The sequence below is a fragment of the Gopherus flavomarginatus genome, chromosome 4, assembly GCF_025201925.1.
Source record: "Gopherus flavomarginatus isolate rGopFla2 chromosome 4, rGopFla2.mat.asm, whole genome shotgun sequence".
Classification (NCBI taxonomy): domain Eukaryota; kingdom Metazoa; phylum Chordata; order Testudines; family Testudinidae; genus Gopherus; species Gopherus flavomarginatus.
Genome location: NC_066620.1, coordinates 47,148,980 through 47,221,068, shown reverse-complemented (window position 1 = coordinate 47,221,068; position 72,089 = coordinate 47,148,980). Strand labels below are relative to the sequence as shown.

The 72,089-nt window shown below is 41.9% G+C and overlaps 1 protein-coding gene across 1 annotated transcript; it reads right to left on the bottom strand.

The window, feature by feature from the left end:
• Positions 1 to 34,903: 34,903 nt before the first annotated feature.
• Positions 34,904 to 46,720, bottom strand: ATF3 (activating transcription factor 3). Its single transcript, XM_050948675.1, has 4 exons — positions 46,595 to 46,720; positions 41,257 to 41,500; positions 39,673 to 39,780; positions 34,904 to 38,156 (listed from the first exon to the last, which is right to left on the bottom strand). The coding sequence occupies exons 2-4, from the start codon at positions 41,494 to 41,496 to the stop codon at positions 37,959 to 37,961; spliced, it is 546 nt and encodes a 181-aa protein (XP_050804632.1). The 5' UTR covers positions 41,497 to 41,500; positions 46,595 to 46,720; the 3' UTR covers positions 34,904 to 37,958.
• Positions 46,721 to 72,089: the final 25,369 nt, after the last annotated feature.

Sequence of the window (72,089 nt, the reverse complement as noted above, 5' to 3'; positions counted from 1 at the left end):
ACTCACCCAGGATGTGGGAGACCTAGGTTCATATCACTGCTGTACTGCCTCCTGTCTCCACAGGGAAGTTGGTGGTATGGTCGGTAGATAAAAGCTTGGCTACAGGATGAAGGAGACCTGCCTGACTTTTCAGCCGCTGAACAACCAGCTGGCTGCAATGTGAGCCTCCTTCCAGCAGGGGATCTCTTGTACAGTCTGACCAGAATTACAGGTATCTAGAACAGGGCACTGCTTGGGGGGGAGTTGGCAGCTGAGGAGTAAGAGGTGTAGAGCTGAAGCTGCCTGATGCCCAGGTTTTCCTGGACGTGACCTCTTTTTTGGTAGCCCACCCTCTGTCTGGGCAGATTTTTCAAACAAGAGGCAGTGTCCAGGATTTTTCGTTGTGGAGCAGACGTTGCAGCTCAGAGAGAGCCATCTCCACGCCCCGACTGGTCCATCCCCTGCATCACAGACGCCAGATCCTGCCTGCCCTAGCCCAGTCTGCCAGGTAAGTGGAGCCGCCGAGTGCCTCCCAGCTGGGCCACCTACCCCGCCACGGGGCCTCAGAGCCTGTCTGGGAGGGGTGACAGGACCAGGCTTTGTTCCCTGTCATAGAGAGGGGGAGAGGTCCCAGGCCTGGGCCAGCCTCCCCGCCACTGTGATAGGGAGCAGGACACTGCCCCCCACCTCGACAGTGAGGCCTCAGGTACCCTCTCCAAGATCTCCCAGGTACCCTTCCCAGGACACACACACCTCTCCAGCACCCGCCCACGCCCCCTACCTGTACGCATATACCCCTCCAGCACCCTCCCTCCCAGTACACATACATCTCTCCAGCACCCCCAAATCCCCGTCCCAGAACACACACACCCCTCCAGTGCCCTCCCTCTCAGTACACACACACCCCTCCAACACTCCTAAATACCCCCTTCAGCATCCCCAAATCCCCCTCCCAGTAAACACACCCCTCCAGCACCGCCAAATACCCCCTCCCAGTACACACACACTCCATCCAGCATTCCTAAATCTCCCTCCAGCTCCTCCTTTCCCTCCCCACCCCCCAACAGTGTTCTCTAGTTGGGAACTTGAAATATGGTAACCCTATGCCCAAGTAAAGCCCCACCCCCACTCTTGCTCCTCAGCAACACTAGCTTGTGTTCAGCAATCATCCAGTTCAAGCAGGAACTCTGATTTTAAAAGCCAAATTAAAGAGTCAGGCCATGGATCTAGCTCAGCCACACACACCAAAATAGATCAAGGCATCATTTATTGAATTGTTTCTGCTAATTTGAATAACAGTGAAGTAGTAATGGCTGCTTCATTGTTTCTCTTTGATACACTGTCAAAAAGGAGAGATGTTTATAAAAGGGCATTATAACTGAACATTTTAGGCTTCCTTTGGCGTTTATTTTACTATGGAATCCAGAAATAGAATAATAGACTCATACAAATGTAGGGCTGGAAAGGACCTCAACAGGTCATCCACAATATCCCATGTGCTGAGGCATGTCCAGGTATACTTAGACTGTCCCTGACAGGTGTTTGTCCAAACTGTTCTTAAAAGCCTCCAGTGATGGGGATTCCACAATCTCCTTGGAACTATTATGTTCATTATGTAAAGAGCAAAAGGCACAATAAGTGGCAGACCAAATGAACTATTTTTCCAGCTCTGTCACCAAAATGTGTATGATATTGTTGACATTGATGTTGATGCATCATCCTCATATTTAATAATAGAGTGGTAACTTACCAATATATACTCAAAAGCCTTTGGGCATCTTAAAAATAATTAGTGAAAATGATCAACATTCCACAAATAAATTCAACATTGCTGTCTGTTTATAGTTAGTTTGACGTTTGAGTCCACACACGGCAAGAAGGGAGCTGAGCTAATATAGCGGAGTCTCACATGGGATAAATAAAAAGATCAACATTCGGGCTACACCAATTACAAAAACCGAATGAACAGTTCGTGAGGTATAGGGTTGTAATGTATTTAAAAATAGACATTTATTCTAAAGGCTGGGATAATCGGATTGTTACAACAAGAAAGACGAACAGAAAGTAAAAGGTTCCTTTGTAAACTAAGCAACAAAAATATCATTATCAAATCCAAACCTCCCACTTTGGAGCAGACTAACGCACCATTGCAATATATATTCTAAATCTGTGTATGTGCTAAAATGTCTTGTCCTAGCTAGTCATGTCCTAGCTTTCGAAAACTTCCAAAAAACTTCATTTGTTCCCTCTGAATTTGAGCTATTTTTTTTCTGATGTACGGTATATGTGAGGGATGCGTAGTAAGTGGGAGCTGTGTTGTCTTCAGTTGTATGGCATATATGAGTGTTACCATGTAGTCATAGCCTTGTTGTATATGGATGTACAATACATGTGAGTTTGACAGTGGTTTTCAAATACATAGTGAAGTTTGCCATCTGTCCAGATTTTGTTGGTATGGTGGTGAGTCTTATACGTTCTATTTGTCACAATGAAGAAGCAAAATGCATGATGATCAAGTCTGCCAAAGTTAAAAAACACTCAATTAATCGATTGGGCCCAATCTAAGTTGACTTTCTGTTCATTTCGGTGATGTCCAGAATGACTGAAGTCTCTCTAAAAACCAATTTTAGCCTTCAAAGGTGAAAAATCAACAGAAAATAGTAGTCAAGCTTTGTGAAACCTTTAATTTGATTATAATAGACACTGACTTTGTACCTTGAGCTAGATATTTAAGGAGGAAAAAAGGAAACTACTTCTTCCACTGATCTCCCATATGTATATTTATGAATATTTACAACCTTCTAGATGTAATTTCAGTGCAGCTTCTTGTTGACTGCTCCAGAAGGTGATGGAGGCATATAATGGTTCAGTTTTTACTGTGCAGAATTCAGCAAGGAAAAGTGCTGTGATAGTCACACTGTATTCCAGAATGAACTAAATTCTTTGATTTCCGTTTTCCAGTTGTTGATATATTAATTGTTTTAATATTGACAGGCAGGGAATGTGATCACCAAAAGTGACACTGGGTATAAGATGTACTACAAACCCCAGTCGCCTTTTTATCAGATGTAGAGCTTGCAGTTTCCAGCAGCCTCATCAGTGAAGTGCAGAGCCCTTAGACATCAGCAAATCTGGTCAGAGGGAAGTGGTCAATGTAGGGTTGCCAATTTTGGTTGACTGTATTCCTGGAGGTTTCATCATGTGACATAATCTTTAGTTAAAGATTAATCTTTAAGTCCTGGAGACTCCAGGACAATCCTGGAGGGTTGGCAACCCATGGTCAGTGATGTGTGACATTGTCAGTCTTTGGCCACAGCTACATGTGAGATTCTTTTGTGGGCATGAAGCCTGATTGCACATTGACTCTGGCCCATTCAAAATCGGTTCAGAATGGCCCATGAGCTGCATGGCAAATCAAAGCCAGGTACACACATGATCGGGTCAGTTATAAGAGAGTGTTTTCTGACATCAGTTGCAGACCATTCTTCACAACACATCAACAAAGGCCAGTTTTCTAGCCAAACTCCAGCATTGTTGCATCTATCTAAATTTCTGGAGTTTCATTTAGAAATCATGGGCCTAATTCCAATCATAGGGTACGTCCAGACCACCCGCCGTATCAGCGGGTAGCGACTGATTTATTGGGGATCGATATATCGCGTCTTGTCGAGACGCGATATATCGATCCCCGAACGCGCTCCCCGTCGACTCTGGAACTCCACTGGAGCGAGCAGCGGTAGCAGAGTTGATGGGGGAGCCGCGGCCATCGACCCCGCGCCGTGAGGACGGGAGGTAAGTCGGAATAAGATATGTTGGCTTCAGCTGAAGTTGCGTATCTTACATCGACACCCGCCCCAGTGTAGACCAGGCCATAGTTATATCATTATAAACCCATTGACATCAGTGGGGGCATTCCCTCTCTACAGGAAAGCTAAAGGGTCAGGAAAGATGTACCATCAGGGTAGTTTTAAACAGCTATTAAACACCCACAGCTGGCCCATGTCAGCTGACTTGGGCTGGCAGGGCTCAGGCTGCAGGGTGGTAAAGAAGAGCTCTGTGAGCCTTGAAAGCTTGTGTCCCTCACCAACAGAAGTTGGTCCAATAACAAATATTATCTCAGCCACCTTGTCTCTCTCAATTGCAGTGTAGGCATTCGGGCTCGGGCTGGAGCCTGAGCTTTGGTACCCCATGAGTGGGGAGTGTCCCAGAGCCTGGGCTCCAGGCTGAGCCCATAGATCTAACCACAGTTTTACAACCCTGCAGCCTGAGCCCCATGAGCCTGAGTCCGCTCACTTGGTCAGCCGCAAGTGTGCAATTGCTGTGTAGACAGACCCTCAGTAGCCTGTGACCTAATTAGCTGCATTCTTAAATTCACCCATCCCTGTGGTATCTGACCCCTGCCTTCCCCTGCAAAAAGCCCTGTCCTTCAGTCATTTATGTAGCTTTGTAAAATTGCACCTAGACAGCACTTCCCACTGTGCAGAGTTGAAAAGGGGGAGGTTGGGGGTGGGGAAAATGCATCACTGCTTGTAATGTTTGATGTCCTGGTGAGTACATTTTTTGTAAATCAGAAGGCAGCTATAACATATTCCCCTCAGTGACATTTCTCTGACCTGAACTGCTCTGGTGGGTGGAAATAAAGGAAAACCCTTGAGCCTAGTATAGTATAAACTGTCATGAACAGTAAGAAAAAGAAGATGGCCCATCCAGGCTGAGGGGCACATGGCTATATCAGTTTACACCCACTTCATGTTTTCAAAGTCGCTTTCATAATCAGGAGCCCTAAGAATATATTTTTGAACATTAAAAACCCAGATTCTGAAGCACAGTTCTGTTGCTGTGGATGGGAGGAGTGGATTCTGTAGCTGTGGAATCTTGGAATCAGGCAGCCTTGCTGATGATTCTCCGCTGTACATAACAATATCCTAGTGTTGCTCCTTTTAATGACTGCTCCCTATCCATCCCTTTTCTGCCTTGATTGGCTGACCTGGACCTCCATGTTGATTTCTTTCAAAGACAGCAGGACTTCGTATGGGAAGAAGATCATCCTTAAATCCATCTCTAGCTCTTCTGTCTCCCTCCTTCACACAGTCCTTCTGTTTGGGTTCAGAGTTTATAATCTTTGTCAAGTATCAGAGGGGTAGCTGTGTTAGTCTGGATCTGTAAAAGCGGCAAAGAATCCTGTGGCACCTTATAGACTAACAGAGGTTTTGGAGCATGAGCTTTCGTGGGTGAATACCCACTTCGTCAGATGCATGCATGGCACCTTATAGACTAACAGAGGTTTTGGAGCATGAGCTTTCGTGGGTGAATACCCACTTCGTCAGATGCATGCATCTGACGAAGTGGGTATTCACCCACGAAAGCTCATGCTCCAAAACCTCTGTTAGTCTATAAGGTGCCACAGGATTCTTTGCTGCTTTTATAATCTTTGTGTTATCCTTGATTTCAAACTTTGCATCCCTTCTCACCTCTCCTCTTTCAGCAAATCTGCCTCTTCTATCTCTGTAGCTTTGCCTATGCATACTCTCTTGAGTCCTCCTGTGCTGAAATCCTCATGCATGCCGTCATCTTCTCGAGTCTTGACTATTGCAATTCCCTTCTCAATGGCTTCCAAAACCACATCCTCTCCAGGCTCCTACGTGTGCGGAATCCTGTCTCCACCCTGTCACATATACAAAAAGTCATAACCACATCAATCTCGTTCTCCACCGGCTGCATAATCGTTTCAGCATCCAGTTCAGAGCTGCCCTCCATGGACTTGCAGCAGCCTCTCCCACAGACTTTGTCCCTCTCTCTCCTCCCTTCTTTGCTATCTCACATAGACTAGCACTGGTCTATCTCTGCTCCTCCTCTAGCCCCTGCTGGTGTGTGTGTGTTCTCCTCTGCAGCTGCCATCATCTGGAAAGCCTACCTGTATCTCTCCATCGAATTTCAGATATCATCTTTTTGCCTCTGTCTGTACCTCTTAATTACTGTTTGGTCTTTTTTACCTCTGTAACTCTATTACTTTATCAATAATTTTGGAACACAGTTATTCTGAAGGACTTTGTGCAAAGTGGAGTTATATCATCCAGGTTGTACACTGTGAAAGGAGGCAAATGTGTGCAGTTGCTGCTTGTCACTTGGGTGTTGAAGGAAGATGTCTGAGAACTTGCACCTCTACTCAGTGTAGAAATATTTAGAAGTGGCATAACCTTTAGCCTATAAAACCACAGTGCTTCCTGTCCAAAGGCAACAGCTCCAGTGCACCGCGCTTGGGGTTTCCGTTTGTGAATCAGTCTAGAATTTCTTCCTAAGCGTATCAGTGAAAGTGATGAATAAAGCAAACATAAAAAAATCCCTTCTCTCCTCTTCCCATCAGTGTAGTAGTATCATTCCTGTCACAGGAAGGAAGCATGTCTGATAAGCAGGAGAACTGGTGAGTTTGATTTACTGTTACACAGAAGGAAGGTTAGCAGATTACTGTATGTATGTTACTGTCCCACAGCCATAGGAGAAACATTTTACAAAACTCTGGAGAATACACACACATACAAATTAAGCAGTGTGTATGTGTGTGTGAGAGAGAATTTACGGTTTAATCCTGTGCAAAAAAGTGGGTTTTACATTTACTTCAGTGGAAGAGGGATCAGACCCGTGAATGCCTCAGAAGTGTCTCTGGGTTCCTGCTAACAAACTTCAAGCTGGGTAATATTTAACTCAAGTATAGTTACAAACTCGCTTGGAGTGAGTGCTGCTTAATAGAAAAACCATAGTAAAAGCTATCCCTTTGATTACCCAGGAATGAGCCTGATACTCATTTGCTCTTTCCCAGATGGTTCCTTATGGAAAAGACTTATAGAATTTAATAGGAAATTTTTTCTCTATAGTACTTTTAAACTATCCTATAGAATGTAATGGAGAATGGCAGCCCTGCTATAGAGATCTCTACAAGTAGGTTGCTTTCAATGTATAGAGGTGATCTCATTATCTATTACATTATATACATTTATAACATTTCTGTAGAACTTCTTGATCTCACCCCTCTTATATTCTACAGGATATTTCCATCAGGATTAGATCTGCCCTATACTGACCTCTCAGCTGTCTCTCACAGTGAGGGAACTCTCTCATTTACCTGCATGCCACACTGACCTCATGCTGTCTAGATTTTGTCACTGTAAATTTTTATATTCAAAACAGTTGATTCATGAAATGGGCATCAGAGTCCAGAAGTTCTAAAGCTGGAGTCTTAGTAGACTTTCTTGGGATCAGCAAAATGCCTGGATTTTTTAATAATAAAAAAATAACATTTTGCGAGGTTTTCATAAATATATTTGATATAGACCTGCAGTGTTTTTTAAACAGCAAGACCACATAAAAAGACCTGTAGACTGCAGTTCTCCCCTCACGGTCCTCAGGCTCATTTTGATGGGGGAACTAGGCTTGGGGCTGAGGACTGGGGAAAGGTAGTACCTCTTGTTAAATTGAATCAGTTAGTTCAATCTGTCTAAGGAGAAGACAGAAGAGAATGGGGATTATTTTTGTTAAAATGTTTATCATTTGAACCATGGTGGAATAAATTACATTTCTTGGTCAGAAAAGCTTTCACAGGCAAAACAAAAGCAAACAAACCAACCAAAAAAAGTCAAAAGAATTTTGTGAATTTCTCAAACTCTGTTTAGTTGCTTACAGTCAAAATGGAACTGTTGTTCTCATTCCACTTGTGAGACATACAGACTTATAGAGGACTGCAGGTTCTCTTATGTCCAGTTCATCGATTAGATGTATAAACAGCATGCTGTATCTTTAAGAGCAGAAAGCTCTAAAACAGGATTTGATACTAAACAAGAGTCAGTAGTTCCCTTTTAGGTGTTCAAGTTTCATCTTCGCTTATAAGAACTGTTTTAGGGGACAGTAATTTCCAAGTGCAATACTGGGTTTGTGGGGTAAAGAATTTCTAGAGATGAATATTCTTTTTCTTTCTTTTTTACTGTAAATGACCATGCTATGTAGTGCTAAAAAACTCCCCATGTGAATTCTGGTCATCCCATGTATTCATTAGGTTCCAGTATGGACTCGGGACTTGCTCTGTCAATATATAGAGGAGTTATGCTCCATCACTAGGCCCCTACCAAATTCATGGTCATTTTGGTCAATTGCACAGTCATAGGATTTTAAAAATAATAAATTTAATGATTTCAGCTATTTAAATCTAAAATTTCACAGTGTTGTAATTGTAGGGATCCTGACTCAAAAAGGAGTTGTGGGGGGCGATCACAAGATTATTGTAGGGGGTGTTGCAGTACTGCTACCCTTACTTCTGCGCTACTGTTGATGGCGGCTCTGCCTTCAGAGCTGGGCAGCTGGAGAGCGGCAGATGCTGGCTGGGATCCCAACTCTGAAGGCAGAGCCACCGCCAGCAGCAGTGCAGAAGTAAGGATGGCATGGTATGGTATTGCCACCCTTACTTCTGCACTGCTACCTGCAGAGCTGGGTCCTCAGTCAGAGGCTGCCATGCTCCAGACGCCCACCTTTGAAGGCAAGAGCACAGAAGTAAGATGGTATGCTATGGTATTGCCACCCTTACTTCTGCACTGCTGCTGGCGGGGCACTGCCTGCAGAGCTGGGCGCCCAGCCAACAGCTGCCGCTGTGCAACTGCCTAGCTCTGAAGGCAGTGCAGAAGTAAGGGTGGCAATACCATGCCCTTCCTAAAATAACCTTCCAACCTCCTTGCAACTCCTTTTTGGGTCAGGACCCGCAATTTGAGAAATTCTGGTTTCCCTGTGAAATCTGTATAGTATAGGCTAAAAACACACAAAAGACAAGATTTCACAGGAGGAGACCAGATTTCACAGTCTGTGACACATTTTTCATGGCCAAGAATTTGGTAGGGCCCTATCCATCACCCATGCCTATCTAGAGGATAATTGACCACTAACTGTGTTTGAGAACTTGGCTAGTGGCTAAAATGCACAAAGTTTGGGAAAGGCTTCTCATAGTAGTGATAGTAGCGATTTTAGGGTATTAATTATTACTTTTTATTATTTTTACAGTACACAAAATGTGGAAAGGTTCTGCTTTACAGACAAATAAAGTATATACAGCACCTGCCTCAGACAGCGTGTAAACTAAGGTTTTGATATTACATACTGCTCCATGTAGGCAGATCCCTGCTCCTGCCAGGAGCTCTGTTGACAACAGTGGGGCTCAGAACAGGCATGGGGGTCAGCCCATGTAGAGCAGCTTGCAGGATCAGGACCTAACTGTAGATATGATTCAAACAGTAGGTTATAAATAAGGGTAATGGAGGATGAGAATGATAATAAATGAGAATGTTGAGGATGAGAATGGTAATAGTTACATGGTTACTTAAGTTTGTTATGGATACACACGCATCATATACATATTTACTATTATGGTAATAAACTAAATAATCAATACATTTTTCTTTTCTGTAACTCATATTCTTTCCCCAGTTGTTGAATTTCGCCTGATAATTCTTTACAATATTTCACTAAATTTACAGCTAAACTAATTTCCATATTCTTCACTGATTGATTTTATCCCACTATTTGTTTCCATTTTTTTTCCATTTTCCAACTTTAAATGGAAAATAACTAAAAAATTCCAGGGGAATTATGTACAGTTCTAGATGAGTTTCCATGTAACCAATTAGTATTTTTTAAATTTCATGTTTGTAGTTTTTATTATGGTTAATGAAAATGAGATTTTGATAAAGAAATCTTGTTACTTTAAACAGTTTAATTGTTTTTATTTAAGGCTAGCCATAAATGATATATGGTGTGTTTGTAATTTTGTTTTGTTAACAATATATCATACAGGGAAGCACCTCACGTACCCATTCACTAAATTCAAACTTTTAGTGGCCTTGCTGTATTGCACAGTGTGCTACCAGAAACAGGGACACTCTGCTATTATTAAACACTAAACAGTTTCTTGATCTCTTAATAAAAATGTCATTAGACAGCCCACTTACCTGTTCCATTAAATAAAGGGTTTCAAACTGTAGGGCTGTAATTCAACTACTGAATTAATATTTTAAAAAATTATCAATTCTGAATCAATATGCAGCATCTACATTTTCCCTATATCAGTGGTTTTCAAACTTTTTCATTTGTGAACTCTTTAAAATTTTCAGATAGAGGTACAGACCCTTTTGGAAATCATAGACATAGTCTGTGGACCCCCAGCAGTCCACGGACCACAGGTTGAAAACCACTGCGCTATATCTGTACATTTTGGTATCATGACAAATAATAATACTTAGCATTTTTAGTATAGAGGTTTACAAAGTGCTGTTTAATTATGTACTGGGGGGCATGGATCAGCGTTCATGTTGCGTGCCCTGTTAGTACCCAACCCGGGCCCAGCAGGAAAGCTAATGGTCCAACCAACAGACCGAATTCAGTGATGAATCCTGGTCATATGCCATGTGAGGCATGTTGCGCATATGTTAAGAATGATGTACTAACTCATCCTTGCAACACCTTTGTGAGGTACATTATTTTTGTTATTAATTATAAATAAATGCTTACCAAAAGGACAATTAAAATTCTTACCCCCGTTAATTATTTTTAGCGTCTATGCCTGAAGTATAAGCTTTATCTATAACTCTTTCCCTTGCCCTACATCTATCTTGTCTATTTACATGGTGAGTTTTTTAGAGCAGGCACTGTCTACTATTCTGTGTTTAAAAAGTGCCTAACACAACCGGGCCCCAATTTTGGTTGGTCTCTAGGCATTACCGTAATACAAATAATAAATACATACTTTGATTGTACTATTAGTAAGGAAAGCATCCTCAAATAACTACTGTATTGGAGCAATTTCACAGAGATTTCCTAATTTGCAGTGCTTTCCTCATTTATCCATGCATTGATCCAGTCTTGGCAATTTTCCCTTTCATTATTCATGCTTGTTATGCTACTGTAAAGAAAACCACAACACCTGAGCTGTAGTCCCATGTTCTGAAATGGTTAGCCATATGTTTTGTGGTAGTTTCTAATAATTCAGTTATGATTTTGAAATCTATCTATCTATCTATCTAATCATTAACATGCCCATCAAATATGTTCCTGTTAGTTTTCCTACTGTGCCATACAATACACAGTCCCTGTTTTTACAGTGGTTAGGTTACCTGAGGTGCGTTATAACAATTCACTATTTCATTTTTTGTTGTTGTTTAAATATTGTCTTAAATACAATTTAATAATATCAGTGTCATATATTTCTAGAACCAAATTCTGTTCTCACAAACCCTATGCAACATCACTGAAATGAGAGGCACTAGTCATCCACACTGATGTTAAAAGACAGATTTGCACAGAATGTTTTACGCACAAATATTTCCATATGTATCAAAAATAAGGCTTTGATCCTGCAATATGCAGCAGCATTCAAACTGACTGCTGTGCCCATGCAGAGCTCCACTGAAGTCAACGTGGCTCCGTGCAGGCACGGCAATCTGTCTGCAGGCTGCTCAAAGGATAAGGTCCTACACCGATATCCTCTTGATCTGAGAAATGAGGAGTTTCATTTAGGGGATTCCTTTTTGTTTAGATGGGATCCCACATGATATTTGCTCTTTTTCAAACACTTTTATAATATGACATATTTTCCTATGTATTTTTAAATGGTCCCCATATGATATATAATTTGTCTGTCTTATTTTTTATACCATGCATCACTTTCTCATTATTGCTTACTAGTGCCAGTAATTCATTCCCTCCAAGAGACCCGGTTTAAGACCAAGTAATAAAATACAGATAGAAGAGTATTAGAATTGGTGACAGTTCATTTAATGAAACTCTTACCAACACTCTCCAGAGTATAGCAAATTGGCAGAATGCTATTAATGGTAAGTTTGGGGCTGCTTTCTGATGTCATTCAATTAACAACTAATGGGCTGTTCTCTTGGGTTATCATTTCCCAGTTTAGTGCAGTGCAGGCAGATTTCTTTTTAGTCTTCAGTTTTCATGAGGAATAATAACAGTTGATTTAATTTGCATGTATGTGATTTGAAAGTGGATCTTAGATTACAAATCAAGGACCATATTATCCTCTAATCATAAAAATAACATTTTGAGATGTTTAGATAAACATTTGACATGAGACCTGTAATGTATTTTAAATAGCAAAGCGTATGTATGTATGTTTTTTAAACTACAAGATGTATGTATGATCTCTGCATTCATATTTCAATTTGATTGTTACCACAATTAGTAATAGCTAAACTGCTAATGATAAACATTTGGATGTTGGTGTCAAAATAGCAACCACTGATTTCCTGAAAAAAACCACTTTCACAGATTAAGATGATAACATGATTTCTCAGCACTACATTACTAATAATTGTCATTTCTCTGGAACTTTATTGACTTACATGTGGTATCCTAGAATAAACCTTTCTACCTTTCTGGTCAAGGCTTAGGAACAACCAAAGTAGACACAGCCCTGAAAAAAATCCATCTCGTGTTTTACACAAGACCAAGTGTATTTCAGGACAGGATTTTGTGAGTTATCAATCATTCAGTGTAGAGTTTCAACAAAACTGGATTTTTATCCATATGAAATTGCTAATTCTTTATGCTAAAAGTGAGTCTTAATATATAAATTCCAATTTCCCAGTAGATTTGACATGCCAACAATATGAGCAACAAAAAGCAAATTGTAAATTGTCAGGATCATGTGTGATTTTGTAATTCCTATGTTGTGTTTGTGGATTTCTCTTTAAACCTTTAAATATTACTACTATTTTGCATTTCTGCCTTCTAGCCCTAATCTTTAGCCTCAGAGTCTAAAGTCTGAATGGTGATTTCTTGGTGTAATGTGTTATAGGGCAGTATACCTTTAATGAATAAATAAAAACTGCTAGAAACCAGTCAGAACAGCAATCTTTATGTATTTAGGCTTTGCAGGTCTGTGTATATACATTAGCCAAACTGGACAGTCTGTACACAAAAGAATAAATCAGACATCAAGAATTGTAACATTCAAAAACCAGTAGGAGAGCACTTCAATCTCCCTGAACACTCAATAACAGACTTAAAAGTGTAACTTCTTCAACAAAAACACTTCAAAAACAGACTTCAGCGAGAAACTGGAATTAATTTGCAATCTGGACACAATCAAATTAGGCCTGAATAAAGACTGGGAGTGTATGGGTCACTACAAAAAGTAATTTTCCCTCTGCTGATACTCACACCTTCTTGTCAACTGTTGAGAATAAGCCACTTCCACTTTAATTGAATTGGCTTCGTTAGCACTGACCCCCACTCGGTAAGGTAATTTCCATCTTTTCATTTGCTGTGATATATATACTGCTTACTGTATTTTTCACTCCATGCATCTGATGAAGTGGGTTTTAGCCCACGAAAGCTTATGCCCAAATAAATGCGTTAGTCTCTAAGGTGCCGCAAGGACTCCTTGTTGTTTTTGCTGATACAGACTAACATAGCTAGCACTCTGAAATTAGTATACTTTGTTATTTTGGAGCCAAATGTGCCCTTGTGGTTTCTTCAAACTGTTTTTGTAAAAAGGGCAGGATAATGCACAATAGCAGGAAAAGAACCTCTTACACAGCATCAGAGGGCTTCATGTGCTAGAGAAAGGCCACCATAAAGAACCCTTAACACATGGCCCCGAATCTTGCTTACTTTTAATTTCCCCTATATTCTGCATTTCTTTCTTCTGGCACTTAAGAACCCTGCTGTACATCTAAGCAAATGCTAATGTCCTGGGGACCTGTCCTTCGGATTATTGACCGGGATTTTGGAATACCTGAAGGCGAGACCATGCCCAGGAATCATTCCAGAATTTTCACTGAACCCACTGTCTGCTAGGACAGGACTTTGGGAATTTGTTCGGTGAATACTCATGCGGAGCAGACACAATAAATACAACCCACCTTAACTGATTAGTCTTGTTATAGTTGGTATGGCAACACCCATTTTTTCATGTTATCTGTGTATATACATCTTCCTACTGTATTTTCCACTGCATGCATCTGATGAAGTGAGTTTTAGTCCACGAAAGCTTATGCTCAAATAAATTTGTTAGTCTCTAAGGTGCCACAAGTAATCCTGGTTCTTTTTAATAAATACAACTTATACTTTATAGGCCTCACTATGAAGGCCCAGGTCTTCAAAGGTATTTAGATGCCTAAACTCTTATAAGAGTTTAGGCATCTAAATATCTTTGAGGATCTGGGCCTCAGTATCTTGATTTAAGGAGCTCCCCAGTGTTAGCTACAGATGTGACAATACTTGTGCAAGTGAAGTACTCAAAGTTGTCAGATAAAATTGCTTGAACTGAACCACTTTTTTGAAAAAGAGATGGCATCTTGTGTAGTATAACAGCCATTTCCAGTGTTGAGAGGAAGATTTTGAGGTAACATTTTTAAAAGTCCTAAAGTTACTTAGAAGTGTAAGGACCAGATTTTTAAAAGGATCTAGGTGTTGCTCCTCTCAGTGTTGCCAGGCCTACATGACTTAGGGTATGTCTGCACTACGGGATTATTCCGATTTTACATAAACCGATTTTGTAAAACAGATTGTATAAAGTCGAGTGCGCACGACCACACTAAGCACATTAATTCGGCAGTGTGCATCCATGTGCCGAGGCTAGCGTCGATTTCCAGAGTGTTGCACTGTGGGTAGCTATCCTGTAGCTATCCCATAGTTCCTGCAGTCTACCCCGCCCATTGGAATTCTGGGTTGAGATCCCAATGCAAAAACAGTGTCGCGGGTGCTTCTGGGTAACTGTCGTCACTCAATTTTTCCTCCGTGAAAGCAACGGCAGGCAATCATTTCGCGCCCTTTTTCCCTGGATTGCCCTGGCAGATGCCATATCATGGCACCCATGGAGCCCGTTTTGCCTTGTCACTGTCACCGTATGTGTACTGGATGCTGCTGACAGACACGGTACTGCAGTGCTACACAGCAGCATTCATTTGCCTTTTCAAGGTAGCAGAGACAGTTACTAGCCCTATTGCATCGTCTGCCATTGTAAATAGGCGATGAGATGACGGTTATCAGTTGTTTTGTACCATCTGCTGCTGTCATGAGTGCTCCTGGCTGCGCTTCACTGAGGCCAGCCGGGGGCGCATGGACAAAAATGGGAATGACTCCCCGGGTCATTCCCTTCTTTATATTTTGTCTAAAAATAGAGTCAGTCCTGCCTAGATTATGGGGCAAGTGTACTAGAGAACCAGAGAGCACAGCCGCTCTGTGTCAGAGCCCCAGAGATCCCGCAGAAATGATGAGCTGCATGCCATTCTAGGGGGTGCCCCTGCAACAACCCCTCCCATTGCTTCCCTCCTCCCCCAACACTCCTGGGCTACCGTGGCAGTGTCCCCCCATTTGTGTGATGAAGTAATAAAGAATGCAGGAATAAGAAACACTGAATTTTTAGTGAGATAAAATGAGGGGGAGAAAGCCTTCAGCTGCTATGATAGTCCAGGCAGGACATTAAAGGGTGGGGGTGGGGGGGAGAGAGGAACACAGCCTCCCACTGCTATGATAGTCCAGGCAGTACAGAATCTTTTCCTTAGACATAAAAGGGAGGGGGCTGATAGAGCTCAGCCTCCAGTTGCTATGATGAGGATGGTTACCAGCTGTTCTGCACCATCTGCCGGGAATGACCAGGAGTCATTCCCATTTTTACCCGGGCGCCCCCGGCCGACCTCACCGAGGCCAGCCAGGAGCACTCATGGGCTGATGATGACAATGGATAGCAGTCATATTGTACGGTCTGCCACCAGGAAGGGGATGCTGGTGTTCAGCGCTGCAGCACCCCGTCTACCAGCAGCATGCAGTAGACATAGGGTGACATTGAAAAAAAGGCAAGAAACGTTTTTTTTTTCCCTTTTCTTTCGGGGGAGGAAGGGTGTAAATTGACAACATATACCCTGAAACACCCGGGAAAATGTTTTTGACCCTTCAGGCATTGGGAGCTCAGCCAAGAATGCAAATGCTTTTCGGAGACTGCGGGGACTGTGGGATAGCTGGAGTCCTCAGTACCCCCTCCTTCCCTCCATGAGTATCCATTTGATTCTTTGGCTTTCCATTATGCTTGTCACACAGCACTGTGCTGTGGACTCTGTATCATAGCCTGGAGATTTTTTCAAACGCTTTGGCATTTCGTCTTCTGTAACGGAGCTCTGATAGAACAGATTTATCTGCCCATACAGCAATCAGATCCAGTATCTCCCATACGGTCCATGCTGGAGCTCTTTTTGGATTTGGGACTGCATCGCCACCCGTGCTGATCAGAGCTCCACGCTGGACAAACAAGAAATGAAATTCAAAAGTTCGCGAGGCTTTTCCTGTCTACCTGGCCAGTGCATCCAAGTTCAGATTGCTTTCCAGAGTGGTCACAATGGTGCACTGTGGGATACCGCCCAGAGGCCAATACTGTCGATTTGCGGCCACACTAACCCTAGTCCAACATGGCAATACCGATTTCAGCGCTACTCCCATCGTCGAGGAGGAGTATAGAAATCGGTTTAAAGAGTCCTTTATATTGATATAAAGGGCTTCGTTGTGTGGACGAGTGCAGGGTTAAATCGGTTTAACGCTGCTAAATTTGGTTTAAACGCGTAGTGTAGACCAGGCCTTAGGCAGCTAAGTCCCATTTTCAAAAGTGACTTAGGCATGCAGGAGCCTAAGTCTCATTGGAAGTCAGTGGGACTTAGACTCTTAATTGCTTATGTCATTTTTTAAAATGAGACTTAAGCTCCTAAATTGCATATGCACTTTTTGAAAATTGTCTCATTCTTTTTCTTTTTTATTTAAAATACATTTTTTAAATTGACCAACGCTGTAAGAGCTCCCTTGTCTGTATCTTTCTGATATTGTAAAGCTTTTTCACTCACTGTTTAGGTACACCAAGACTGCTCATTTATGGTTCAGGGTACTTGGTATCACTCAAATAGCTCATGGGACTATTTCCTACCCTTTCAGTAGAGCAGACTCAGTGATCATACAGGCCTTGTCCCCCTGCAACCAGTATGATCCTGCGATCTTATTATCATAATTCAGTGACAACATCTTCGGTTATAGCTGAAGTCATGAGAAAATCCCAAGGACCATATTCTATTAGTCATGAAATGTGATCAGTGATGTATCATTAGGGGCTATCCATCTAGTTAACTCTGGCAAGAGCTTTCATTTACAAGCTCTGGCTTTGCTGAAATAAGGGGAAGTCCCTATAAGCACATCTTGGAACTCTGCAAATCATTTACTGTGACTGGAAGTTAATATAAGTGCCAAATTCTGCCCTGATTTACACCCCTTGCATCCACATTGATGTGGACAGGGCTTCAAAGGTTGTGGGTCAGGGCATAAGCTGGCTCTAATTCTGTAGCCTGTTCAGAAGAAAACATGGGACCAAGGTCTGCCCTTAATTACACATGTAAAACGCCACTTAAGTCAATGTGGTTGCATTGGTGTAACTGAGAATTGGACCCTAAGTCTAAATTGCAATGAAGCTGCAGAAAATGAATTATAAATAACATTTAAAACATGACTAGCAAGGGTTTGGTCATATGTACCCAACATTATACCAATGGAAGTGTGGCATGCGTATAAAACTAGATGCATTTCAGTGAGCCTTGCTACCAGTCATGCTATAACAGAGAATTAGGTTTACTCACCCCTGTGCAGTACCGAGTTTACCATGGCGCTGGGCCCAGAGTCAGAAGGTACCCCATCCAGCCCAATCCCCCAAACGGTTGAGCTGGCCAGAAAAGCTGCCCCTGCCCCTGCTCAGCTCCACCCCAACTCTTCCCACCCCTGCTCCACCCCAGCCCTGCCCTCACTCCATCCCTTTCCCTGAGCAACGTCCTGGGGGACTGCAGCAGGGGTCGGGTGCACCCTGCACTCATCGGGTGGTGGGAAGTGGAGCAACTCGGCCCCAGCCTGCTTCGTGCTGCTGGTGAGTGCTGGGGGGTGGTTCCCCGCTACCCCCCGCCCAGTCTCAAGGCTGGGAGCCAGGGGAGCAGAGCGGAAACAGGCTGGGGCCAGGTCTCTCCACTTCCCGCTGCCCCATGAGTGTGGGGTTGGGCCTGCCCTGCAACCACCGGGCGGCAGGAAGTGGAGCGACCCAGACCCAGCCCGCTCTGCTGGCTTGTGCTGGGGGGTTTCTCTTCTACCCCCCAAGCCTGGGGAGGAGATGGAACAGTGGGGAAAGGGCATGGGATGGAGAAGAGAAGGGGATAAGGGAAGCAGAGGACCAGCATGCGGGTCCCCTTGGCAGCAGCTGGGGCTCCTCTGTTAAGCAGGCCCATCAAACCCTCAGCCTGACAAGCCCCCCCCACATCTGTACCACCCCAATGAGCCTCCTCAGACACCCTCCCCACTGAGTCCCAACCACCTACACCTGGACCCCCCCACCCAAATGAACCCCACCACCCCTGCAACCAGACCCAACCCCCGCTGAGCTCCAACCACTTTCACTTGTTCCCCCCTGCAGACTCTGATTGCCTTTGCATCTGGAACCTCCCTGTGCATCCAGATCCCTCATTGAACTGCCTGCCCGCAGACTGCCTCATATGGAACCCTCTTACCCTCATCTGGACCCCCCCACACACTAAGTCCCTCTGCACTTGGATCCTGCTGCCAGGTTGAGCCTCCCTGCCCAAATCTGGTGTGCCTGGCGCAAAAGGGGCAGGGCACCAGGGTGTTTCTGTGGCAGGCATGTCCCTTGTGCTGTGCAGGGTCAAGTTCAGCCTCACTGCCAAGTCCCTGTCCCAGGGGGGCAGGGAAGGCTGCAGGGTATTCTCCCACCTCCATGCAGCCAGTGGCCTGTGCTCCTCACTGCCGTGGTGGAGCTTCCACATTTATTTATTGTAAAAATGAATTGGAGAGTTTTAAAATGTTATGTACAGAATTTGATGCAGAATTCCCTTTGAAATATGGAGAGCTGTACAGCTGTGCTTGTGGGACTGTGAAGGGGTGTTGGACAGTAAAGGATCTGTGGGTGCTAGAGCTGGGCAGGGGGTATGGTGTGCAGGGTGCTTTGCAGTTGTAGTGGGAGGCCAGCAGGAGGGGTCTCTGGGCAGGGGGTGCTGGGCATAGCAGATCTGGGGGCATTGAGCATAAGGATCTGTGGAGGAAGTCTCTGGGTAAGGGGGTTCTGGGCATAAGGGCAGGGTACTGGGCAGGGAGGGGTATGCTGGCAGTGCAGGGCTGGGCGGGCCAGTGTGCATCTAGCAGTTGTGGGTTTGTAAACAGTGCCCTTGTTCTGGGCTGAGTGGGGCCACTCCCGCTGAGCTGCATCTCATTTCCCCAGCTGGCCCCTTGCTCTGTTGACCGCCCTCCTCGCATGTCCTATTTCCCTAACAGGGGACCACAAATATGTTTGGCGCCGGGCCCACAAAAAGTTTATCTGACCCTGCCCCTAGGTAGTCATCCCTGGAGGATGAGAGCTGAGATCAGCCCAGTTTCTTCTGTGAGGATTTCTAACTGGCAAGTGGGTCCCCAGTTGACTGGATGAGGAAAGCAGAACACTGCACGGCTGTCACTTCAACTGCCATGGAACATTCAGGCCCCAGCATTCCACCCAGAAAATTTTCAAATCCCCATGGAACTGCCACAGAACCTTCAGGCCCCAATGTTCCATCTGACATGACACCTCCCCATGTCTTTAGAACCTTCTGAGTGTTTTTTAAGAAGCAGGGCAGAGGGAAAGAATGTTATCCACATTACACTTTTTTTTCTTTTTGGCCTTTTATCTCTTTCCTTTGCTCTCCCTAGCTCCTGCTTTCTCATTATGGCCATGAAGAAGGGAGAAAGGGAATATGACTAATTCCACAGAGGTCTCTTCTATTCTGACAGACCTACATGAGTAATAAAAATATATGTAGTTTATATACATATGTTATAGGACAGGTATACATTTTTCAGATTGGTTTCATGTGAGCTCATATATTGATTCATATATGAACTATTATGAAAGCGTCCCTTTACAGTTATTAGTCTACTGTCATATTTGAAACATATGACATATCTATGTAGATTAAAAACAACTCCTGTGTGCAAACATATGGAGAGAGAAAATTCATTAAGCAAAAATTCACATGACTTTCATTGCAACCTTTAGAACCTTTATACTGTTAGCTCTGTAAAGGTCAATGTTACAGAACTATTACGTAGTTGACGAAAAATGTCTGCTCTGTGTTTTGGAAAATACTTCTGTGTCATTCCATTAGTTCTCATTATATCATGATTAAAAACGTGATTTCAAGGAGCACAGCCCAAAGCAAGGTATCCTGAGTTATAGTGTCATCTAGTGGCAACTGCTTGACAGAAAAGTGAAAGTGTTTCAGTTCAAAGTGTAGGGTTTTGAAATTACAATAAAAGAATCTGATTTTTACCTAAGTACCTGTTCCTGATGAACGAGAGCAAAACACACACACAGAGGCCTCAGTCCCACAATCTGATCAGTCTGGACCTTGTATCAGCACAGAGTCTCATTGAAAGCCCATGGCAATCAAAGTGCAGGACTGGTGACAAAGTTACTAAATTGTTGTCAGACAAAAATAGAAAACTCTTAAATGCTTTTCCAATTTACTTGATTTGGCGTATAACTTTTGGAAACACTTTTGAGTTACAAAAAGTCAAATTTTACAATATTATCAAGCCTGTTAAAAGCAGCCAAGACCAATACTGCCTGAGCAGTTAGTCTGGGTGACTGTTTAGTGTTGTTTTATAGTTAAGGTGCCAAATTCTGCTCTGATTTACCTCCTATGAAACAGTATACCATACTGATAAAAGTGCAAGGATCCCCCATGATTGATGCAAGGCTTGCAAGGATAAATTATTCAAGGTTTAATGCAACAGATATGCAAGGATCGTGAGTGGTTAAAGACATTCTTGCACATTGCATTCATGATCCTTGCCTCTTTGCTTCCTGCACATTACAGTATTTGGACTTTGCTGAATGATGTTGATGTCAGTGGAAATGCACAGGATGTAAAATCAGTGGCGAATTTGTTCCAACAAATTGTGCTATTGTTTGGGAGAGGATAATACTTAGTTATTAAGGGAGAAGGCTGCTTTGAGCAAAGTGCATTAGATAGTTTCTGTTTCAGTTCTGCTCTGTCTGCCTGCCATCCACCAAGCAAGTGTCTGGTTGCAGCCTTTGAACTGTTCACAAGAGCTCATCTAAGGACTGTTTGGTATGAAATGTGTGGTTGAAATATCACATTTCATAGAAGGAGATGATGAACGGAAACTGCACATTTGTGCTGTTGTCTGCTGTGTTTCTTATTCACCACAGCAGAAATGGTAAAATACCTCCACAGCTTTACATGATTCATGAAACGCTACTCTCAGATGAATGCCTACAGCTCTTGTTGAGTCAGTGGGAGACGCATCCACATACATGTATTAAAGACTCTCAGAGTCACAATTATTAGTATCTATTTTCGAGTAATCAAATTATATATAAGAAATAGATTATCCACTAACTATGAGTAAAAGACATGGGTTCATGAACCAAATTCTGCCCTCAATTATATGCCTGTTAAAAATCTACCACTAATTTCACTCCCATCAAAGTCAGTCATTATAAGAGAGGGCGGAATATGGCCCCTTATCATTAATACCAGCTCTGAGAAGAACTAATTCAAGAATGTATTTTTCCCAGCATATTCACCAATACTTCAGGAGGATCCCAAGGATTTCTTGTGTTTCCCTTCTTTATTCCCACTACCCTCATCCATATGCAGGATAGCTATTCTTCTGATAGAAGAAGATGGCATGTTGTTTCTCAGGTCTATCAATGTCACTTCTGAATCAGCCAGAAAGGTCACTAGATGCAAGAAGCTCTTTCTCTCTCCTCCCACAGGATGCATGTGTTGCCCAGTGATTTATTTGAAGTGAGTGTAAACCAGGGAAATCCCCTCTTCTGAATGATTTGCTTCCTGGCTGTAAATGTTCATTTGTTTCCCGGCCCCAAAGGACATATTTTCCCCCATGTCATTTTTATATTTTTCTGTGGTTTGTATTGTCATTTGCTGATTATGACATGCCATTAATTTCTGTCCATTGACTTAAAATGTTGTATGGCATTTCTTCCTTTGCCCCTGAAGAATTTCACATAGGCCACGTCCAGACTAGGAATTAAAATCGATTTTAGATACGCAACTTCAGCTACGAGAATAACGTAGCTGAAGTCGAATTTCTAAAATCGAGGTACTCACCAGTCTGGACGGCGCGGCATCGATGTCCGCGGCTCTCCGCGTCGATTCCGGAACTCCGTTCGGATTGATGGAGTTCCGGAATCGATGTAAGCGCGCTCGGGGATCGATACACCGCGTCCAGACTAGACGCGATATATCGATCCCCGAGCAATCGATTTTAACCCGCCGATGCCGCGGGTTAGTCTGGACGAGGGCATAGGAATAACTGATACTATTGCTACAGTGCTTCCCATATCTGCCAGCCCAGGAGATTAAGACCTAAACCAGGCCCAGTCTCAGATCCTGGTCCCAAATCTTTTAATAAATCTTCGTGGGTCTCTCTGAAAGAGATGCTTGTAACAATCTGTCCTAGTCTTTCCCAGGTACAATAAAGCATCTTCTTTCACTTTATTAATCAAATAGAGTTTCATGACAATGGTGGTGAAAAGAAACTGGTTAGCTCAAGTTTATGAAAAGCTAATTACAGTTTTTTGACTCAGTGTTTAGTTTGAAGCTGCACTTCTAGCTCACTAGTTCTTGTTCACGTACCCATCTAAAATATTACCTATAGGAGATGGTGTCTAGAATGTTTTAATAAGAAGATGTCAGAAGCCCTTGGAAGATCAGTTAAGCCTTGTAATCTCCAGATTAAAAAACCTCACCCAGAACCTGTTTAAGTCTGAGGGGCATTATTTGTCTTGATTTATTTTCTTAGCAGGGAGGTGAAGAAAGACTGGTAGGAAGAGTATTGAATATGTTTCCAAGACCCCAAAATCTTATCCTTTCTCCTACATGCTCCCTCAAGACCCTCGATCATAGTGATTTGTTTGTTTCTGTCAGGTGAGAAAACAATTATGTAGCAATCAGAGTTAGTCAAAAGAATGGAAAACTAGTTTAATAAAAATATTTAAAGTTCTTTTCGGTTCAGAGGATATGGAAAAGACCCATTTTCATGACTTTTTCTTAATTGTTTTTCAAAACAGTTGTGAAAACCAAAAAATGTTATCAAACTTATTTTCAAAATGAAACCCATTGAATACTTTAATTGTCCTCCAAGCAGATTTCATCCATCTAAAATAAGACCACTATTTCTTGTACAATAAGCCCACTCAGTGGGTCACTAGAGAGTAATACAAGGCCCTCTCTGGTCCCCATCTGTAAAATGGAGATAGTAACACTCCTTTCTTCCACTGTTTGTCTCTCTATTCTACTTAAGTTATTAGCTCTTCAGAGTAGTGGCCTCTCACTATGTGTTTGTATAATGCCTAGTACAATAGGGCCTTGATTTCATTTGGGGTTTCTAGATGCTATTGCAGGGTTGGGCAGACTTTTTGGCCTGAGGGCCACCTCGGGGTTCCGAAACTGTATGGTGGACCAGGTAGGGAAGGCGGTGCCTCCCAAAACAGCCTGGTCCCCACTCCCTATCTGCCCCCTCCCACTTCTTGTCCCCTGACTGCCCCCCTCAGAATCCCTGACCCATCCAACCCCCACTGCTCCTTGTCCCTAACTGCCCCCTCCTGGGAACCCCTGCCCCTAACCACCCCCCGTGACTCCACCCCCTATCCAACCCTCCCTGCTCCCTGTCCTCTGACTGCTCTGACCTCTATTCACACCCCCACCCTCTCACAGGCCCCCCGGGACTCCCATGCCTATCCAATCACCCCCTGTTCCCTGTTCCCTGACTGCCCCCCAGGACCCTTATCCAACCCTCCCGCTCCCCGCCCCCTTACCATGTTGATCAGAGCACCAAGACTGGCAGCCATGCCACTCAGCTGGAGCCAGCCACACCACCACACTGCCCGGCAGGAGCTCGCAGCCACACTGCCCAGAGCACTAGTGGCATGGCGAGCTGAGCCTGCAGGGGAGGGAGGACAACAGGGGTGGGGCCAGGGGCTATCGTCCCCGGCCGGGAGCTCAAGCGCTAGGCAGGATGGTCCCATGAGCCATATGTGGCCTGCGGGCCATGTAGTTTGCCCACCTCTGTGCTATTGTGATAATAAATAAAAGTTATAATAATACTTATTACTATATTATGTTATTAAGAATGTCGGGCCACATTTAACGGTGACTAAAATAGTGCATGAGTTACTCATGGAGGGAAATTGGTCCTAAAATGAGTGTATGTGATAAAATGCAGTAACTTGAGATGATTTGGTATGCAGTGGGTATGCAAAACAAGCCTAACAGATACTAAAGTGTAGGAAAGTTGCTAAATGGGGGACATCAGCTAACGGGGGAGTGTAAGATACAGAGTGTGTGTTTAGGGAGGACTCTTCTACTGCTAGTCTCCTTTTAAGTACTTATCCTGCGGAGGTGGCTGGTTACTAAACACTAATGGGGCTAATCTGCAACAATAATACTGCTAGCCACACTATAGGCACCATGTAGCGAGGCAGCATGCAGTAGCACCTGCTGCCACAGCGGGACTCCTGTTGTGGCGCTAGCAGCCTGGCTACCACTTGGGGGCAGCAGGCCCTCCTCATAGTGCCTGGCTGCAGGTCACTGAGAGGAAGGGACAGAAGAGGGAATGCAGGCCTCTCTGCAGGGGCTCCCTGCCATGTGAAGCCCCCCCAGTGTCCATGGGCTGAAGGTAGAGGCAGGGGAAGAAAAGGGCTGAGGGTGGGAATGAGCTTCTTGAGTCTGCAGAGTGGTCAGTGTGCTCTAAGTTGTGGTGGAGCATGTGGACAATGGTGCAGCGCTGATGGGGTGGAATGGTTAGAGGTTCTTCCCCCAGCATGGGGAGGATAGGGTGGTGTGCATGGGGTTTGAGATGGAGGACAATGGGGAGGTTCTGGGTTGAGTGCAGGGGAGAATGGTATATGTATCTGGGGAGAGATGGTAGACCACTACACCACAAGGGGGGAGTGGGGACCAGGATAAAACAGTAAAGGGTCACAGAGGGATAAATACTGTCTTCTCCTACACTTTACTGAAAAGTGTCCCAGTTTTTCCTTTGGAAAGGCAGAGGGGTGGGTACCCCATTCTCCTCCCACTTCCCCTCTCCTCTTCACTCTCATCTGCCACCAAAACGGTTCCTTGTGACATCCCTGCTACAGTGTCCCTGGATTTGACTTTGAAAGTATTATTATCCTGCAGGGGAGGACAGAACAGTGTGTTTGGAAGAAGATAAGGGCAACGTGCTACCTGCAGCCACATCACTTATTAACACCTGCCATTACTGCCTCTTATATCTCCACTTTCCGCCCCTTGGCATATAAATTACATTCATGTTGCAACCCAACAAATGGCAGATTTGTGCAGGTTACTCTGCCCTTTCTATATGTTTATGAGCAATGTATAACCATCAGTCTGATTCCCATCGTTCATACTCAAGTAAGACCACTGAAGTCAATGGAATTACTAGGGTTGCCAGTTTTGGTTGGACATATTCCTGGAGATCTCATCACACGACATAATCTTTAATTAAAGCTAAATCTTTCATTCCTGGAAACTCCAGGCCAACCCTGGAGAGTTGGCAACCCTAGGAATTACCCCGATTTACTCCAATCTGACTTCAGGATCAAGTCCAACATATAATTTACCCCACCATTTAGTCACCACTTAATTTGGCCCAGAGACTTCCAGGGGACCTGTGTGCTTACACCACTTCTGAATTTGACCCGCTGTCTCCACTGTTGTCGTGGGGGCTGGGAGAACAAGAGACAAGTTTCTGAGAATGAATCTAGCTCACCAGCACAGTGTAGTGCAGCGCAAACAACATAGACTCACCTGCCAGACTCAGATCTTTATTTTAATATTTAGTTTGAAATCTGATTGCACCAACCACTGGAGTTATTTTTAAATGATTAACATTATTCATGATGTTTCATGCACATTTAACAGGTGTAGCTCTTAAAAGATTTATTATTCTAACATTTCACATCTCTGGCAATAATTCTGTGCTAATTGCCCAGACAATTTGTCACTTGGGGATTATAAATCAAAATATGACACTTTATGTTTTTTCAATTTACATATATTGAGCATTCAATTAACCTGACATTACAGAGCACATGAGATAGTCGGTGAATGTCCATTTTACTCGATTAATATGGATTTATTACCATGACTTAGAGAAACAGAATTACATTTTCATAAAGTTTGGATAATCTGTCTTTCCATACAAGATGCTGCTATGGTAACCTAGGTGGTGTTATGAGAGTGACCTGATAAAATTAATGGGGTGCTTTTATACAGAAATAATTTTTAAAGGAGTCTGGGCATAATACTCACCTCTCATTCCTTTAATGATACATGTACTCATTTATCTAAAATTAGAAATACTTTCTAATTTCCCAATTCTTGTTACTTAGCATTCAGATGCCATTTAATACTGTTTCTTAACAATATTTAACACTTATTTAGAGATTTTCATCTCCAAAAAGACTTCACAAACTTTAACTAGCCAACCCTCCTGTAGTCTGATTTTATGAACAAGCTAAGGCACAGAAGTGACTGGACCAAGGCTGCCAATGTTAGAACTGGATCAGAGCAAAGAGGCATCTGGTCCTGTACTCAGACAACTGGATTATGACTTTCTCTTAATTCTGATCTCATGTACACAAGGGCTTGTGCTTTTGGTGCTGATGGTCCTTGTTCTGAGACTGGTTCCAATGCTTTTGGAGTCTGTAGATATTCATGGCACACACAGGGTGTGGAATCACCAACGTGGCCTTTTAGTGACCGGTCCTTCAATTCATGCAGATGAACTGAGACAGTTCCAGTGGATTGCAGTTTTCCATGACCTTGGAGGAAGTGAAGACAGCATTTGTTTCTTCATCATTATTATTATTTTACTGGCATTAAAGTAGAATAAGCAATGGCACAGTTACATTATTAGCAATATTAGGTACAACTCAGAATTTTAAAAAAGATAGGACAGATTCTTACCAGAATAATAACTAGTGATGGCAACAACTGGCTGTTTTTAGTGGCATTATGTATATTTTTTCTTTTAATTTAATTCAGTGCATCAATGTCATGTGTAATGATGCAGACAGAAGGTCTCAAGAGCTCATCAGGCATGTTGTGTACGGGCAGTCATGTCACCTTGCTGTATCTCAGTTACCTCATCTGTAAAATGGGGTACTGGAACTTACCCACTTTTATAAAACATTTTGAGATCTGTCGCACCTAAATAAAAGCAGACTGATTTTCAAAGGTTTTGAGTCCCATTAGTTCCCATTGTCTTCATTAAGATTCATGGGTACTCAGGACTTTTGAAAATCAAACCACTTTTATTTAAGTGTCTAAGTCCCCAATTTAGGAAAGCACTTAAGCACATTTTTACCTGTAATTAAATGCTCACATTCCATTGAAGTTAATAGGATTTAAACATATGCTTAAAGCTATACACTTGCTTAAGTGATTTCCTGAGGAGGGATGGACATAAGCATGTGGTTAAGTGAATTGGGGTGTAAATAGGATTTAGGAGCCTAACTTCAGACACTCTAATCTGAACATTTTTGCCACTGGGACTACATAAATCACCTACAGAAGGAGCTAGGTCTAGAACCTTTGAAGTTCATCTCTAAGAACACAGGCCTTTCCCCCTCCTTTAGTAGTAGTAGAGAGTTCCTTCAGTAACAGGTTCTATTTTCAGAGTGGTAGCTGTGTTAGTCTGTATCAGCAAAAAGAATGAGGAGTGTTTGTGGTACCTCAGAGACTAACAAATTTCTGTCTGTAGGACAGTCACATCACTCTCACTAACACACACAAAGTTACCTAGCTACTCATGGGAACAGGACGCTGAGGCAATGTCAGAAGTGCCAGACTTAACTGAATGTCTTCCCAGAAGCCAGCTCACTGTCTATGTGCTTGTGGAAGAAAAGACTAGAGGCTTCCAGCTGATATACTAGAGTAGAATCTCATCTCCCATTTGGCATCAGTGAGCTTTCAGAGTGAAGGGGCCAGCTATAATAGTGGCCAAACAGTCCTCTTTTTGCTTAAAATAGAGATGGTTGTAGCTGCCTTGAGTCCCTGGGCAAAGATGGAATTTGTACCTCCTCATATCCCAGTCATTCCCTGCTCCCTTTCTCTCATAGCCCTACCCACTGAGTCACCTGTGTCATTTTTTCTCCAAGTCATTTGTCTCTGTTTCCTGCCTAGTCATCTGTGACAGGAACCTTTCATTCCCAAACGCATCCCAGAATCTTTCCATTGACTGCAATGGTACCACTGCAACCAGTGCAGCCAGATTCTGGGGCTCACCTGAGACCCAAAGGAGCCTGCTGCTCATGAGTGAACAGGATGCAAGGATCATAGGTGATGAGTTCTATGAGCCCATGGTGCCTGGGCACCAGGAATATTCCAGCAATGTTTGAGGCTGGGTCTCTCCCTTGGCCCTGCCTTCTGCTCCCAGGTGCTCCCCACCACGTGTCCCCTGGGCGATTTATAACGACCTGGACCCTCACCCCGCACTGGCAGTGCAGCAGAACTGAGCGACTTCCTGCCTGCTCACTCCTCATGGCTGCTGGCCCCAACCTGTGGCCCCAGAGTGGGGTGGGTCGGTTCTGTGTCCACATGTGCTGCTCCCACCCCAAGCACCTCTGCGGCTAATAGGAAGCTGCGGCGCAGTGCCTGGGGGTAGCAGCGTGCGAAGGCCCCCCGGCCCACCCTGCCTAGGAGCCCCACGTAAGTGCTGCACCCTCCACCCCTTCCCACACACCCCCTCCCACCCCCAAACTCCTTCCCAGAGCCTGAACCCCCCCCTTCCCACACACCCCTTCCCATCCCCAAAATCCCTCCCAGAGCCTGCACCCCCTCCCTCTGCACCCCCCCATGCCCATACTACCAGAGCCTGCATCACCCCCGCAGCCTACACACACCCTCCCACCCCCAAACTCCATCCCAGAGCCTGCACTCCTCACCCCCTCCTGCACCCCCATCTTTTGCCCCAGCCTGGAGCCTGCACCCAGCACCCAAACTCCGTCCCATAGCCTGCACCTCCTCCCTCCACACCTCCTCCCATCCCCAAACTCCCTCCCAGAGCCTGCACCCCCACCTCAGCCCAGAGTCTGCACCCAAACTCTGTCCCAAAGTCTGCACCCCTTACCCCCTCCTGCACCCCTGCCCCAGCCCAGAGCCTGCACCCAGCACCCAAACTCCATCCCAGAGCCTGCACCTCAGACCCCCTCCCCCACCCAAACTTCCTCCCAGAGCCCAACCTTTCATCCCTTCTGCACCCAAACTCCCTCCCAGAGCATGCACCCTGCACCCCAATCCCCTGCCCCAGCCCAGGGCCTGACCCCAGTCCTCCTCCCCCCACCCAAACTCCCTGCCAGAGCCTTAGACAGGTGTGGGGCGGGCAGAGTTTGGCGCGGACAGGCTCTGGGCATTCTGGGCATCACCAAAATTTCTACAAACCTGCCACCCCTGGGCAAGATAACACATTTCTGGGGACTGGGAGGATACTGGGTGCACAGAAGCTCCACAAACAGTGATGTTCAGAGCTGTCCTTCCTGATGGTATCTGGCTGTGGCTATTCCAGTGGTGACCCAGTGCACCTTTAGACCTGGTGCTATAGACAGCCATTTACGTAGCCTATGCCTAAAGCTGCTGCTGCTGATACTGTAGAAGTGATAGGGAGAATGTGGGGGTTTGGTGCAGTGCGGAGAGGGGAGAAGAGGAAGAGCGAAGGAGGAACTGAAGAGAAGGAACTGCTTTTTTTGCAAGGGAATTGAAAGTTCATTTGCTGGAGATACGTATGTTTAGTTTAGTTTATTGTTAGGAAGGACTGTTTTCACACCCTCATCTTCCATCTCCAATCCCTATTCAACAACTTCTATCATAGCAAGGTATCCTGGCCAAGGAGGGCTGGACATGTCTCCTCTGGAGTACATTGACATAGCTCTTGGCTCAGCTGGAGGGGAATCAGTTGAGAGCCACACAAGGAGTTTGCAGGAACTGAATGCACTAAACTCTGCAGTCCTCACTCCCCTCCAACTCCCTAGGGTTGTCTGCACGACCTCCACGATACATACAATGATATGTTAACTTGCAATATATTATTCAACCCTGAGATATCTCTGTCTATACAGTTTCTGTAGTTGTAGTTTTCTTTTCTAAATGTCTCCTGTTTAAGAATGTCTTTGATTCCATATATCATGATAGCAAGTTGCTTCTTGTAAGAAGCCTTTGCCTTATTTGCTTCAGATCTTGTGTGTGAGTGGCACTGAAAGTCAGCTCGTGTGCCGCCTTCGGCACCCGTGCCATAGGTTGCCTACCCCTGGCCTACACACATATGCAGTGTCTTGTAGACTATTGTAGTTCTCTATATGCCACAGTAAGAGAGCCCATGAAAATTATTTTTATATGTATGTGTGTATATATATATATATATATGTGTGTATATATATATAAATTTCATGGGCTCTCTTACTGTGGCATATAGAGAAATACAAAAGTCTACAAGACACTGCATATGTGTGTAGGCCAGGGGCAGGCAACCTATGGCACGGGTGCCGAAGGCGGCACACGAGCTGACTTTCAGTGCCACTCACATTGCCCGGGTCCTGGCCACTGGTCTGAGGGGCTCTGCATTTTATATTTATAATAGTTTAGTTATATATTATAGATACATAGAAAGAGACCTTCTAAAAATGTTAAAATGTATTACTGGCACACAAAACCTTAAATTAAAGTGAATAAATGAAGATTCAGCACACCACTTCTGAAAGGTTGCCGACCCCTGGTGTAGGCGGTAATTATTGTATTATATGAGAAATAATAAGTGATCATGTAACTAAAAACTATTGTTTGGCATATACAGAGTGGGGGTAAGGTTAAACTTCTGCTTGCAGCTTTAACATTGACATTTCCTGACTTTTGAAAGCTTAATTATTCAGCCTTAATGCTGTTTAAGCTTCCTGTGGAATGGCTTCTGTACATGATTGGATGGTCATGCCATCACCTTATAAGCAGACACTGAAACATTCTGTTCATTCAAGTAACAATCTCTAAAGAGAAGTGAAGTGGTGGGTTAGTGCACAAAGGGAGAGGAGGCTCAAGAATTCAATTGAATGCTGCCCTGAGAAATAAGATAAAAATAACTACTAAGATAAATGTACAACGAAATAGCTTTGCTCTCTGCTGTCGGTTGGATGCAGAGAGCCAGGGCTGTTGCAACCATTTAGGCGACCTAGGCGGTTGCTAGGGCGCTAGGATTTGGGGGGCGGCATTTTCTTTGGCAGTGACCATGGCGGCTGGATCTTTGGCCGCCCCGGTCGCCGCCGGCATTTAGGCAGAGGGAGCTGGGGCAGGGGAGCATGGGGAGGGCCGCCTGCAGCAAGTAAGGGGGGGGCCGCATGCAGGGGAACTCCCCAGCTCAGCTCACCCCTGCCCCCCCTTCTCCCCGAGCATGCCATGGCTGCTTCACTTCTCCCGCCTCCCAGGCTTGCGGTGCCTAAGCTGATTGGCGCCTCAAGCCTGGGAGGTGGGAGAAGTGGAGTGGCGACAGCATGCTTGGGGAGGAGGCAGGGCAGGGGTGAGCTGCTTACTTCTCCCGCCTCCCAGGCTTGCAGCTCCTAAGCTGATTGGTGCCACAAGCCTGGGAGGTGGGAGAAGTGAAGCAGCAATGGCGTGCTCAGGGTAGAGGCAGAGCAGGGGTGAGCTGCGGCGGGGGGGGTGCCTCAAGATGGAGGGTGGGGAGCTGCCGCGGGCGGGTGCCTCAGGATGGAGAGAGAGAGCTGCTGCGGGGGGCGGGTGTGCCTCAGGGCAGGGGCTCGGGGATAGGGGAGGGCGCAAGGTGGAAGTTTCGCCTAGGGAGTGAAATGTCCTTGCACCGGCCCTGCAGAGGGCAGCACGACGTTTGAATGTTACTTTAAAAAGAAGTAAATTTTTTACAATACCCAGCTTTCCCCCGCTCACTATTAGCTGTGAAGTCTAGTCTTTAGACCCTTTCAGAATCTCCACAGATAATTGATTTTTCCAACAGCAGCATCATTAGGATGTGTCATGCAAGAAAGAGCATAGAGTGCCTACTTGTTAAAGCAGGGAATGCAGCATGGACAACCCCAAGCACCTATCAATCATGAGGAAGGCCCAAAAATTGATGAGATTTGCTTACAAATAATGAAGTTTTAAAAATATAATATATTTTGGGTTCATTTTATTTGTCTTGTCATTTCTGAGTCTTTATGGTAATTCCGGTCACATTGTCAAGCTTTTCTCTGCAACCATGAACACTGAGATGCTCATCTAATTGCACACCTGTAGGAGCTGGGACTTTAGCAAGAACACTCGTGATAAAATCACAAGAGTTGGCAGTACTGGGACTGAGAGTTAGGACTTCTGGGTTCTGCTGCTAAATCTGCCGCTGGCTTTCTGGATTTCTTTGTGAGTAAGTCACTTAATCTCTCTGTGCCTCAGTTCTGATGGTTAAAGTAGATTTAAACAGGACAAAGAGCTCTCACTACACCAGCAAAGGAGGAGTGGGTGCAATGGGAGAGCTCTGTTTACTCAAGCCAGGGAGGGCACGGTCCCAGTGGGAGTTGCACTCTCATCCACATGTGAGTAATTTTTCCCATAGAAATAGTCCCATTGAAGTCAGGCATTTGCAGGATTGAGGACAATCCTAGTAATATGGTCCTTTCTACTGAACTGTGTTTGACAGTATTACTGAACGGCAGCTGCAAGCTCTGGCCACCTGCTGCATAAAATAAGATAAATGTAGCAGCAAGTCTTGGTCCTCATTGTCAACTACAATCTCAGGGCCCAATCCTGAAAACACTTGTACATTAGCTTAATTTTACTTCCACAAGTAATTACTACTCCCAGTAATAAAGTTAAACACATACATAAATATTTACAGGATTCAGGGACAGGAAAGGGGTGAGAAAAGGACAGAGAGGTGCCTAACTGTGCACCTTTTAACAATGTCACAAGATTTGAAGCTGGCATGTGAAGTTACTGCTAACCACCACTAGGTGATCTCCATCAGTAACATTTGAAAAGCATAGCATAACCATAACTAGTTATTCTGTTTTTTGCATTTGTTCATCTTAACATAATTTGGATTGTTTCCTTCCTATAATTACATTTGTGGGTGATTTCTTTCTATGAGTTTTGTAACCACCTCTAAGATCTTTCTTCTACAAAAACATCAAGACCAGAACATCTGTTGTCTGTGATCTTGTTAACATTTAAGGTAAAGCTACAAACTTATACAATGCCAACCTATACTCTTAAGAGTCGAAACCAGCCCCTTAATCTGTTCTAAAACATGGAATTATTGGTTATTTTAATTCATTTTATGGGAGCTTCTACCCTTTAATTAATTGAATTGACTCACTGATTATTTATCCCAGTGTTGTTGAACTTGCTTTCTTGGGCAAAATGTGTAAAAATAGATTATGAGGATAGAAAAGACCCAGAACAAAATACACTTATAAGTGGGTCTGAGTCATGGTGAGCCCCATCAAATATTTTTTTGGAAAGCCCCCATTCTGCAATGTGATCTGCATGGGTCTGCATGGATAGAATTGTATGAATAGGCCCTAATTTAAGACAAAATGCAACAAGCACGTGTAACAAACTATCAGAGGGAATAGGGAAAGGAGAACAAGAGTAATAGTGAGAAGAATGTTACATACACTAGTGATGTATACAATTTGATTTTTTCAGATCATATGTTTAAAATAAATATTATATAACATAAATGCAATTAACGTCAGCAATGCCTAGCCTGTTGATGAAGCTTTTTAAAACAAACCTGTGATTAATAGTTTGTGTTGAAGGCAAGCAGGTGGCTTACAAATTTACCAAAGATAAAATGAGACAAGAAGTCAAAACCACACTAGCTAAAGCATGATTGCCATCCAAATAAGGGCAGATAGAAGAAAATGGGTGAGAGACTGAATATATGCACGTTGACTGGTGCAAGTCTTTTAAAGGGATATATTGATAGGAAAGTTCCATTTATAAAGAAAAAAAGATGTTGTTGCAGTTGGTAGCCCCAAATTCCACCCATTTAGTAGAAAGTCCAGTTGAAATTTTAAACTGGTTTCAGTTGGCCAACTAGGTTTTGTAATGATGCAATGGATCTATTAGTCTACTGGATCATGGGGCTACTGATATTTAAATAACTCCAATCTACTGGAATTTCCACTGTGTTGAGGATTTTTCTTATTTGCAAAGTATTCAGACTAAAATTTTTGGTCAGCACCTACCTGTAAGTGCCAGGACACTTTTATTTAGGAACTTTAGCATGGATGTAGATGTTCAGTTCCAAATATACAGGCTTGCATATTTTAGCCATCATTCTTAACATTTTCCCAAATAAACAACCAATAACAAAACCCCCAGGTCCCCAACCTGTAATTTTTAACAGTTTGCACTTATATAGCACATTCCATCTTGTCATCCTAAAGTACTCTATAAATATGAAGATCTATAGCAGCCCTCTAACATATGTATTATCCACATTTGGCAGATGAGTAAACTGAGGCATGGAGACCTAACGTGACTTGCCCAACATCTCACAGCATAAAAGTCCTGGCTACGAGTCCCCTGATGCAACTACTATGCTGTGTATGAAGCCAGAAGCCTAGCTTTCCTGGGCAGTGTGTATACCAAGAGGAGTGTAGAGTTCAGTAAACAATGCCAGTTTCAACTTCCAAAAACTTATTGTTGTAAACCTAGGAAACATATTTTTAAAACAGCTTCTTGTTCTTCTAAGAAAAGAAATTGTTTCCAGACTCTGAATGAATCTTAGAATGAAGTCACACATGAGCAAATGTATATTAATTATTTTTTATTAAAGTATCAAAACATAACCTTGAGAATAGAAAACAAATTGCTTTTAATGCTGTTTTAAAGGTTCTCCCAAATAAAGTAGACATTTACTAAACCCATGCAATGCATTGCTCATGTCTAGCCTTTATAGACATTGCTTTCTTGGGTATATTCAAATTAACTTGAGTACCATAACTTATGAATTATACTTGCACATACACACGTGCATGCGCGCGCACGCACACACACATACACACACTCACAGTGCAAAGCAGCGATGACTGAACAGATAGAAATAAAAACAGAATACCTTCTGACAAAAGTAGTGATACCATATTAACATTTGGCATGCTAGTAAATAACATTTATGTTTAACTCAAGCAGCAAATGCATGACGCCTGCGTCACCAGTAATACAGTTAATAGCAACTGTACAAAATTCCGAAAGAAGAGACACAAATTTTGTGATTATGTCGAACAGTAAATGAAGCCAGTCCCTGTACTAATACCTTATAACAGCATAAGTGACAAACTTTTTTTTTATTTTGCCTTTGCTGGTATTTGATGCACAAAGAACAAAGACAAGGAGTTTGGTATCTGGATTACGCTTAGATCTACTGCTTCTATATTACAGAAGTCAAATGCTAATGAAAATTCATTTGACAAGGTTATTGAAACACGTTCTATGTATTTCTTGTGTCAGACAAACAATGGGCCAAATTTATCCATTGTGTAACTCTGGTTAAGCCAGTGGAATTGCATGAGGGGACTCTGTTCTCCAGCCATGGGATCTGAGAAACTCTCATTGAAGTCATTGGGAGTTCCACATAATCTGCAACGAGAGACTTGGTCCCCAGGACTGAATGTGGCCCAATATGTTGTATTTTATACATTCACCTTTTAGGTACTTGAAGTACATATCTGAAACATGATATAGGACATTACAATATATCCAGATCTTAGGAAAGTGTATTAAGAAGTTCTGTTGCAGAATATAAAAATAAAAAAAGGATCTGGCATGATATCTGTTTTACCCATTTGGGGCTTGAAAAGAAAGAAGCTGATGGTTGAGGTATCTATTGGTTTAGGCTTTAGACTGAAATTGTATTTTTAACACTGCAGCACTGGTGTAAAATATTATGTACTGTAAGCTCCATTTTATGGTTTATTTAATTTAAAATGCATTATTAAGCAATTAGACACCACTGATTGAGATATGAAATCTCTGAACCCAATCCTGCAAGATGATGAACACCTCATGAGAGGCAAGAATCAGGCACTTATACTTTTTAAATAGTGGTGTCCCAGATAGAAGCGTTGAAGTTTAGAAATATATAATATTAGACACCAAAAAGTAAAAATAAAAAACAGTACAACACTTGTGTTTTCAGTTTTGTCTTCTTTGCAATATTTATTATTTTAGCTTCTTAGGAATATTAGTGATAAATAAGGATAATATTTTCTTTTACAGAAAACTGTAATGATAATATTTAATAGGATTAAACAATCTGAGGATTTCACAGAAACATCAGAATTTAAACACTCATAACTCTAGCTCTTTAGTCCAGCAGCTCAACTAATAGTTCAAAACATCTAAGGTTAGATTTTTAAAAAAGTAAAAAATAGTTACTCACTACATCACCAAGTTCTAGGCTATTCTTGGATTCTAAACAGCATTTTGGTTGGCTGCAGTTACCACTCAAATGTGAAAGAAAAATTACTACAATCAGAATTCTTTCTTCTGTATAAATCATCTGGCAATAAGAAATAATCCTCACAGAGTGAGAGACTTCAAACCATTGCTCACATGAGTAAGAGCTACCCATGGGACTACTTGTGTGAACAGGATTACTAATTTGAGTAAAGGTGTGCAGAATCAGCCCCTCTGTGATCTAATGTAGTAAGTCTTTTCCATTTCTATTTTCTGTGATTCACAAACTTGGGGTTCAATCCTGCAATCCTTACTCAAGCGAAAGTCTTATTGAAGTCCCTTCCTGGTTAGTTCCTTCTTCCCAAAAAGTGCAATTCACCCATGTGCAGAGGGCCAGCATAAGGTGGATGCATTATTTAAATAACATTTATAGCATCAAAATAGGGCTTACATGATGTGTAGCCCTTGCACCTGCCCTCTGCATGGTGTGATTTTCACCCAGAATGAATGATAAATGGGAGTTTTGCCTGAATAAAGATTGTATGCTCAGAACCCAAGACATTAGGGAATCATTAGAATTTTCAAGTCTATTTTTACTGTGTAATTTTGTTTCCATAAAGTTCTTTGAAATATCACACATATGGGATATTATACTTTGGGTGCGCAAAGGCCAAGGTGCTTTCCTATTTTTCATGGCAAAATTGCAATTCCTGAAGAACAGTGAGTGAGGTTCCAGTTCAGTAAATGCAAACTTTGTTACATGGATATTTGGCAAGAAACAGACACTTGTCACATCTATCAGATTTCTCAGAATCTGCCGCTGAGTCATAAAACCCCCCACACAAGTACTGTGAAAAAAAAAAAAAAGGACAATGCTTAGTTTGAAATGAAAGTCTTTGTAGCATTAAGTTAGACTACAGTATGTCCCATCACATAGCAACACATTCTGCCAGAAAGCATCATTCTGGAAACTGCAAAACTTTAAAAACACTCTCAGTGTGCTTTCCCTACCAGCAACAAGGAAAGATAGTGTCCATCCAGCATGGCTGTCAGCACGGTGTGCATCATCGGAAGTCATAGTGTTCTAACACAAACATCATGAGTGCAGGCACTGTACACTACAGAGACCTAAAACTTCCGGAGCTGTTGTCTGTAGCTTCTAGGAACAGCAAGTATGACTAGTACTAAAACCTAGAGTTGAGGCAGAGGACTCTTCGACTTGATCAAGACCAAATCTTTGGAGAGGAAGAATCACAGCTAAGCCAACATGATCCTTCCTGCTTAAAGCAATCTCCCCTGCCTAATGGTTCTAGACTACTAGGATCCTACAGATACACATTGAGTCAAATCCTCCATGGTTTCTGTTTTTTTGGTGTAAAGATGCACTATGAGAACTCTTGGTTTGCCTTAACCCTGCAATGTTCCTTCTTTGATCTGTTGAATAAAGAGGTTTCTTTCGTCCTCGGGTGTTCTCCCATTCTGTGCTCGAACTATGCAAGTGGGCCTGTGGAGATTGAGCATGTATATCAAGTGTTGCTTCTCATTCTTTAGCTCTTCAATCTGGGCCTTTAGTTCTGCGTTGATAGTTTCCAGCTTTTCTGATTCCTAGCCAAAGAGCACAGACATAAGTATTACAGTGAGTATTTTACATAGTTAACCCTAATGGTATTGTGATGGTTGCCACCCTTTACAGGTAGCAAAGCATGATGGCTGGGTCAGAAAGAAATTACCTGCTTCTTAATTAATCATAACTATGCACCTGTACCTCACCAGTATATAATAGTATAGAGAACAGATTCAGACAATGGCCCTCTTTGCCCTTTAAATAAATATGACAATGGTCACAAAACCAAATTCAATAGAGCCACCTGCCAAACATTGCATTGGCCAAAAGGAAGCTTATTTGCCACCACCACCACAAAAAAAAAAAAAAAGAAAAAAAAAAAGCCATTATGAACTCACTTGGCCAGTCCAACGGCCAAGTAGAAGTTCCAGCGAGCTGCACCCCAGGATCTGAATCCTTGATTCTAGCCTGGTTCCTTGTTCCCAGGCCAGCAGGGACTTAAGAGCTTGTGGAGGCAGTCCGTTCATTTTGGGGTAGGATGATAAGAAGCAGCAGCACCCTGCTTTTCTTTGATAAGCCCCTCTGACCAACACAAGGAGTGATGTTAATGGGCTCCCTGCACTTTTCTGAAGAGACACTCACTGATATGGGGCTTTTGAGAGACTGCTTAGTACTCTTAATGCACTAAATACTAAACGCTACTAATCACAAACTTGCTAATGGAGACAGACATTAGCACAGTAAGGGTTACTTTGCACCTATTCTTGTGTCCTCTGTGCTACCCTGTCTATAGGGCTCTTGTCTATAGGACTCTTATGACATCTGTTTTGCAGTGGCATAAGCTTACGGTATCAATAAGTAATAGTAATAGTACATAAGCTTGTGATGTGTAAAAGTTACTTCTCTGAAAAGTTCCATCAGCAGTGTTAATTATAAACCAAATGAGATGCAGCTTTAATTTGTTAAGCTACTACATCAGTGATCATTTCTAACTGGAGAGCCATTTCATAGAGAAATCAAGTTTTGGTGCATGGAGTAAGCATATCTTATTAGAATCTATAAAGTACATGATATGAAATGTAATTTTAATTCCTCATGTATGTTCCATTTACATTTTCAGATTAGTATTATCCACATAAATAACACTATCACTCATTAAAACTGAAACAATGTTTTCTTCTCCTTCTTCAGTTATTTTTCATATATCTTTCATTGTTAACCAAATTTGATCTAAAGGCATTTGGGTAAAATTCACCCCAGTGTCCTAGGATTTTGCATAGGCCTTGTGCCAGCCTTCTGCACAAAGATGAATTTCACCCATTGGTGAATTCAGCTTTCCACTACTCAAGTGAGGTGGCTAAATATCTCAATTTTACAGTTGGGGAAAAGAGGGTAACTGACTTGTCCAAGATCACACAGGAAGTCTGTAGCAGAGACAGGAACAGAGTCCACATCTCCTGACTTCCAGTCCTGACCTTTAGCCCGAAGACATTGTCCTAATTGCTCAAATAATAGAAAGTGGAAATGGGCTGAGAACAGTCAAAGTCAGTAACTTACTTTCTGCAAACATTCTGTTTTCTCCTTCTTTTTGTTTCGGCATTTTGCAGCTGCAATTTTGTTCCTTTCCCTTCTTCTCTTTTTCCTTTCATCTTCTTGGGGTGAAAACTAGCAAGATTCAAGATGCACATACTCAGCATGATGCAGTAGATGCAGAATAGTCATGTTGATAATTGCTGACTTTTATAAATGGTAGCACTAAAGGTTAGCACCAATAGGTGTGTTACCAACACAGAGCATCAGACACTCTAGAGGTATGCTTCTGATCTCATAACAGTGTAAATCAGGAGTAACACCTCTGAGGTCATCAATGTAAACCTGGCATAACAGATAAGAATGAGGCCCTTTATGTGTCACATTCTGAAGAGTTATTTAAGCCAACATTTTTAAATTAAAATATATTCAGATTTTATTCTACTGACTAATGTTTAACTCCCTGAAGTGAGGAGGAGCTTTGTCTGAGTAATAATGATGTGCAGAATCAGGCCCCTAGTCTGGTGGTTGGATTGCAGAGTACTATGCCAGTGTCTAAGATCTACTAGCTGTACTCAACCCAGCTGTCTTTACAGACTGAATACCCTCTGATGCCAATACGAGTTTGGAGTGGGGATCAATAGTTGTGTATGGAATTCACAAAAAGTTCCGCTCTTTGCACTCAATTCTGCTTTCAGTTACTCCAGTGTAAATCCAAAGTAACTTTGATCTATGGACCAGATTCTCATCTCACTTGGATTTTACACTAGTCTAACTCCATAGATTTCAGTGGAGTTACTCAGACTTATACAATATGCATGAGTTCACAATCTGCTTCTCCTCCCCCTGAGGCTAGGAATGGCACAGCTGATTTCTTCAGAAGAGGGTGCTATTATACAGCTTAGCACTTTCCTTTTGGCTACCTGGTAGGTTCACAACCAGAAAACTGGTTTACAACCAATTCATGGTAGGATGACCAGAGAAGGACAGTTCTGATTTGTGGGTCTTTTTCTTATATAGGCTCCTATTACCCCCCGACCCCCGTCCTGATTTTTCAGACTGGTTACCCTATTGATGGCTATTGGCCAAACTTAAGCTATGTCTTCACTGCAATAAAAGGTGTCTTTTTATATTGAGATAGCTGATTTGAGATAGTGACCTTGATATAAAATCCTAGTGGTTGATTTTACTTCCCCGTAGCGAGTTGAGGAAAGTCAACCCTTTACCTCCCACCTGCAGATGACCTCAACTAACTACATCAAGGTTAAATTGCAGTGATTTGCTCCAGGCCCTACAGCAAGTCAGTAGTGAAGCCAGATACAGAGTACCCTCTAGAGATACTCCTTTCCACTAATAAAGGAATTTATTACTTGTGTCAGGCTAAAAATAAACTGGCCCTAACTGAAATGAAAGGTGAAATACTGTTTCACAGTAGCATCTAAAGAAAACAGAAATAAAGAAACACTAGAGCACTGAACACATTGACAGATTAAGTCCCCTGAGGACTGCCTGTCTTTGAGATTATATCATTCTTGGTCTTTGGGATATTTTGTGATACATTAAATGACAACACTGATCAATCAAATGGAAATATTATCGAAGGAATGATACCTCTGCTTTCAGAACAGACATTTCGACAGGTCTTTCCAACACTGTCACTGTATCCAATGTGGAAGACATCCTGTGGGATAGGCACTTATTTTGGATTGCAAATCTCAATTCCTCCTTCACCAGTGGGGTTAGATTTGTGAAATCCTCAAACCCCAATGACGCTGTAGGAGACAAACAGGGAACAATTGCGGAGGCGCTGACTTCTGATGCAGATACCTGGCCTGGGTTTTGGAGCATCATTTTGCTGAAAAGGAATAAAATAAAAACATTGAATAGTCTTTCAATAATCTTAACAAGCCAAACAGATCTGACAGAAGAGAGCTGCATTTTCATAACTATGAACCAATCCCTGTATATTTTTTGCATAGGTTGAGATGACATTCTTACACTATTTATGTATGTGCACATATATGTATACACACACATTTGTAGATTTATTTTAGAGTCTCATGGAAAGGTGTGTGAGTTGACACTGTAGCTCATAATGGTTGCAAGAGAATGGTTACTGTCTACTTTATAAGGACTGATCATGTATTCCTTGAGCAATCCAAACTTCCATTGAAATCAAGCAATGCAAGCTCAGATCCTAAATGAATGCCTCTATATTTAGTCAATTTTTAAATGAATGTATGTTTTTTAGATTCTATCTTATGCAAGTCCATGGCATTGTGAATCCTTCAAGCATGGCAGGGTGTGTGAGGATAGTATTGGAGTGGGAGGGAGGAAAGAAGAAGGACCCGTAGAAGGAAAAAATGGCAATTGAAGAGGTTTTAAATTTGGAAATTGTAAAAAGACACAAAATAAATGATTCTGTCATACTAAGAGCTATACCTCTATATTCGAGCTTGGAAGGAATGGGCCAGATCCTGGCCTCAGTTACACCTGTGTAAGTCCAAAGTAACTCCCCTGGATGCCTAGATTTACATGGGTGTGACTGAGCAAGATTAGAATCTGGCCCAAAATTGTTCAAATCAAAAGATAAATTCCTGCAAAGCAGTTTGTAATCAAAGTTGGCTCAAGCGTAAAGAGCTATATATGCTCGGAGGTATCAAGCCAGAGGTAGAATTGGAGGAACGGAATAATGCAAAATTTGAAGTATATTTTATTCTTTTGCTCTTGTGAAATCTGAAAGTGCCCTTGCACACTCTTAAAATTAAGGTATTTTAAATGATTAAACATTTATGGCCAGATCCTCCACCACTGTAACTTGATGTAGCTGTATTAAGTTCAATGGAACTGTGCCAGTTGACACCAGTGGAGGATCTGACCCCTATTTTGAAAAAATTGGATAAAATTCAGCTTATTTTACCATATTTGCTTTTTCTACTTCCTTGTGGGATGCAGTCAACTGTATATCTTGTAGTAATGGGATTACTGCAGTATTACCTGTTCTTGATTCATATGGTAATTATAGTAAAATCAGTTGCAATTAACTCCCTAGCAGCTAAGTAGACAACTGCCTCAGGGCCATCTGCGTACATAAAGGAAAGTTCTGTGTAGTTAGCCTAGATCTGTGCACTCACCTTTATGTCAGTGCTTTAACTTAGCAGCTTTGGGTGGTGGTGAAGATTATGTACTCTAACAAAAGGCCAGATTCTTCTCTCAGTTATCCAGAAATTTACTCTAGATTTACACTGGGGTAACTGAGAGCAGAATCTGGGCCAGAGCTAAATATTTGTAAAGGGTAAATACAAAAATCTAAAGTTAGTGAACTACCGATACATAGAATTCCCTTGCCCTGGTCACCAAATCCCAGGTTTGGAGGCTTTCCAAGCACTTTCTCATTTTCAATAAAAATAGAAGTACTGAGGAGTTCCCAAAGCCTCCACATGAAATCCTGGCCATACTGAGGTCAATGGAAAATTCCCACTGATTTCAGTGAGTTCAGGATTTCACCGTCAGTTATTAAAGAAGGGAAAATTTCCTGGAACTATTTGTTATTCCAACAGACCGTGGGAAATTTATGTAAAATTTATTCACTTCAGGAAGCCCCTGCTCATAAGTCATCTTAAATATTGATACTCATTAATCCTATAATCTCAGAGCGCTAGAGGATACTTATCTCCAAGAAGTTGGAGACATCCCTCTGATTTCCAGCTGACAAACCAACAACAGCATTTAGCATTGCACCAACACATTCAAATAGGTTCTTTCTATTTCCCAATGGGATTGAACCCATCATTGTATGTGGACAGAGGAAGCCTTAGCTATGTGCATTAGCTGTCACTGTTGTTTTAGCTCATGGCGATGGCTTAATTCTATATGGGTAATTTTGTTTAATTCACTCCAATCAGAGATCTAAATTAACAAAGCCACTTCTCCAGCCCACCCCAAGTAATATATGGAGATATACCTATCTCATAGAACTGGAAGGGAACCTTAAAAGGTCATCAAGTGCAATCCCCTGCCTTCATGATCAGGAACAAGTACTATCCCTCACAGTTTTTTTGCCCCAGATCCCTAAATGGCCCCCTCAAGCATTGAAGTCACAACTCTGGGTTTAGTAGGCCAATACTCAAACCACTGAGCTATCCCTAAATTTTCAATAGTGGTGGTAGGTTTGGTTTGGTTTGTTTTTTAAATATGTGGATAAACTTTTAATTAAAATCAATATTACCACCAAAAGAAACCAAGAATGTTCAGAGCTTTCAGGGAAAATATCATGAGAAATATTCAAGTATCAGAGGGGTAGCCGTGTTAGTCTGGATCTGTAAAAGCAGCAAAGAATCCTGTGGCACCTTATAGACTAACAGACGTTTTGGAGCATGAGCTTTCGTGGGTGAATACATGCATCTGAGGAAGTGGGTATTCACCCACGAAAGCTCATGCTCCAAAACGTCTGTTAGTCTATAAGGTGCCACATGAGAAATATTGTCTATGCTGGATTTCCATTAGTAATTTAAGGAGTTATTTTCAAATATCCACTAGCACCAACAAAACTCTGCTAAAATCCCTTTTATAATCCTATTTGCTTTTACTGGTGTCTCCTTGATGTAAGAGTGACGGGGGAGTGTTCTCTATGGGCACCCTTGACTTTGGAACTTGCGGCTCCCTTTGGTCTGAAATAGTCCGAGTCTGCTGACCTTCAAAACATGCTGGAAGGCATCTCTACTTACTCAGGCTTTAGGAAAGAGAAGGGCTTGAAGGGGCTGAGGTTTGTGGGTGGGTAGGTTTGTAGGAGTACTGTTCTGGGTCACTTTTCCTTTGGTGGGGTTTGCTGCTAGTTTCCGCTTGGTTTTTCTAACCAGTTTTGTAAACTGTTTGGGACAAGGACTGTCTTTTTGTTCTGCATTTGTACAGCGCCTGGCACAGTGGGGTCCTGCTCTAAGCCTGGGGCTCCAGACAGGATGATAATACAAATAATAATAAATCAGAACTATATCAGAGGTACGGAGAGTGCTAGATAGGTAGATACCTTTTGTATACTTGATAAAATCAACATAAAATTGTAATGTTGGTATTTTCCTCTGTTCAAAAACATTTTTTCTTCAAGATGTAACATACAACTTCCTATATTACAATAGCATAAGCAAGAGTTAAACATTTGTTTTGCATCCCTTTTCCCCAGTCATCTGTCTGTAAATTATCTTAGGTTGCAAGTTATTTGGGGGCAAGGACCTGGTTTACTCTGTAAAGCATCTAACACACTTTGGCTTGCTCTATAATTAGCCCAAGAAAACAACCACATCTAGACCTTTCTGTTTAACTACAAGTCCATACAACTGCATGAATCCCAATCTGGTGAGGCGCTGAACACCTCCATCTCCCATTGAAGTCATTGGGAGTTGGAGGTGCTGAACACCCCACAGCATAGCACCACAGATTCTCAATTCATCCCTGGCGCAAGTGCAAGCTACTCCATCAGAAGCTTATGATCAAGAAAAAACAGGACGTTTCCTGATTAAGATCCCATTCCACAGTTTGTGTAATGATTTTTCCCTGCCACTTTTAGTTTTCACCTCTCACATTCTGACATTTTGTGTGTTCAGGGCACATTCTCTATTCCAGAGTCCAAACTCAGCCTTTATGTTATTTAAACTGTCCTTCAGTTTAATGCTAATATTAAAAGTGAACACTTCAGGTCACCCTCACTCCTAGCTTTCCTTTAGCTTAACTGCAGATGAATGATTTAATTGTATTTCCTTAGCTGAGTTCATTTTTCTCTGCTGCTGACGTGAAAAACCCCGTGAACTATCCAGGTGAATCTGAAACTGCATTAAGAGTAATTATAGTTCACCACCTCTGCGCACTCAAATTGACCTTTAGGATTCTGATATCCCAGATCGTATCTGCCTCCTTATCTGCTGGACTTCTCTGCTGTTGTTGCTACCAAGAAAATCGATTTCACACAGGAAACTCGTTCTGTGTAACAGTTTTTCTGTTGCGTCGTCACTCAACCCTGCTCAGTTAGGCAACAGGTCAGCAACTGATCTTGTTCATGTCAGTCATCAGTAGATGGGGGAAATGATTTATCTCCCAGCGACTTTCCCCACTATTTAATTATTCACCGCCTGCAGGATGATGTTACTTCTCGTCTGTGTGTGTACGCTAATCAAGTACTCAAAAGCGGTCAAGATTTCCCCAAATCATAGAGGAAAATAGCTCCATTTGGGACCTTACAACACTTATGTGTAGCCCCGGGCTCAACAGACACAGCCATTGCTGTGTGACCCGCACTAACTGAAGTCTGCGGGTGCCTTGAGCTCTTGGTTACTAACTTTCTTCTCCAAAGGGGTGCACCGCAGGCAGCGCATCTCGGGCAGCAGCTTGCGAGCACCCGGCGCCCCGCAGCCCAGCAGAGCTGCGCTCCTGCCGCCGAGCCGTGCGCCGCCCCGTGGGCTCCAGCGCTACCCCCAGCCCAAGAGAAACGACTGAATCCGGCAGCGAAGCGAGCCTGGCCGCTCAGCCGGGAGAACTCCCGTCTCTCGGGCGAAGGCCGGATGCGCAGGGTCCCCCCGGCCCCGGTGAGAGCGCCCGGCTCCCGGCGGCTCAGGCGCGCGGCTGAGCGCCCCGGGTTCAGGCGAAGCGGCGGTGAGGAGCCGCGATCGCACTGTCCAAGCGGGCTGCTGAGCCGCGCCAAGCTGGGGGATGCCCGGGGCGCGGGGCAGAGACTCCGAAGCAGGAGAAATGGGGGCGGGGGGGGCTTCTTGCGCGCGGCCCCAGCAGGAGTCAAACACTTCGCTCTTCCGAGCGCACTTTTGCTTTCAGTTGCGGTTCGCGAGGTGCCCAGCCCAGCCCAAGCGCAGGGTCCCCCCGGAGCTCGCCACCGCCAAGTCCGAGCGCGCCCCGGCGAGCCGAGCCCCGGTCCCCCGCCCTGCCCCTTTCCGAACTCACTCACCTTTCCCCCGCCGCCTCTCACGCTGCCGTGCGGCGGCTGGGACCAGCGGAGCGGGACGGAGCAGACGCGAGCACGGGCGAGGCAGCGCCGGGGAGCAGCAGGACTACCCGGTCCGTCCGCCTGGCTGGAGGGGCTCCCTGCCGGGCAGTTCCGAGTTTGCCGCTCGGAGAGCGGCGGCTGCTTCTCGGTGTGTGTCTGAATCTCTGGCTCTGCGAGAGGTTGCATCACCCTCCTTATATAGCCGAGTGGGCAGCGCTGGTATTTACTCTGGCTGCCAGTCCCGGGCTGATGTCATGCTATTAATAGCCTCGCCAAGAGAGCAGGGGAAGGGGGAGCACAGCTAGCGCTGGGCGGTGATGCAAGGTCCCCCCCATCCCGACCAGGAGGAGGAGCAAGGGAGCTGGCTCGCATGCACGCTCGCTCCATAACAGGACTGCAGCCGCCTGGGCTAGCAGCCAGATGTGAACTCCTGCAGCTGCGTGTCATCCTCATGAGCCAATGGTGCCCAAGCCAGCTGCATGACTCCAGATCGCTGGCATCCTGCTGCAACGGGGATGGGCAATGACTGAGCGGGGGGCGGCGGTGGAATTAGGGGGCAGAACTGGTCCGCTGAAGGGACCTTTTAGGAAAGGCTTTGTCATTTTCTGTAGCTGTTTAAACGGCTTGAAAATCCCCCTCCCCCCATTAGATCAGCGTGTGTGTGTTTGTGTAGGGGGCGAATGTGTAATTGTGCAACAGGCATCTGTGCCGGTGTGGCGACCCCAGCACCGTGTGTGCGATATTGTGTTTCGGTGTGTATACGGGTGTGTACGCGCGTCAGCCTTCCCGGGCTGCCCCTGCGCAAGGGGAGCAGCGTGCGGCTCGCGCGTTGACACAGAAATACTACAATCCGCACCGATCTGGGGCTCCAACGCCTGCTCTGAAGAGTTCGAGATTTAGCGAACGGGATGAGAGGCGGGGACGGGTCCGTAGCTTGTGGGAAAGGGGCATTGCTCACGGCGAACCGAATTCACTTTGGAAAGTAGCCTCCCCTCAGACAACTGTCCGATCCACGGATGAAGATTGAGAAGATTTCTAGAGAAAACTCACTTCCCCATTCCCTTTCCCCCATACGGCGCAGATGTGCTTCCTGAGATGTTTTCGGCGTGTTCTGCTGTTTGTAATTCCGTACCTTCATAAGCTTTTACTGGGAATCGGGTGCGTGGGCGAGTGGGGCTTTTTAGTAGTAAAAGCAAAGCCCGTTTTACCATAATTTATGAAGGATTATGTAGTTTTAAAAAGAAGTGAAAATGTGATCATGTGTCACGGAGATGTAGTTCCCCCAATTTCAGATGCCATCTAAACGTTCAGAGTACAAATTGAGTGGGCTGACTCTAATTTTTACCCGTAAAGATTAAAGTTCCCTTTGCTGACACATCAGGGAGCTAAAAACATATCTTTCCTTAAACAAAGCAACTAACAATATCCTTCTGGCTTCGGGGAGGAGGACTTAGGGGGAGGAGAATGTTTTCCTTTTTTTCATCCTAGTTTCTTAAACAAGAAGAATTAAATTCTAACAGCCACAACACAAAGCTGGGATACAGATTGTTCAATGTGCTTCAGTATTCACAAATATACACATACAGATATACACAACATAATATAATACTTACATAAAACATACAAAAAACAGCATGAACACAACTTTCTCCTGCAAACTCAGGCACTCAAGCCATGTTAACGCAGCCACTTTGCGTACTGAGTGTGTACGTGCATATTACGATACACTTCAATAAATGCATACAATGCATTAACAAGTAAGAGTACTACTTTAAGGTCTGCATTTAATAAGGGGCTATATTTGCATTGGGGGCAATCTAACCCTGATAATAGCCTTAAATGTTGAAATGTCATGACTTTTGCACGCTTGGTCTCACAAACTTAACACTTCATTAACAATGGCATTTTGCATTTAATTCCCTACTTGTTTTTTTAAGGAGAAAGGGTTGGGAACATAGAAAGAAAATCTGGCTTGCACAGTTTAGAAGATCATCTTTGCAGTGTGTAGGTACAGTTTGTTCCTTGCTCTACACTTACCTGGTGTGTTCAGTTTATAGATTCTAAGGGCAAGTTCTTTATTCCACACCTGTTCAGTTTTAGACCCTTTGCAAGTTCTAAAACACTGATTGCTGCACACTGCCTAGCTATGTACTCCTATAGTGATCATATCTCTTTAAGTACACACCGACAGACACTGGAATAAAATCTCATCCAGCTCACACCCTTCTGAGGATTTTATCTTTGTAAATCCAAAACAATTATCCTAACACCAAGCAAAAAAAAAACATTACTCTTTAGTGGGGACTTGTCTGTGACAAGTTTCAAACTTCAAACTTCAGTTCTGTTTTCTGGGTAGCCCTGTAGTTAAATTGTTTATACCACAGAGGGGTATTTTCTTCACTCGTTCCACATCCAAAAACAGCTGGACGGAGTTTGCTCAGACTTACAAAAAAGGCAGAGGCAAATATGGAGAATTTCATCCCAAAATGTAAATGTTAAGGAAAGTTCTGAGCACACGTGGAAACAGGGAATTAATATGGAAGCTGTTTTGCAACATTATCCTGAGTGGTCATGACCAGGTGCCTGCTGTAATACAGAGAGCTTTAGCAACTATCCAAGGTTATTTAACTACTTTTATTATCCATGGACATTTATTTGGAGCATTTTTAATTAAATAGAGCAAAGTCACACAAATAAACAGTGGCAATTAGAAAGGTTAAATACATTACTTCATCTTTCAGAGTGGTTAGAAACACCTCACAAAGATAAATATTGTTAACCTGTTTTAAGTGTCACTAAAAATTACTTCATGATCACAGTGTTTCACAGATATAATATAGTACTAAGCAGACAGATGCTTATGCTTCATGTATCTTCATTACTTCTAGTATCATCATTGACAAGGAAATATGTTTAATATGAAAATGCTGTTGACAGTAAAATAGGTGTGTTATTTACCAAATCCTTGATATGAGCGAGTGCCTTCCCTTAGAATAAACATAGAGGTAGCAACTGTGCATGTTTTAAAATTAGTCCACTGTAAAATGTCATGTCATGGCATTCCTTAGTAAGAAAGAAAATGAAACTATAATAAAAATGAAAACCAGAGTTTTACACTTAGTTTCATTAACATACAGGGCCCAATCCTAATCCCTTTTCAATCAATGTCAAACTCCCATTGACCTCAGCAAGGGACACAGGATTGGGGCTAGATTCAACTTAATACAAACTAATATAGCTATCAAGAATGTCAGGAAGTAAAAGCAAACAATAGATACACAAGATGCTTAAACACTTTTGGTAGTTTTACTTTTCAACTTTAAAAAAAAATCCCCTTTCCTCTATCTAAATATTCCCTGATCCTTTTAGATTTCCTCTCTCTAGTGTTACCAGAAACCGCAGGAAGTAGTCTGACTGAAACAGTAATAGTTTCAGTGAGATGAAGTCTGTTTTAATTATTACTGTTATGTCTTGATCTACCTACAGTATAAGATCACCAGAGCACCTACAGTATTACTCACTGGGTATTTCTACAAAGAGCAATCAGACTAAATAATAACCTGCTGCTCTGTTATTGTGGACTCTCAGAAAATCTCCAACTTGAACTGCACAGAGAAAAGGATTCTTTCATTCACCATCTTCTGAGCCAAATCCTGCCTCCCCAACCCCCAGACCTCTTCATTTCCAGTGGGTATGTCAGTAAAATAAAAATATGGCCTCCAGTAATATAACTAAGCAATAAGGCTCAAATCCCTGCAGCAAAAGCTTTCTGTATTCCCCCTTCCATTACATTTATGGAGCTGTGGGATATCTGCCAGGGAAAAGCTATATAATATAGGGGCCCAATTCTCATCTCTCACTTCTTTTCTAGTAGTGTAACTCCATTAAGCAATGAAGTTACCTATGATTTCCTCTGGTAACTATCACAGGCCTCGTGAAATATAAATATATAAAATTTACTTTCCTAAGTATCTGTCCTGCTTAGTGACTTCTTAGGTGAAATTTGGTTTCCTGAGTCTTTTGTGGTTTTACTGCTGTTAAGTTTTGATATTACTATAAACATAACAGGCCTAATTTTCCTCTCAGTTGCACACGCAACTGAGGAATAACTCTGTTGAACTCAGCAGGGTTACTTACAGCAATGTAAAACCGTTACAGAACTGGGCTCTTTGACTGTTTGTAATTCCGTACCTTCATAGGCTTTTACTAGGAATCGGGTGCGTGGGCGAGCCAGCAGAGCTATTCTAGAATTCCATGCCGAGCAGTCACTTTGCTATGATTTTTCCTATACAGTATATTTCTGTTCCAAAGCTGTATTGCAAGATTCCTATATTTGCTCTTGCATTTGTATTGGCATCAAATTCTCACCTCAGATGCTTATGCATGTGTTGTCAGCAGCATAAACCTGGGTCCATTATCTCTGCTTCACAGATCTCTACTGCTTGGCCGAAAGTAGTAACTCCTAGTAGTAGCAGTAGCAGCCATTAAGAAGGGTATGTCTACAGTGCACACTAATCCCTGGCTCTGAGTCAGATTTGAGCCTAAGCCCCCTTTCCATCCATGCATATCAGTCTGGCTTGGGTCAGCAAGCACTCAGAACCCAAGCACTAGGACTCTGCTAAGGCGATGGGTCAAAGCCCGAGTTCTGCTGTGATTCTGGTCCAAACTATGTCTCAAGCTGCAGACCTGAATCAGAAGATGTATGTGGTGCAGTATGAACATGTTAGCATTGCTGCGAAACCCGGATCCAGTAAGTGTAAGCCCAGGTTTATATGCAGTGTGGATGCTCAAGTGCAGGCTTGGAAACACCAAGTCCACAAACCTGGGTCCCACAGCCCCGGGTTTACAATGCAATATAGACATCCCTTAAAGGGGCATCCAACACAAACACTGCCAATGTGTTACATACAGTCCTACTGAAGTCAATGAGATTTGTGTATGTGCACCTCAGGGGGGAATATAGCATGTAATAAGTAAGGGATTATTGCCACTTGTATTATTAGCAGTAAAATATTTAAAAACAAGGTTAGTTCACATCAGTTTTGCGGGCATCTTCCCTTGCTTTCCTCCTGCTCCCTCTGTTTATGTTTCTTTATTCACTGTCTCTACTTCCATCTCTATTTTTTATTCTCTCCAACTTCATTTTCCTCCTTCCCGTCTTATTTTATCTCCTTTTCATATATTCTCTCCTTTCCTGGTTTCTGTTTGGCTTTATGTTTGAGCAATAGCACTCCTCCCTATTTCCTGATTACAGAAACTTCTCCTTTTCTTTTTGCCTCGTATCTCTTCTCTGTTTCCCCTCCTTTCACTTCTCTCTTTTCTCCCACTTGTGTCCCTAACCTCTTTGCCATTCCTCTTTCTTCTTCTTTCTGTTCCCTTTTTCCTGTTATTTTCTCCCTTGCTCCTTTTAGTCCTGCCTCTCAAGCTTCCAAGCTCCCTGAGTTTTGACAAATAATTTTACCCTGTATTCCTCAATTTGCCCATCTGTGAGACGGAGATAATAATACTGTGCTTACCTACTTCATAGGGATGCAAGGGGACTTAATTACTAGTAGACCAAACAAAAATTGTGGGCCAAAATTCTTATTGACTTCAGTGGGAGTTTTATTCAATTTAAAGACACCAGGTTTTGGCCCATTATTATTAGATGCATCAGTGCTTTTGGGTGTTTGGAAAAAAACTGCAGATGGCCATGCTCTTTGGCTGAATGAGCCAATTCACTGTTTCCTTCCTCTGAAACCTTCCTGAGGTTTTTATCACACGGACTTTGCACTCTTGCATAGCAGCTGGATTATCACAATGGACTATGAATACTCATTTGGAGTTGATATGGTCTATCTAGTCAGTAATCAGCAAAGAACATTTCATGTGATGATCTCCTCAGGAGTCACTAGGGTCCAGCATGGAAAAGACCCACTTCTCATAAAGTGACCAAATAAACTATACTAGCTCCAAAAGAACCATTGTGTCCACTGAATATGCAAAATACGAGGCCAGATACACCAATGCTTATGCAGGCCAGTATAGATTACACCTCCTACACCTGCTGTCATTGGATCAAGTCCTCCGTTACAACCCTGCAGCATTGTTACTCTCAGGGGAGAGAAGGCTATCATCACTCTCTGTGGTCACAACTCCTCACCCCCAGCAGATTTTCTATTATGGGGTCCCACATAATAGTTTAAATTGGTGGAAGCAATTATAAACATGAACTGAGTTTGGCCCAGGCATTATGTGTGTACAAAAATATCAGTAAAATCTGATTTCATCAACTACCTAAATGTCTGATTCAACTGTCATTGAAGTAAATGGAAAGATTTCCATTGACTTCAGTGAAAGCTGGATCCAGTAGAGATGATTCTTAACTACATACAAAAGTGTCCTAGGGACTTTACTGTAAAGGAGTATTTTAAGATGGAAATTGCTTGTTGGAGATCCAGGTTTCACTGTAGTGACCTGATATAATAAGGGATCCAACACATTTGTAATCTATGAGATAAAATACACCCAATGACACACACACACATGCACTCTCTCTCACACACACAAAGAATTCATGTATTTTTACCTGGTTGATTACAAATGCTTTGGACTCATTATGATACCACTCTCACATGATGGAGTATATTCCTACCTGTCTGTAAATGTATACTTTATAATCTGCTATGGTCATTACAGATATATATTTTAAGCATTAAAACAAGTTAATTTCTAGACAGACATTCATTTTAAATAACAGTAATCTCCAACACAGATTTACAATCTTCAGCAATTTCAAAGTCAAGGCTGACATTTCATCTTTCAGTCAGATGATCATAGTGACCCTTCCCCCACAGTAGGTGAGAGTTTCTGTAACAGGGACAAGTAGTAGGTGAGTCTTAACTTTCAGTTTCTTGACAGTGCTGACTTGTTTTGCAGCTTTAGTTTTACCGTAACTTGTCCAGACATGAAAGGACAAGGCATAAGGAAAATGAAACGAAAATGGCTGGATGCAGTTTTTAAATGGGAAGACCTTAATTACAAATGCAAAAGCATTCTGCTCTCATCTGCACAACCAGGGCTAACTGACCCCTCTCCATGGGCATGGGGAGCTCTGGACACAGTGGTAAAATGAGGTCAAGGCTACTGAATAGGAGGGAGGAAGCAGGGTTTAAGGAGCCCACACTGGGGATGCAGATCCTCAACATGCCATGCCATAGGATCTCCCTGAGTGTCACAATAGACAGATTGGCAGGGATGGGGCAGGAGTTTACCAGAGAGGAGAAAAGAGTGCACATAAATTATGAGGGCTTCTGTGAGGACTTCTAAGGTTGCGTTAGTGGTTGTGCAATGACTCTGCAAATGCTCCTCAGTGTGGGAGGATGATTCCAACCTCCCCGTACTTCACCTGCCCACTGCAGAGCCCCCATGTCATAGCCAGTTGCTTGGTCTATGCCAGGGGTGGGCAAACTTTTTGGCCTGAGGGCCACATTCGGGTTGCAAAACTGGATGGAGGGCTGGGTAGGGAAGGCTCCGTTTCCATTTTGCCACGGTGAGACAGGGATAATGAGACTCAGGGTATGTCTACACTACACAGCAGAAAAACCCAACCCATGGCTGGTCCATGCTAGCCAACACAGGCTGCGAGGCTGTTTCATTGCTGCATAGACTTCTGGGCTTGGGCTGAGTCCTGAGCTCAGGGGCCCTGCCACCCTGCAGGGTCCTACTGTCTGCGCTCCAGCCCAAGCCTGGAAGTCTACAGAGCAGTGAAACAGCCCTGCAGCCTGAGCCCTGTGAGACTCAACTGGCATGGCCCAGCTGCGGGTTTTCTTTGCTGTGTAGACATACCCTCACTTTCCACTGTGAAACATCTGGAGTGCCGTAGATGAAAAGTTATGTAGTTAAATATTTTATTGTTAGATATCATTTTAATTATGTTAGTAACTTAGTAGCCAGAGGCCCAATCAGATGTGGGCCTCTCATTGTGCTGGGTGCTGCACAAACATATTATTATTCAATATTTGTATTGCAGTAATATCTAGAGCTCCCAAGAGGAATCAGGGTCCCATGGTGCTACACGCTGTACTCATATCTAACAAACAGACAATCCTTCCCCCAAAGAGTTTACCTGGAAGAGACAGTCCCTGAAGTTCTTAAACTCTCTTTTAGATTTAGTTTTCTTATGTGTAAACATTTGATACGGAATTTGGAAAAGGATCAGTTACACCCTAAAACTTTAACTAATATAGGACCAGAATCAGCAAAGCACTTAACTGCATGCTTGACTTTCAGCTCATGAGTTGTCCCAGTCCACTTAAGTGCTTTGCTGAATTGTGGGTCTTACTGTTTAGTAAATAGCTCAAAAAGTCCTCTATAAATATTACTTCTTATCTCTGTGATTAGGTCATATATTTTTTTCTCAGGTATTTGGGAATGGGGTGGTTCATCGGGTGGGATATATTGATTTTGTGTCAGGATCATTATTTTTGGAGAGTCTATCTTTATTATACATATGGGATGATCAGTTAGTTACAGATTTTTCCAGTATTGTAATAAATATTTTTTTAAATTGTGAAATGCCTGGAATTTGAGGCAGATGCTGATCAATGTAAATAAATAAATAAATAAATAACAAGGCTAAAAGTTGTTCTCTTTGACATAAAGAAAAAAAACATGTTTCCATCTATATAAACACTGGAAACTTTTTGCAGTAACAGTGGACACAAGAGATGTACCTACTTATTCAAAAATAAGTTAAATTGTATCCTACGTACATAAGTATACATAAGTATTTATTCTGTACCCGGAACAATGATGGAGCAAATCATTAAACAATCAATTTGCAAATGTACAGAAGATAATAAGGTGATAAGTAACAGCATTGATTTGTCAAGAACAAATAGTGCCAAACCAAACTGATAGCTTTCTTTGACAGGGCACCAAGCGGTGTGGATACGGGGGAAGCAGTAGACATGGTATATCTCGACTTTAGTAAAGCTTTTGATACTGTCTCGCACGACCTTCTCATAAACAAACTAGGGAAATGCAATCTAAATGGATCTACTATAAGGAGGGTGCAAAACTGGTTGGAAATCCATTCCCAGAGAGCGGTTATTGGTGGTTCACAGTCACGCTGGAAGTGCCTAATGAGTGGGGTTCCTCAGGGATCAGTTCTGGGTCTGACTCTGTTCAATATCTTCATCAATGATTTAAATAATGACATAGAGAGTATACTTATAAAATTTGTGAACAATACCAAGCTGGGAGGGATTGCAAGTGCTTTGGAGGATAGAATTAAAATTCAAAATGATCTAGTCAAACTGGAGAAATGGTCTGAAGTAAATAGGATGAAATTCCATAGGGACAAATGCAAAGTACTCCACTTAGGAAGGAACAATCAGTTGCACACATACAACATGGGAAATGACTGCCTAGGAAAGGGATCTGGGGGTCATAGTGAACCAGAAGCGAAACATGAGTCGAGAGTGCAACACTGATGCAAAAAAAGCAAACCTCATTCTGGGATGTATTAGCCAGAGTGTTGTAAGCAAGACACGAGAAGTCATTCTTCCGCTCTACTCTGCACTGATTAGGCCTCAACTGGAGTGTTGTGTCCAGTTCTGGATGCTACATTTCAGGAAAGATATGGACAAATTGGAGAAGAGAAGAGCAGCAAAATGATTAAAGGTCTAGAAAATATGACCTATGAAGGAAGATTGAAAAAACTGGGTTCATTTAATCTGGAAAAGAGAAGACTGAGAGGGGACATGATAACTGTTTTCTAGAACATAAAAGGTTGTTACAAGGAGGAGGGAGAAGAATTGTACTTAACTTCTGAGGATAGGACAAGAAGCAAAGGGTTTTAATTGCAGCAAGTGCGGTTTAAATTGGACATTAGGAAAAACTTCCTAACTGTCAGGGTGGTTAAGCACTGGAATAAATAGCCTAGGGAGGTTGTGGAATCTCCATCATTGTAGATTTTTAAGAGCAGGTTAGACAAACACCTGTCAGGAATGGTCTAACTAGATAATACTTAGTCCTGCCATGAGTGCAGGGGATTGGACAAGAAGACCCCTCGAGGTCCCTTCCAGTCTCATGATTCTATGACTCTAAGATAAGTTGTCTGTAGGACCTGATCTTGCAGTTCTCATGCATCCAAAATTTCTAATGACTTCAGTGGGAATTATGAATGCAAGAGGAATTCAGGGTTAGGTCATGCTTGTTTTTAAAGAATTCATGTGAAGCAAAGCTAATGCACAGACCAGCTGCTATGTATAAAAAGTGTTAAATAGTTACAATATTTTATACTGAAATAAATATAGGTATACTGTAGAAGATTGAAATTATAGATCAAAGTCTACAGAATATCCCATAACGTGTCCAGAGAGTAAATACTGTTACCCCTTTGCTGAGCGGTATCAAATTTTGGAGGCTTTATGGGTTAATTTCCCATTTGGAGCAGAAATTGATTACTCACCATCAGGTATCCTTTAGTGCAGTTTGTTTATTTATAGAATATACCCAAATCCTGGTTCCTTGGATGAGGTAGTAACTAATGGCAACACAGGCAACTTCTGCATGCAGAAGCCTCAGATAAGGCCCTGTCCCCCGAAGCAGTTCTCTTGTACTTTTGTTTCTCAACAGGTCACCACACACCTCTATTGCTTCAGTCTCATTTTGCTGTACCAGTCCCTGAGTTTTACATCCGAGAACCCTAGATTGCTCACAGAGACCACATGGCCTAGAAAGATAAGCTTGGGTGTCTACAGTGTTTTGCGAGTTGGTCTCCAACGCAAAGGAACCTCAGAGCTTCAACTGCCAGAGCCCTTTAGCCCACACAATACTCTGGCTAAAGTCAATGGAGCTATGACAATTTCCGCCAGTTAAGGACCTGCCCCTCTGGATGCAATTACTGCATGGCATTTTTAGGGGAATTTCAGCACCTTGTGCCATAACAGTACAAAAGATATACATGTTTAACAGGAAAAAATGATACTAGTAAAGGGAAAAATTAGTAAGATTTGCCAGTTTACTTTGGATATCCTCCATGTATTTAACAACGGATTGCCATGTCTTCATACTAATCTCATACATATTCTTTTTAATGACAGCAGGTTTCTTCAAAGACAGTAGGTTTCCAGGATTTAGCAAGTCACTTAGACTTGTTTAGAACTGTGCATGCATGCAATTAAATTTGTATACACAGAAGTAGTTAGACCTCTAGCTGGCCATTTGCACACACAATCTCAGTAACTACATGCACAAATGAATGCACATATTTCTGAAAATGGAGGGTTTGCTGACTGAAGTACTGTTGGAAGCTTTGCATTCTGAAGTGACTCCCACTCTAGCAGCAAGGATACTAACGTATATTATGTACAAGCAATAAAGACCAATGAGAAAAGCATTTCCTGGTGTAATCATCAGCTGGCAAGAAATCCCCTCCCTCCCTGTAAGTCATTAAAACTATTATAAATTATGGGACTATAAAATATATAAAATATATAAACATATAAAAAATAAATGGCCCAGTTCTGTGCTGCTTATGTGGGTGCAACTCCCATTGCAGCAAACAAGGATTGCCCCCATGTAAGTAGAAATAGACCTAAGCCAAAAGTAATGACAGAAGAACTTCTTTAATTTTCTCTGATGACTGGGAGAGCTATTGCTTATGACTGGATTTTGCAAATTAATAAGTAAATGAAGAAAACCAAGAAATTAATCAAGGCACCTGCCGCACAAAATAGGCTTTGTTTGTTTTGTCAAGCTTAGTTTTAATGATTTTATTAGTTTTAGTTCCACTGTCTTGATTGGGAGCAAACTCAGGCTCTTACAGTAGATCAGCAAATGTATGGTAGTACGTTTTGTAAATGTAAGGGCATTCTCAGTTACCTGAAACTTTGCTATACCAGTAAGCTATTAAATCTTTGTGGAGAAGTGGAGCGAGCTGGCTGGTTTTCTAACCTATTTGTCTGTTTATATAAATTGTCTATGCTCCTTACTCATAAGTTCATAATACTGTTTTATCAGTGCTCCAGTTGACCATTAGGAACTTATAATATATGCAGATCACAGACAGTAAAATTCTGTCTTAAGTTACTGCTCAAGTGATCAGCAAAAATTTAATAAATACTGCTTAACAGAGGTGATCTTCTAACAAAGGCAGACAGAATTTTAGTCACTGCATTTGAGAGTACTCTGGGGGTGGTTTCTCAAGGCTGCCTAGTAAAGGTGACCTCTTGTATATGTTTAGACAGATAGGCAAACCAGATACTTTTTTCCCCTCCATCAAGCAGAAAGAAAGAAAGAAAGAACCAGTTCTGGAGTTCTTACTCAGAAACAACTCCTGTGAAGTTCCACGTGACATTTGCCTAAGATAATTTTGCAGGGTTGAGCCCATATAGCCTGAAGGATAATCAATCAGAATAACATATTGTGACTTCCATAATTTACTTGCTTTTGGATGTAAACACTGAAGGATTTTTGGCCACACTTTTTGTATTGATGACACTAAGTACACTCAGGGCTAAAACTGCTCCCTTCTAAGTGTGCGAGCACTCCCTCATGGAGAGAGGGCATTATGTGACTCATAAATTTAGAAACTGTATTGTAATTTACAGTTGAACACCAAATGTGAGAAAGAAAAGGTGTAAAACATAAACTACTCATTTGAAGGGCCTGTTGGAACTGTTTTGCAGATCTCACACTGTTTAGATCAAACATATTTAGCAATTTTCCTATGAGTGAAAGCTGATCAAAGTAAAATATGGAACAGTATCCCATTTTAAGTATGGCAGATGTCTGCCATGCTAAACAACTTTCAAGGAGAAGAAAATCTTTTCACTACAAACACAAGAGCATTTAGACAGAGGGTTGCATTTAGTCAGGGTATAGGCCAAGATGTATGATCCTTGCATCAGAGAAATTGTAAAATATTTAGTTAAATATACATTGAAATTACATCAGGGTTATAGCACAGTTAAATGTCAGGCAAGTCACAGTTAAAACTCACATTCCATTCCTCATTTACAGTATTATGGTCAGTGTTTTACTGGGAGTTTTGCTTGAGAAAGGACTCTTTGCTTTTTTGAAAATGGAGGGGCTCAATTTGACACTTCCTGCCTTTGGCAGTCCCATCTTCTAACATTACTTTTACAATTGCATGACTTTTCCAACCATATAAAAATCAACTTTTTGGTATTTATAGCAGACACTAGAGATGTGCCAAATTACCAGAGACTAAAGACGAGTTGGTATAAATTGGCATAACTCCACCAATTTCAATTAAATTACACTGATATCCATCAGCTGAGACTCTGGCCCCTGATTTTTTAGCTGCTGTTTGTTCTTTTAAGCATGAGTTTGAAGCAAAGGAGTTTTACAATTAACAGTCAAATATGTATTTGATGGGTCATATTTATAGCTGATTTGCCCGCTGTTCAAAAGGGTGAGTTTAGACTTTAACTTCTCTAAACAGTTTCCCTTATGTTCTGTGCAGTCCTCTCAAAATCAGATTGTATGTTAGCAATAGGTTGGGCCCAATGTATTTGAAAAGACAAGAACATTCATAGTGAGCATTAAATGAATACTATTTTTGTTTTGCTTTGCCTGGGTTAAATATGTATTAAGATTGTTTGTGGTATTACAATTTTGTAGGTCATTATAATTTTTTTTAATGTTTATTTCATTTATGCCTTGATCCTTAAAATAGCCATGCAGGTCCTCTAGTGTTTGCAGATTTAGGGCTTTAATCACCAACTTGAGTATATGGTTGTAATCTTTTTTAAAAATATGCATCATATACACGTTTATGAAAGGAATTGTAAAAGCAGTGTCACAGGGCCCAGTCCTGCTCTTACTGAGGTCAATAACAGATCTCCCATTGATTTTAATGACAAATGGATTGAGCCTACTATTTTTCTTAAATACAGCCCTAGGGCTGATCCTGAAGTCCTCACGCACAGTGGAACTTTTGAACTGGAACCATAGAGAGAATATTGACATTTTCAGAAACTTTTACACCATCCTTCCCGTACTTTATAGGTTTCCCATTGACCTACTGGGATACTGCTATACTGAGGCCTGAAAATGGCTGTCACAAGCATGGAAGTTTAGCAGTATGTGCTGACAGAATTCATCTATAAAAAGGTGGAGCTGGTAAAAGGCTTCATGAGCTGATGCAAACAGCCTAGCCATGATCTGGGAGATACGTGTCAGCAACAAAATATGGGACCTCGGAAAGAGCTGAACGTCTCCTTAGAGAACATCTATAAAGGAATATATCTGGATAGCCTGGATGCTGCTCTAGACTGCTCTTCTGTGTTAGCCCATTGGATCATACACAAATGGAGCTGTTCCAGGTCTCACATTAATTTTGAGCAGCCTCAACCCATATGAGGACCAAGGGATAAGTTAATAAGACTTTGCCTATCTGCAGGCAGGATATGAAGCAGCCAAACAGCCCAACCATAGCCACTATTCCAGCCTCTAAACTGGAGCAGGGTCTGTATGCCTGGTACCTCATCCTAGGCAGGTGTTTATAGCCACTGTATGCATATAGTCATGGACAGACAGAAGACCTGAGTCAGCAAAAAAAATATGAGTGCTCCTGCTCCAGCCCATCCCTAACTCTCTCCCCTCAGGTCAGGCCTATTGTGGAGAGGGCACGGAGACCAGTTCTGCTGTGCACAGATGATGTGGAGTCCCTCTGTGCACCTGCTCAGCAGTTACCTTCCCCCAGTGTGGATGGACCACATCAGCCCTCCATAGTCCCCTATGCTGCTATCTTCCCCTCACTCTGGGATGATACTTTTTCTGATATAGTGTTGCCAGGAAAAATAAGTTAGAGGATACCCCAATGATCACAAAGTAAATACAAATTCTTCTGTTGTGCTCAGGGTTTGAAAGAATACCTATAGAATGCACAAGATAAACTTGCATGAGTTTTGATCTTTTCTCCATTATTCATTTATTAATTCAGATTTATTTTGACAAGTGCCGACCCCAGTAGACTGCTTACAAAAATTGGGGAAGTGTTAATGAGTGACTCCCCTGATACTACTTCAGCTCAAGTCCTGTCTTTGCCCTTTCCCGCTTCATCTGCTCACCTAACTGAGCTAGGTACAGAGTGGACTGGGTGACATGTAATGTCTGTGACATTCAGGAGATCAGACTAGGTGATCTAATGGTCCCTCCTGATCTTAAAATCTATGGATATGTCTTTGCTTCAGAAAAAAGATGTGTTCTCAATTCGGGTTAGTTAATGGGTTAAAATAGCAGTGAAGGTACTGCAACTCAGCTTTTAATTCAGGTTATGAACCTCAGACTGCTAATCCAAGTTAAAAGCCAACTAGACTTTAAAAGTTAAAAACCAGCTGCTACATCTAATTAACTAACTCCAGTTAGCTAACCTAAGGTAAGAACGCACCTTCTTTTAGAGGGAAGACATACTTATGAATCTAGCGCTGGCCACCTTTTTTAGGCCATGTCTACACTACAGGCACTATAGAGGCATAGCTATGCCACTGTAACCCCATAGTGTAGATGCAGACTACAGCAATGAAAGGGGTTTTTCCATCTCTGTAGGAACTCTGCCTCCCCAAGCACTGGTAACAAGGTTGACAGAAGCATTCTTCCACTGATCTAGCTGTGTCTATACTAAGGGATAGGTTGGCGTAGTTATGGCACTCAGGGGTGTGAATTTTTCACAGCCTTGAGCACTGTAGCTTTATCAACCTAAGTTTTAAATATAGACCAGGACTTACACAATTTTTGGTGCCAGAAGCTTTGTCCTCGACTTTCCATCTCACCTCATATCGCAATTAATATGGGCCTCATTCTCCTTTCACAAACACCAGTCTAATTTCGTTGACTTCAAAGGGGTCACTGCGGATTAATGCTGGTCAGAGGAGAATCAGGATTTTCTCCCTTGCTGTACCTCCCAATTTTCTCGCTCTCCTGCTATTATTTAACTTTGTAATTGTATTAATTAACTTTGAAGAGCAGTTTGTTTTAGAGTTTGTATGAATTAAATTTATATTGTATTTTAATTGAAGTACAAGGAACCACTAGTAATAGTACTGCAAGTACCACACCAGGTAGGAAATATTTGCAGGATTGGGCCCTAATTTGTATTGCAGTCCGATAGGAAAATAGACCTCTCCTGAATGTGGGGTTAATACACAGCACTAAAGAGCACTTCAAAGTTTAACCTTTATACATTTTTTTCTTTTATGATAATGTTGACAGATTTTTCTTTATTATTTTTACAAACTGGAAATGTTTGCATAGACCCTTCCTCTCGGTTCTGGATAGGGACCTATTTGGAGTAGACGAACATGTGGAAGCCTGAGAAGAGGCTGATGAACAGAAAAGTAGAGTAGAGAAACTGTTCTTTTCAAAATCTCTTGGCTCAGGAGGATGATTTGGTAACTGCCCATGAAACAAAGGATTTAGGTCTTTTGCAGTATAACATTCAGTTTAATTTTGAATCTTTCTGGAAACATAAGATTTAATATTAGCATAACAATTAGATTAATATGTTAAAAAAAAAAGTTCAGAACCTCCATGCAATATAGACTACCACCTATCAAAGCAACTAAATGATTTTATTCCTGTAGGATCTCCATTTTACATTTCCTCTTCCTTACCTAGCTAGAGTGTGTGAACATCACTCAACAAGTTATATTTCAACCACCTGCCATGTGATCCGCAGGGCAGACACCCACACCCACGAGGAGTCTCATTTGTGGGTTGCATCACAGATTTAGGATCTAGATTGTAAGTTTTCAGGACAACTGGTTTTTTTGTATCTGTCAAGCAACACGAACATTTATAGCATTACATACGTAAAGTAATAAGAATATAAATAATGTTAATCTACTCTTGGACTTTACTAGTTGATAACAGCTCATTGTGGAGAAACATTTTCCCATCCTTCTGGCATGTGGATGGATGAAAATTCTCCATCTGAGTTGAACTTCATTGTTTTGTATATTATAACAATTTTGCACTTCTTTAGCACCTCCCATCCAAAGCTCTCAAAGCACTTTGCAAACATGGATGAATTAAGACTTCCAACACCCTTGGAGGAAAGGTATAATCCTTCTTTGTAGATAGAGAAGCTGAGGCACAGAGCGATTATGTGACATGCCCAAGGTCCTGCAGCAAATTTGTGATATGGCTCCCAGGTCAGTGCTTCCTCTCCCTTATCTGCAAATGAAATGACTAGGGTGATACATTTGGTGATGTACCATGCATAGGCAACTGGTACTCTTCTAGAGTCAGATCCAATGCCCATTGAAGTCAATGGAAAGACTCCCACTGTGTTCAGTGGGCTTTGGATCAGGCCCTTGGTGCCTGCCCATAGATCAATGACTTTGTTTCAGTGAAAAGGCATTAAGAATTTATTTTATTAAAAGCCTTCTTCCAAATAATGACAAGCAGTTTTCCCCTCTTGCGTAGAAGTATCTCTCTTTTAATACAAGGTTCAGCCACTCAACCAATCTCATTATCTGAATATTGCACTATGTTTAATTTGATAAGACACATACTTTATGTGACAGTTTATGCATCAAACTACAATGGGTCCTTTAAAATAAATAGTGATTCACATAAAACTTGTGAATTTCTTTAATGTTTTTACTGTACATAGAAGGTGACAGCATTCTAAACTTTAAAGTCCTCACCCTGCAAACATTTAGGCATGTGCTTAACTTTAATCATGTGATTAATCTCGCTGGTTCCAAAGGCACTATTCAGGAGCTCAGAATTAAGCACATGCATAAGTGTTGGCAGAATTAGGCCTGAATAAATCACTCGATTTAACATCTAATCTTTCAAAATTCAAAAGCAATTTGACCAAAGAGCTTGAAAAATGTTTTTGGAACAGAAATTGTGCTGTATAAAACCAATGACAAAAATGCATCAGAATCTAATAAAGAATATTTTTGGAACTTTATTTTTTTATCATTTTAAACATTTATATACAAATGGATATAGTGTATTCTTGGAGGCTCAGTTTTCCAGCAAACATACAATAAAGCATAAATCAAGGACATAATTAGATATTCTTATTGTTTATTTTTGTAGTATAGTAGTGCCCCCAGCCTGTAACTGAGATTTGGGTCTCATTGTGCTAAGCACTATGCACACACTTAGTGAGAGACAGTTCATGCCCCAGAGAACTTAGAGCATAACCAACTCTAGTATGGTAACACAGTACTCACTGTAGACCACATAACATACAACATGTTCAGATCCATCAGCTAGGCCACATCATCAGACCCCATAGAAAAACCCATGGGGGTGATTAAGGAAGGAAAACTCGGGAGGGTCTTTTGCAGAGTTCTATTAAGTCATTCTGTTGTAGAGTTTCCTCTCCTCCCACAGAACAGGTCAGGGGTTCAGCCCCAGAATCTGTAGGTCTCAGTGAATTTGCTAGAGACCAGATCTCTCCACACAAATGCCTCTGCACTACCCACAGCTCCCACAAGGCCAGGTCCCACCATACAGAAATCCTTCCTGTGTCTCCTCACTGATTTCAGCCCGCTGTGGCTATCACACACCCCTCTTGTCAGTAGAAATTTTGTAGATAGGGCTTTTGCTGAGGGCAACTATCTTTGGTCTCCCTGAGGATTCCCTGCATGTTACCTGGCACAATTATGTTCATAGCACATCTGTCCTCCCTCCCTGGCTGTGGTCTGACCATAATTGCAACTTCCTGTGCAGCTTCTTTTGCATGGAGCTATAGTGAACGAGCTTCCATGTGGTCCCAAGGTGCTAGCATGGTGACATTAAGACAGCCCCTCCCCCCGACCCCACCCCCGATTCCATTCAGTCAAGGAGAGGTCCATGTGTGCAGGGATCCCAGGGAAACTTTTTGAGGCACTTTTTCCAAGTTGGAAGCCTAATTATGTCTTATGTTTACTTTAGCATATTAAAAAGAGACATATTATATATGATCTATACACTCCGGAGACAATTCTCCAAGCGTAAATTCACACTATTACAATCAGAAAATTAAATTAAAACAGGTAAATCTGTTCACTCATTCTCCCTTGGTCTCTAGCACCCTCACAACATTCAACACCAAAAAGTGTCTTTGACTATTTTGCTCACTAACTCAGTTCACACAAAAAAAACAAAGTCGGCAAAGTTCACAAGATTTAAAAGTGGTGGGACTTTATTTGAAATGGTTTAGTTTTGTTAATCACACCTGGTCTAAGACCCAGCATTCCCTGCTTTACCCCAAATTATTTTGAAGGCTGACTTGGGGACAGCTTTACAATTTTCAGAGCACCAAGTGAGAACACAGATTAGATATGTGGAATTTTCACAGGATGTAAGTCATGACAGACTTTGGATCTAAGTATTATTTTATGGGAAAGAGAAAGGCCATCAAGATGGATACTGCACAGAGCCACCTCTAGAGAAATTAAACAAAGTACTGGTGCAACTTCCCTGAGAACTAGGGTGGCAAGGAAATTCCATTGGAATCAAGTAAGTATGAGGTACCTGGGGCTAGAGGTGAAGGTTTTTGCAAGGAACTCTTCAGAGTTAATCGCAGGAGTACTTGACTGCTGGGCCTCAAAAAGCCACTGTACTTAAGGTTGACTCTGGGAAGAGCAATTATAATAATAATATAGAATTAAACAAGTTTTTTATAATGAAAGCGTTGACATAATCTTAACTATAGAAGATTAACCTGCCATTGTAAGGGTGGGACACATTTCCTAACAGTTTGATAGCTTCTGTAATTCCATATTTGTTTTGCCTTAATCAACTGAATTAAATGTAAAGACAGTTTCATTTGATATTTCAGTGCAATGGTGTAGCACAATGAAATGACAGTACAGAGATTGTTAAAATCACAGGGGGACGGATATCTCAGTGGTTTGAGCATTAGCCTGCTAAACCCAGGGTTGTGAGTTCAATCCTTGATGGGGCCACTTAGGGATCTGGGGCAAAAATTGGTCCTGCTAGTGAAGGCAGGGGGCTGGACTCAATGACCTTTCAAGGTCCCTTCCAGTTCTAGGAGATTGGTATGTCTCCAGTTATTTTATTTTTTATTAATTATAAATCTGCTGGATATGTTTACTGCAAAGCAGGGTTGGTTTCTGAATGCAGGGCTGTGCTTTGGAAAGAAATATTTTAATTTTCTTTGACCAAATGACACTGTACATGCATGTTGATAATAATGCTTTTCATTTTTGTAGCAGCTGTCTCAAGGATCTCTATGTGCTATGTATACAATAAACCTTACAATAAACCTGGGACAGGGAACTGAGGCAGATGGAAGTGAAGTGATTTGCCCAATGCCACACTCAATGGCAGAACAGGAAACAGCAAAGCCACAAGTCCTGACTCTCAGTCCCCTGAAACACATTAATATCATCCTCAACAGATGACACCATTGCAATATTTTTTTCTGCAATTTTTCCTTCCCATATGCTTCTTTTTTACCACTTCTGGGACTACTCCATCTTTGCAAGAGGCCAGTGGAGATTAATGTCAGCATATTAAGTGTCTGGTTGGGTCCTGAGCAGCTTTTTCATAGCGACATGAGTGGCTTAGGTGAAGTTTGGAGTTCCTGATTTTTTAAAACTGTTTAGAGACCCTCTGATGCCTCATGGTAAATGTCTATTCTATAGACATTTTCTGTATTGATCTCACTTCCCTCTTTTTATTACTACAGACACTTTTACAAGAAAGCTATTTGCTGATTACTGTACGTTACAGTCCTCTGTAACTTACTTCTCCACAGGAGCGACTGTGTTTGATAACCCAATCCTGGGAGGTGCTGAGTGCCCTCAACTCTTGTTGAAGTCAGAGGAAGTTCACAGTGCTCAGCACTTCTCAAAGGATGCTCAGCAGCTCACAGAATCAGGCCCTGTGTGAGGAATAGCAAGGTAATATAGATAAACTTCTAAACAGCAAGTGTCCCACTTTCATTCAAACGTCTATTGTAATAAAAACCAAGTTACAAAAAATCAACAGAAAAAATATATTGTCAAGATTGTTTTTCCAATAATTTTTTTCTAACATTTCCATGAGGTGTCTATAGCTTTTTAAACAGAGCAGTATTATATTTGAATGAAGTAGGCACTTTTTTTTATTTTTCCTTACATTTAATCTATTTAGCAGACACCATTTTAATATTTATTCAGAATATGCTCAGCATCATAAACCTTTCAGTTAAATATTTTTATTACAAAGCAAAGATTCTCTTCTGTACTAGAACTAAACTTGTACTTATTTAAAAACATATGATCAAGGCAAACAAACACAACAATGTATCTTATTGTTATGTTTTCTTTCTTTGAGTCAATTCATATTCACTATAGACTCAAAATATTTGTGGGATGACCTCTTTTTTTTTTTTCAGTTTTTGCTCCTCTCTCGTTTTTGTTGACAGAATGCTTGTCACTTGCATTTTGAAATGAACTCTGTGTACACACTCACTTCTTGAAAAGATCAGTGCTATCATTTGAACACGACTTTTCCATAAATATGCACGTGGGAAGAAATGTAGGGAAGACTTCTTGTGTGAACTACCCACAGTCTTGGTCCGATCCTGATTACAGCATGATGTCTGTTCTGGATCCATCTTCAAAATACACTACCTATCTCATTTCTGTACATGACTCTGAATTCCAAAGAAGGATAATTTGACTGTACGACTTTTTAATTCCCTAACTTACTTCAGCAGTTATCAGCAGCTGGTTACTTCAGCTAGTTGATATGCCTTGCTGTCTTGTAAACACTCTCTCTAGTATTGTGCATTACTCATACTTTGAAAACCACTTTGACTTCTGTAACATAATTATGTTAATGTCAAATGAGTCACAGAGAAACAGCAAGCTCCTTGTATCAGAGCCTCACCTTCGTGCCAGTTTCTGATTACGGTCTACTCCTGCCGGCATGGGAGGGGTAAGACAAGAGGTTTAGGGGAAAAAATCCTTTCATTTAATTGAAGTCATGTGAAGTTATGATAATGACACACAAGGGAGAATGAGAGAGAATTAAATTCAGATTCACTGGAACATAAAGTTACTATTAAGAGAAAAAGATCACCCGATCCTTCTTTATTAGAAAAAATAAAAAGTAATGAGGGAAGCTTGGCAGAGATCTGTTGAACATAAACAACTTTTGCCATTACTTATTTAGCTAATCTGCAATGATTGACTTATATAATTTGACATTTTAAAGCTGATCAATTTTGAAATTTAATATGGTTAACGTCTTATGAATTTTACTTCTTTGGGTATTTCTTATCTTTTAAATATCATTTGCATTTGTTAAACTATTTTAGCTCATTTTTTGGGCCATCAGTTGCCAAGGGCTAGGAATTCCCTGAAAAGTCCTGAAAAGTTAACAGTTACTACACCAACTTCTGTTCTAACTTGCTTACAACCCCATTAACAGGTGTCAGAACAGGACCTGTCCAGTATTAAAAAAGAAAGGATTCTAAATTTGTGAAACACTGGACATCTCAACACTAAACTGTGGAATTTCTTCTGTAGCATACAATAGGCAGTCACTAATTCTTTTGTATTTGTCCAACCAGGATTTTATAAATAAAAACATAAATTAATATACAAATTTACCAGACCTTAACAGTCTGATTATGAACAAAATTTATCATCTGAGTATAAATGAATGCACTTTTTTCAGATAAAACATGTTTTACTGTTAGAACATAGGTGCTTTTCATTGTTTCAGTAGAACCCACTGTACTAAAATAAATCAAAATAAAACTACTGAGCTAAAAAACTAGACACCAGATAACAGCTGAAATGATAGCACTAGTAAAATACTTTAAGCACTAGTAAAAGCAATTCACACAATTTGTATAAGATTGTTTGACTGTAAATATATATTAAATCTGTATATTAATATATACAGCCCTAGTTGAGAAAATTATGAGACAAGACTTACATTTCTCTGTATTCAAATCCTTAAGAAACTGTGTCCCTTTCAGAATATTTTCCCTTCACATCTCAACTTCTCAGATCATCCCTTTCAAATCTTTCTGCTCACTTATCCTAGAAACTCTGTTAATAAATTAAATCTCACTTGCCCCTCTGGAACCAACTGTTGTTACTAAGTTAAATGGAAATATGAAGTCATGTCATAGGTGACTAATTGCATCCTAGATTTATCTACTACCCATGATCTAAATATGAAGCCACAGCATCATCTCGACCTTAAAGTGAGTGAGGGGCTTTATTTCACAGCACATCCCTCAATCAAAGATAGCCTACTATGGACAATACCTGTAGGTTGAAACCAGTAGAGCTCTGAGTTATAATTATTTTTGTTTGATTTATTACAGCCTTTGACACAGTAGAATCAATTTATTATTTCCTCGATGGAACCTTTTTTGGAATATTCGGTATTTCTGTTTTTCAACTAAAGAACATTTATGAAATGCATTTTAATAGACTAATTCACAAAAGAAAAAGTATATATTTTGTTAATGATGTATTTATAATTTTAAAATAGTCCTTACAAAGATGCCCACACACAAATATCCATAAAGGGATGCTACCTAGATTGAGAGCTCTTAGAGCTGGGAATGTCTCTAATCTACATGTACAGCACAGAGCAGAATAGACCTGTGATTCCTGACTGAGGCTTCTAGGAGCTGCTCTAAATAAATTGTTGTTAATAATAATGATGATAATAATACACTATTTAAACCCATCTTGTTTTTGTCCGTTACACACAGAGTTAGGTGCAAGAAGGGAAAAGAGTCTTATATACAATTCAGTGTGTTAAGTTTAGACTCCCAAATAGAGTGATTACAAATAAAACTGGACAAATACATCTCTGATATCATCCCAGTTCATCCATGGAATGAAATTTGGGATGAAGATGGCCAATGTTTATTAATGTAAAACTTAATTTACCCTGGATTCCATTTTATTGATTTTTTCATGTGTTCATGCTCATAGCACCTGGATACATGACCTACATTAAAAAGCAAGATGTAAAATCAAACTGCCCACAAAAGGCAGCTGTAATCCAAAACTCCCTCTTAACCAATTCTCATTTACTTCCCCCGGCACAAAACACATACCCAGTAACTCCACCTTCTGCTGTCTTTCCCCTCTCACAGTTATCCAAACCCTTGTTTATCTGAATGTTTATTGTGTTCCCAGAATTGTTTTTTTTATAAACAGGATTGTATTAAAACCACCAGAACAGCTTTCAAGCAGTTACAGTTCCTACATGATATTATTAAGCCATATCAGCCCTCAGCCTCTGACCCCATCTCATGTATTATCTAATTGGTCACAACAAATTCACGATGCCCCCATCAGTGAAACATATAAATAAAATCATATCATGTGACAGGGAATGTATGTATTTGAACAAAAAATAGTGTTATCTGTTTGTCTGTCAATCTAGCTATCACCTGTGTCTGTCTATCATTGGTCTATCTGTCATTTTCAATTAATCATCTATCTATCCCTTTCTTTACATCTAGCTAGGCCTAATTCACTATATGTCTGTCCCTCTCTGTTTGCATGTTTATTTCTCAGTCTGTTGTCTCTATCTGTTTCACTGTCTCTCATTACCCTAATCCCCGTGAGGGACTTTGGAAACAGAAGAGGTCGGAGGTGACGGAGCTGAGGAGAAATATGGTTGAAGAGACCTTGAGGTCACGTACAGTAGGAACCTTGGGATAGCTACAGGGGAGGACTGTGAGGAGGGAGAGCTGAGGAGTATGGGGGAATCTTGGACTGATGAGGGAACAGGTACTAACTAGAGGGACCTTGGGGAGAAAGAAGAGAGCTCAGAAGAGGGAACCAAATACTTACGGGACAATTGGAGAGAAAACTGGAGGGAGGAGGCAGAGACTTGGGAGGGCACTTGGGGAGAGAGGATCTGGGAGTAGCAGAAAGAAGATGGGTAAAGTCAAGGGAACTGGAGGAATGGAATAGAGATGTTGAAAAGGCACAGAAAAGAGAGATGGGTGACCTTGAATGGGAGAGAGAGGGCATAGTGACTAACTTTTTAAGATTTCTGGGAGACAGGGATATTGGAAAAGATGGAGAAGAACAGGGAGACATTGGAGAAGCAAACAGAAGGGGGTTGATTTCAGAGAAGAAAGATTTGGGTCCATTAGGGAATGAAGGGATACAAAATGGGAAAATGTGGGGTTGTTTGAGAGGGAAACAAGAGAGTGTAGGGTTTGGTAAGGTGGGATATTTAGGGCACAAGCCCAGGATTTGGGATGCCTTGGCTCATTTCCTGCTTCTGTCACAGACTTTCTGTAACCTTAGTCAAGTCACTTAGCCTGCCTGTGCCTCAGTTCCCCATCTGTAAAATGAGATAATAGCACTCCCCTACTTCACAGGGTGTTGTGAGGATGAATACTTTAAGACTGTGAGGCCCTCAGATACTATGGTGATAGTGGCTGAATAAGTACCTTAGCTAGAGTAGGGAGGCAGTGGTGGCAGAGGAGATG

Bases quoted from the DNA above. Each gene is read 5' to 3' on its own strand.
- ATF3 (XM_050948675.1), bottom strand. From the start codon at position 41,496: ATGATGCTCCAAAACCCAGGCCAGGTATCTGCATCAGAAGTCAGCGCC. The intron at 39,781-41,256 runs GTATCATTCCTT...GAATCTTGCTAG, and splicing joins TGTCTGTTCTGAAAGCAGAG to TTTTCACCCCAAGAAGATGA. The intron at 38,157-39,672 runs GTAAGTTACTGA...CTCTTTGGCTAG, and splicing joins AAACAGAATGTTTGCAGAAA to GAATCAGAAAAGCTGGAAAC.